Source organism: Apteryx mantelli, chromosome 8 (assembly GCF_036417845.1).
Source record: "Apteryx mantelli isolate bAptMan1 chromosome 8, bAptMan1.hap1, whole genome shotgun sequence".
NCBI classification, from domain to species: Eukaryota; Metazoa; Chordata; class Aves; order Apterygiformes; family Apterygidae; genus Apteryx; species Apteryx mantelli.
This window is the reverse complement of record NC_089985.1, coordinates 12270674-12342762: the sequence shown is the minus strand read 5'-3', so window position 1 is coordinate 12342762 and position 72089 is coordinate 12270674. Positions and strand designations below refer to the sequence as shown.

The following is a 72089-nucleotide window of genomic DNA, read 5'->3' as shown; positions in this document are numbered from 1 at the left end:
CTTGGCCACTGTCAGGAAGAGTCTACTGAGACTGATCCAGCCAGTTTGGCAGGTCCTATTTCTCTCACAGGCATGGAGAACCAGGCATAAGATTGGCTTCAAGAGAAATGGGTCCACTTAGCTGTGTATCTGTGTTTGCTCTGAGACATGGTGCCTCAGCAGCTTGGGACAGGGACAGTCCCTCCGTCCTGAGTTGGCACAACATAGCATAGAGAGATGCTGAGCCACAAAAAAATCCCACAAGTTCTAAATATGTGACAGTATATGTAACCTAAAATAGTGTAAGAGCTGTAGCCCCAAGCTTTACCCTACACCAACTTTGCACAGACTCCAATTTGCCAGAGAAGGAAAAAATACCTGTTTCTCCCTTGGACAGGAGACTGAATGCACAAAGCGGTTCAGCTTTCGCATACCTACACGGTCTTCTGCCTTCTGCTATCTTCAGAAACTTCCCATTGCCAACTCCCTTAACTGCTTGCATCAGTTCCCCACACTCCGGATTTGCTCTTGTAGCACACCCCAGGAGACAGAAATGTTCCTGCCATTCTGCACCAGCAAAGGCAGAGACACATAACATCACTTGTAGCATGGTCAAATACCTACGTTCAAAATTCGTGTCCCCAGACATGCTTCTCTCTACACACACACTTATACACACACACACACACACACAAACCAACTTGAAAAAAAACAAATGGACCATGAGAACAATCAAGTGCACCTTCTCCTCCTGCACTGGGGACACAGACACTCCCACTCCCAACGCTTCTTTCCAACACGACCCCTTTGGATTTTGCTTTTAAACAACCCTCCTCCAAAAGCCCTGAGCTTCTAAGACATCTGCAGAAACTGCAGCTTCAGGATCCAGATTTTCACGGGAAGTATTGTGCCATTGTACCAAGCAGGAAGTAGCGAACACTGCTGTTTCTACCACCCCACAGAGAAAAGGCGCCAAAGCCAACCCTGAACCCAGCTCTGTTCCGCCCCTGAAACATCAGACTATCGTTCTTCCTAGCAAGCTGTCAAGGGAGCCCTCTGGTAACATAAATTTGGGGGTGCCCTTGCTCTGTGGTCAGCTCCAGTCAAAGACATCTTATCACCGTCCGTTTCCCCATGCGGCACAAATTCATGTCCCTATCATTAAAGAGACACATGGTTTATTTACTCATTACCATATCCAGCTGTTGGCTTTCCTTCTCCCCATATTTCAGGGTAAGTAGTGATTTGACATAAATAATACCCCATTCAGCTACGGCCTGAAAGATATTGTAAATATAAAAAAGTCTTCAGCTCCAATAGCTCTTTTCAAGTGCTCCGTCCAAACCCTGCTTAGTATGGGAGTGGGGGGAGGTTGGGGAAGAGAAAACCCAACGCCATTACTTAAATAGCCCCATTAAAAATGAGCACAGAGTGAAATACGGCTTTATTAAATAGATGACATTACATCAGGAATGATGAATCATAATGTTTCTTTTCGGGATTACAATGGTATACGACCTCTTCAACTGTAATCATTTGCCTCCTATTCCGAGCCGCCATCAGGTGTGCTGGCCTCTCTCCCTGTCACATTAACACCAGCAGCTGGGGACCCACGGGCATCTATTCCCAGCAGGCACTAGCAAACTGCCGCAGCTTGCTGTGGCAGGGGAGGAAAGGAAAGGGGTCGCTCTCCTCCTGGGAAATCTGGAGGGTGCCCTGCTCCTTTTATTCCCAACCTTAGATGGGCAGGGGAGAGCTCGATGCCTCCTAGGCAGAGCAGGGGGTTACTCCAGGTTTCCAGGAAGGAGCATGTCTAGAGTCTTAGACGCACCTTCCTCTTGAAGCAGAACTCACGCACCCTGGCTCTCTCCACAACCCTTGACACACCTGCCTGGCCCTGCGCTTCCCTCAACACAACAGGCCAGCCATCCAGCCCCCCACCCAGCCTCCGTGGCACCCAGGCTCTGCCTCTCAGGGGACAGCCTGCTTCTCCTGAAGTTGCACTGCAGCAGAAGGACAGAAACACAAACTCACACGGAGCTCCAAAGCCTCGTGAGCAGCGAGGAATCTGTGGTGGGATTTTGGGATGGCATGTCTCAAGGCAGTTCCTTTCCATATCCAATTCCTTTACATCACAAGGTGTACTTTGGGACATATAGGTGGGATTTCAGGAATGAAAGTAGCATGGGACCACGTGGGGTACAGCAAGAGACAGCAATAAGTCAAACCTCTCTGGTACACACATAGCTCTGCTGGCTTACTCACAAGAAGAGCAGATCTCCATTCCCAAAATGCAACATATCGATTCATCTGTTTCTTGGTTCTGTCCTTTGCAGAGCTCTTTCTAAAATCCTTCAGTATACCCCCATCTCTCTCCCTGTGTTTAAATCCACATTGTCTCCAAGGCAGGTCACACATACGAATCAGAAGGCAATGACCACAGTGCTTTTTCTCTGCAAGTAAAGATTCAGGCCACCTTTGAAGGTGATGGAAGCAGTGCCTGTACTCATGCTAAAACCACCTGCTGTCTCTCACGGGCACACCAGGCACAGCGAAGGCTGGGAATTTGAAGCAAAGCATTTTGTGGGTGGCTCAGGCCACCCCCTGATGACAGCCCTCAGCAAAGGAATGCCTGATCAGCTAAAAGTGTTCTCTATGTTTCTGCTCCCTGCTGATGAACGGAGGTTTGCAGAGGTTAATAAGGATCTGCACTTTTCCGCCCCAAGATGGAGTCAGTTCCCAACATCAGCCCAGGTGGGATCAAAACAAAGTAACAACTGCCATGAAAACAAACATTAAGCAGGAAAACAACAGCTCTCTTTTGAGATCTTATATGTTACCTCCAGGCCGACATTTGCCTCTGGATGAGGTAACACACATTAAATGGCAAAGCCACCGCTCCTCACTCCAGGAGGCACGGCAGCCCCAAATGTACAACATCTACCAGCTCCTGACTAGTCTGATGGGAAACCAGGGGAGGAAAGGAATAACTGAAGAAAATGGGAATGAGGGGACAAGCGTGAATCTGTAACAACGAAGTCCCTCTGAAGGCAGACTGCCCTCCCAGTATTGGTCTCTGCAACTAGGCACCTTTAGGAGAAGGCCTAGGTCAGAGCTTCCCTCTCTGCTCCATTGGAGAACATTTAAATCGGCGCAGCTTAGTCACCAGTGAGATAGGGTAGATCTGACTTGCCCAGCTCCAAGTTCCCCCAGGCCAGCCGGTACTGCCATGGCCTACAGTCACCATGTGAAACATTTTCCATGTTTTCTACCTCTCATCCTTCTCTCAAGGTTTGCCTACCGCCTATAAATAACTGTGAGAGCGTGACATCCAAACACCCAGATAAAGCGGTGCTGTGCCACAGCCCCGCATAAGCCAACGGCTTCTATTTTTACATGTTTGGCGAGAACCACGTGTCAGCTATCAACAACACAAAAAAAAGCCCGGCATTCAGATCCCCACTCCCCCTCCACCTTCTGCTCAGGCAGACCTCAGACAAGCGCCCGGCGGCCCCATCTGCTCGTCACCTGCTAGCATTTGGGTAGCAGATACGTCAAACTCCCAGCTCACGTTTTCACACGTAGGAGTTTGCTGTCTGAGTGATGAGGCTGTCTGTGCTGCCATTGTGCTTTGCCATCCAGAAGGCTTTTCAGAGCCTTTACAAAATACTGCATGCCAGTAGCTCTTACGTAAGTAATCAACCTCCTTGCCCCCATTTTACAGACTGGGAAACTGAGACACAGAAAGAGGACAAAAAGCAAAGAGAGACCTGCTGGGTCCCCTGCTCTAGTCCTGTGCCTCCCAGGATCTCCCTCCTCCGAGACGTTCCTTTTTTCTGCTCATCTCTAAAACTTCGGCTGCTTCTGCATCAGGACAGAAAGCCTCTTTTGTTTTAAAAAAAAGCTACAGCAATAAAAATTTGCCAAGAGAAGTTGAGCTCTGGCCTTGGCCCATGCTGGTGGAGAGGTCTAGGGTCTCTTAGCAATCCCAGACGCACCATGGGAGGCCAGTGGCCCAGACTCCTTACTTGCATTAGCAGTAGCATATCCCCTTCACCCTGAACAGCAGATCTCCGAACACCAGCACAGGTCAGACAACTCAACTCAGGGAACCTGGTTTGATCTCTCATCCCCACTGCAAAGTTCTACAAGAACCAAGGGCACGTCCCTAGAGTCACTAACGTCACAAATCGTCAAGCAATCAAAGTCTCAGTTGTGATTCTTTCCCCAGCTGGACAGAAGCATCAACTGAGACCTGTGACTAAGCACATAGAAAAAATAAATCCAATAACTAGGAAACTGGTAAGCGGACAGCTTAACTTCAGCTTTTACACATCAAAATTGACAATGACAATCATTTCTCTCTCCACTGCAACTGTTACAAAAGCATTGACTCTAATCTTAAAGAAAAAAAAATATCCACCCCAGATTTTGCTCTAATCTAGAAGTGAGTCAGCCCTCAAACCTCAGCTATAAAGAAAGGCACTTGCTAGGAAGGATGTGGGAAAATAGAGGGTTAGATTCACCAGGCTCTTCTTGGGTCACGCTAAAATTACTACGATTTAAGTTAATGAATAGATTTCCTTTTGTTCCAGCTCAGCTTCTTTCTGTAGCATTACAGCCCTTATCCCAAGCTGGAAGCAAGCACTTTTCAGATAAAACAAAGCCTAGCTTTCCTTTAAATATTACCACCAAGACTTCTTCATAATAATATTTATAAAATAGCTATTAACAAGGGAGGGGATAGTAAAACCACATCTGTAAAAGTCAGGCACTCTGGTTATAAAATACCAACAATTAAATCTGCCTTGCAACATAAATTTGCTTCCCACCCACGTGTGCTTGTTTCAAAGCATCTTTAATGACATGGCCACATCCTGCTTTGTCCTCAGGACCTCTGTCTCCTCCAGGCTGCACATGCAGAAGGAATTGAGTGTGGCTTTCAAAAGGGGTCCCCAAGGCTTCTGCTACAGCTCCTGACATGTTACCACATTGCTCCCCAGTTTCTGCTCAGGCCAGTCCAGCACTAATTGCTGGAGACCATTTGGGTCAGTACATCTCCATTTGGATAGTCCCCACCTCTCTACAGAGCAGAGACACACAACCACACACTAGTCTAAGTTCTCCAGTGCAAAGAGGAAGCCAGTCATGGAGGTCACAGCAAAAGTAGGAGTGACTAAGACAACAGGACTTGCTCCCTGGCAGGCTCAGTTTGGCACTGTCTGTGCTTTTTTTTCCAGGGCACAGAAAAGCATCTTTGCGCACGCTTTGGCACAGGGCCATTTCCTACCTTCTGGTGCAGAGCTGGCCATGAAGTCCAAGCACATCTTGAGCCCTCTTCTTCCTCGTGATGCTTTCTGCGCGCTGCGTTGCAGAGGCATTAGTAACCCTTGTTCTGGGAGGGGAGGAGAAAGAGTTGCAGTTCAGCAGGAGCTATGGCTGGTGACACAAACATCAGGCACAGGAGACGGAGCAGACAGCCACATGGCAGAGAGATTTGTAGACCATGACCCCAGGGAGCACTGCAGAAGGTTGTCCCTCTGCCAGGGGAGGAGGGAGCTGTACACACAGAGTACAGCTGTGCTCTGTGACCGTGGTCCCAGCACACAGTACTTTTCACTGTGAGGGATATGCCTGAGATGAGACGTCTGCTAGGCCAGCATGGATGTTCAAGGGAGCCCTACAGAGAAGGGCAAAACCTGCAGCAATGTACAGTGGTATCGGAAAGAGTGTCTGCCATCTCAGGGAGACCCAGGGAGACAATGGAAGACCTAAGAGATCTGGCAGCTCTCTTCCCGCAATGTCCCAGAGGGCTACAAATTCAAGGCCTCAAAACTGGAGGGAAGGGTAACTCAGGCCCTTCATGCCTAGCCCTAAAAGCCACAGCTTGAATGATACAAACGTGGAGCAGTGGTGCCATTGCCCAGAAACAAACATTGCCTGAGAAAAGCATTTTGCTCAGTGCAAGGCGCTCTGTGTGATCTCTGAGGGATTCATTTCAGATATACATGGTTCTCTTTTACCCAACAACTCCAGGATGAGTGTTTTGTCCTTGGACAAAAGGTCAGAGCTCAGCTGCCTCAGACAAAGGCTGGAATCTCCCAACCTGGCATAGCTTGGCGATTATGTATTTAATTTCACACTAAAATAAGTGAGAAAAGAGACATGGTAAGGCTCTGGATCAGGCAGCAAGAACAGACTTTTGGGTTTGCTGAATCATCTGGGGAGTATCAGACCTGCACCTTTTGTTTTAACCAAGAAGCTTTTTAATTTAAGCTAAAAGAGCTTTATTTTAGGGAGAAAAAAAAAAGTCAAATCTCATACATGGCGTGTTCTGCTTCCTTGTCCCAGCACATTGCAGCAATGGATAGCTCAGCCCCTAAAGTAGATCTGAATTCTGATGTCTTACCATCCTTTCCCTACACACCCACCATCAGCAGGGAAGAAAAGGCAGGCTACCTGGCTACTCTGGATCACTGCACTGTATTAGCCTCCCAGGACTTATTAGTAGCCCAGGTGAGAAGCTAACAAGATGAAAAGATTCCCCAAAGGGTTAATTCGCTGAAACCAAACAACAGAACAACAACCAGGACACAGAGGGGAGAAAGCACGCACCTAGGCAGCCAGCCAGCTAGCTTGCTACTAGGTACTCGAGATCACTACACAGAGGTGAGACTAACACACAAGACCAAGAGGCCAGGCAGCGATGGGTTACAGGTCATATATTCAGAAGACCTGCAGATGCAGATCCACACCCAGTGAGACGGGGCTACAGCAGTACCTCAGCCAGCGTCTGACTAGACACAGAGGAGCTCAGGAACATGCACAACCAGCAAAGTGCCAGATATCATAGCGACCGCCTCAGAGCTAGACCTCTCCTCCCTGCAAGCAGAACCCAAGGAAGAGAGAACTTTGGGCACCAACTCAAAGGCCACAAGACCTAGCAGACAGTAAAGGTCACACTGCTGGGTCAGAGCCATCTCAGGCCCCAGCAAGTTGGATAATGGCTGCACAAAAGACAGCTGCTAGATAGGCAGCAACAAGCCAGAAATGCTATGGAAGGATCAAAGGCTGCAGTAGCTGAGTGTTTGGAAATGACATTTGAGACTTGGTCTGCAAGCAGGTGGCTGGCATGCTTCCTCTCTTTGTACCACCTATGGGACCAGTTCTCTTTCAATATGCACTTCTCCAACTCAGCAAAACTTCCAAACCCATTTACCAGCATTACACGTTTTTGAAAGAAAGTCTCACTCTACCTTCCGGATGATTAAAGGTCTGAAAACTATAGACTTGACACTCTTGCCTTCCAACTCAAATTGCATTAGAGCTGGTATCCTGAATGAGGATGAAAGATCAAAATGTCAAGCAAAACCCTTAGAAACACTCTGAAAGTATTCAGGGCATTTTCCAACTGTACAAGACACTGATTATCCCAAACCAAGGAATATTATTTCACTGCAGCCAACCTCAGCACTCAGCCTATCTGGCCTCTATCATAACCCCAGCTGTGGAATTCACCTAGCAATGATTATAGAGCTTCAAAGGACTGTCACATTGGGAACACACTTAGGAGGGTTACAGGGACCAGCAACCCCAGGACCTGGGAGGGTGAGCTCCTAGACCTACATATGCTGGGTGGCACTGCTCAGTGTCGCATGTGTCTGCCCAGGAGCCAGCATTCAGCTGTTGGGGTATTTTCCCAAAGCTCAGAAGTAAGTGGTGTTTGGAAAGCTCTGACCCACGGACACAGACTCGTTACGGAGCCGACTAGTGAGCTTTCTGTCAGGAGCTGACACATGAGGGGATTTTGCAGAACAGAGTGGAGCCAGCAAGCAAGTCCATTAAGTCTTGGGCTGCACTAACTTTCTGCTGACTGCTTTCAGCTTCTCAACAGAGGGTAGGGGGAGGGAAAGATTTGTGAGAACAGGAAGAACCACTATATTTATCCAGTCTGACACCCCACATAACACCAGCCAGAGCATTTCAGCTACAACCTCTGCGTTGTGCCAAGTGGTGACACTAATAGGGCAACAGCTGAGCAATTAAAAGTAAAGTAAAGACAATGAGATATCAGGTCAAAAAGGCGCACGGACAAGAGACAGAGAGACCTAATTTTTGCTTGTTTGTTTTCGTGAGTGGAATATTGTCAGACAGACACCATGCTCAGGAAAAACTGTATTTCTAAGTCACCACCAATTAATGCCCCTTGCTTAAGAGAATGGAATCCTCCTGCCTTTTGCTGGACCATGTTTTTTACATGGACCAATAAATGTGTGTCAGAGCCTGAAGCGTGCATGGTACCTCTGTGCAGAGAGGAGAAATGACTAAAGCAAGCTCTTTGTACAGCACAAACTCTCATTTAAAGAATGTTAACAAGTTGTAGGAAAGAAGAAAACTTACAGCAGCTTCTTTAGGGATGCAGGCATGGGGAAAAACAGAGAAATAGCCCTTGAATCAGGAGGCTAAGAGCAACTTACTGAGGTCTTGTTCCACACACCTCCCCAGCAAAGTTAACAATCAGTATGGTGTGGGAGTGGTTGGACAGGTTTCAGGGCCCTGGGTATAACTGTTCTGAAATCCCTGCACATGGGATTATACATCCCCATCTCTGCGGGTTCAGGACAGTCTTGGGGCTTCCCCACAGCTGGTGAGAGGGCCCTGGGGGAAGCCAGGCATCTCTTCTAAAACGTCATTAGATGGACACATGGCAATGGAAAAAGCAGCAGTGAGAAAGAGAATACCCTGCTCTCGCTGGGCAGGTCTAATATGTCCCAATGTGCCCCTCCCATGCCTGTGACCCACTCTCCTAACAAAGTCCTCCAAAACCACACAGGAAAGTCACAGCAAAAAGCCACCAGCTGAGCTGAGGACAAGGTCAGGAAGGAAAAACAAGTAAGAACAGGGGCAGCCAGTAAGCTCAGATGAACTGGAAAGCCGGACCTCAAACCCGGTGTATCATAGCAATCAAGAGAAGAAGAAAACCAGGGCTGAAGGCTGTGTGTCCAATCACTGCTTTCACTAGATTAAAAATGTAAATTCTCCATGTAATAGCCTGGCTTGGAGATATCAAGAGTAACAGGCAATTAGGAGTAATGAAGTAGCAATGACAGCATCAACAAGCAAACATCTCCATGAAAGAAGGGGGTTTGGGTGATAGGTGCAAGCCTTCCTCCCTCTTCGAAGAGGGGGTTGTCTGGTCCCACTCTTGGAATGATTCTTTGCCAGTCTAATGCTTCCTATCATTCCTATGTGTCGCATCACATTTGATCTGGGTTAATAGGTTTCCTGGCACACTCAAGGGAGACATTGCTGGGAAAGAGGCATGGGCAATGTGGCCCATGGGCCTCCGAAACCCTCACAAACACGTGTCTCTAGCACTAGATGTGCGCTTTGCAACTGGATCCGCTGGGCACTAATAAAGGTTGAGCACACACTGTATGCCCTTCCCCAGCGGGGTGTTAAAAGTTTCCCTCCACCACCCAGCCACACGTTTCCATGTGACTAGCAGGAACTTGATCCCTCTGAGATCATGGCCCATCAGTGCTGGGGAAACGAGTCAAACAGCTTCATAACCACAAAAAATAAATGGGGGGGGGGGGAAATAATTGCCCCTACATGATGGTCTAAATGTCATCACCTCCAAAAATCAGGCTAGAAAGACAATTTGGCATGCCCAGTCCTTCTTGCGCAATGCAGCAGCACCGTGAGCAGCACCAGGGCTGAGCTACCTCGGAAATACCTGCAGTCATTCACTTCCCTGCGCTCTGCAGACACAGCTTGTGTTGGAATAAAGCTGTGCGGGCATCCCACATGTACTTCCTGAGAGCCAGGAAGTTTAAGTGGAGCAGAAACCCAATATTCAGACAACACCAGCCTAGAGAAGAGAAGGAAAATGCTAGGAAAACTGAAACCAGTGCTGGGGACAAAAACCCATGGAGATCAGGAAAAAAAAAAGAGGGGAAAATCTGAGAAACAAGGTATACAGAAGGATTGGTGAGCAGGAGATAGAGCAATGTGGAGACAACTGGGTTACAGGCAATCTTACATCAGTTTATGAAAATATCCCATTAATCTTCATAGCACAATCTTAATTGCAAAATCTTTCATCAGCCTTGTTATTTGTGCACCTGTCACTGGAGACACTCGGAGTTGTTTTGTCGTCATTTCTCACACTAATTAGAGGGGCTTGGGGTGGTTTGTTGGGGTGGGGTGGGGAGGGGGGCTGTTGTTTTTTTAATTGTCCTCAAGCACAGCTCAGCCTAATGGTAACGCTGCCAATTAGGGTCCCGCCCTGCACAGGGCTTGCAGGCCTGCTAGGCACATTACAGAGGACTAGAGGGGTTGTTTTAATTAAATACCCCCAGACTAGTAAGGAAATGTTTAGAGCAATTTAACAATCTGCTGCAGAGTTGTTAAGCCTCCAATATATCTGCTTAATGTTCATTTGGGTATTTAATAATCTCTCTACCTTATCTAATCCTGTTTAAATTTAAAGAGATGCATCTAAACTGGTGGAGTAGCTAGCACTTATTAACAGCCGCTGGTTATTAAAACATATTTGAGGTGTCATCACCGGTGAGCAGTCCCTGCAGCAGGCAGGAGACTTGATGTCTGTGAACATATTTCTTTCTTAACTGGGGCTGACCAGGGACAAGACCCACTGCTTTCATCGCAAGCTCTGCTGACATCACACTGGTACCCTTACTTTCCAGCCTGGTTCATCTCCCAGTGGAAGGCAAGCTGGTGGCCCAGTCATTCATCCAGACCCTTAGAAAGGCACTTATTTGTGTAATTAGATAAAGCTACAGGTTACTTATTTTTAGGGCTGTTTTCCAGGCCTTCAGCTGCTCAGTCTGAAGCATTTTTAAAAAACTGCAGAGTCTTCTTTTCTCAGGTTGATGAAAACACATGTTTTGCTCTGCTCAGCCAGCTCTTTACAACCTTTCTGTGGAGGTTCACAGAGAATCACTCACCTGCGGATGGCCTACAGGGCCAGGAAGACTATCTGGAAAGGTTTTACTCTGGATATCCTTAAGTAATTTGTATGTTTCTAGACTGACTGGCCTGTTCTTGGCAGCCTCCTCTACCTCAGTTAGAGGCACTGCAGTTTCATGCAGCAATGCCCTTTAGTCTGCCTTGGTCTCTTCTCCTCCACTCTTCCCAAAACATGTACCACCAGCATACTCGGAAGTGCTGCCACTTGAAACAACAATTATGGCATGTCTCAAAATGTTGCTGCCATACACAAGGAGAGGCTGTTACAGAACACACAGCTCACAACTGGCACAACTTAAATGAAAGGAGAGTCAAGTCAACAATTCACCTACCTGATGGGAGTTGTTCAAGGTGTGAAATGGCCTCCAGGTAAAGTAAAGAGGATTTTCCTATGAGATTCAGAATGAAAATAGAGCAGTAAATCAGTCCTAAATCTCCTGAAGATGAACAGCCAAGACTGTTTTACAAGCATTAATCCACCCACCTTTAAAATGCCTTCACTTCCAAAGCTATAAGATAGCAGCTGTTTAAGAAAAGAGAAGGCAAATCTCCTTCAATCAGTTTAAAACCAGAAGGCACATCTGGGGGAAATCTCCTTGCCTGGTTGAACCAGACAAGCTGTTTTCAAGAGCTACAGGCCACAGTGCCTTGAAGGTTTACTGCCAGCATCCTCAACAGGGCTAAGTTCCACATATGTCTTGTTCAACCAAGAGTATCTCAGGTTTTCACTGTAAAGGGCTGATTTTCATCAGAAGGCTGGTGTTCTGTTTTTGAACAGAAATGGACCGTTTGGACAGAATGAGTCCAGAGGTGACACATCCATCCACACATGTTGCCCAGGAACATGGCCACCCCAGTTGGTCCTCATTGATCCAAGAACAGCAGCGAGGCAAGACACCACAGCAGCCTGCAAACAGGTCAAAGATTGCTACAAACGGAAAGGAAATGGTTTGTTCAGCTACGTCCACCACAGAGAACATAAATGACAGCCTTAAAATTGAAGCAAGGAAGATTTAGGTCAGACGTCAGGAAGAAAGACAACCCCCCCACCACTCTTTTCATGCCTTTTTTTTTTTTTTTAGAAGCCCTGGAAGAGGTTGAACAACCTCTATCCCTGAGCGTCTTTAAAAAGAGATTATGCCAGAAACAACTTAGAGTTGATCATGCCTTGGGGGCAGGAAGACAGGCTCACTCGACATCGGCAAGGTCCTTCTGAGGCCTCTTCTTCTATGGCCCTCTATTATAGCAGGAAAAATGCTGAAAACTACCCCATAGGCACTACCTGCTCCCCTCTTTGGCCTGCTGCAAGGAACTGGTTGTGGTACAGTCAGAGGATCCTGTACTCTAGAAGTGAGCTAAAGACAGATTGGTCCATAAACACAGTCCAGCAGAAGCAGCATGCCAATGCCAGCCTGCAGGGCTCCTTGGTCTTATGTGGAAAGGGCTAACCCATTTCATATCCCCAGCAGAACCCCCCAAACCCAAGCCCTCCTCCACAAATGAAACCCACAGTCCCACTCCAGATTTGGATGACAGAGATGACCAGAGGGGAGCAAATGGAACAGATAATTCTGTTTGTTTGTTCTTTGTTCCTTGTCTCTCAGACACTGGTGTCATTTAGGATTTTTTGTGGAGGAGACACATCAGCACAGTGACGGATCCTGTCTGGTCCCATCAGCACCGAGGCATCGTGTCCCCAGAGTAACGCGAGAGGACTGCCGTTCCTGCAGGGAAGGCTGCTCAGCAGGAGGTGTCAGCCTGGGAAACAGAACAATTGTTTCTCTCCGATCAGTTCAATGGCACTTGAAAACTTTCAGTGTGGGGGAGAGAGGGAGAAGGTCGAGTCTGAACACAGAGGTGTGCCAAGGACTTGCACTGAAGCACAGAGAGCAGACTTTATACCCAGAAGTCATCATGATGCCAGCCATCCTGCATGTCAAGGGAAAAGGAGCAAGTATATTCCAAGTGGTATCTTCCTACTGGACTTGCCCTGTGGGGAAGGAAAGGGACTCCTCCTTCCGAGCCCTGTTAGCTGACACTTCACACTGTGCTCCCTTGCCACCTCTTTGTGTGCAGAGGTGCAGTCACAAATCATAGGTTTATTTAGACCCTTAAAAAATAAAAGGATGCAGCCATTTACACTGTGATTTCCTTAATTCTCAACAAAGGATCCTATTTGCTTCCTCCTCCATAAGTCATCTCTGGTTTAGCAATGTGATAGCAAGATGAAAGGGGTGGTGTGAGTTAGCGCTCCAGTGCCCTGTAGCAAATGCAGCTTTTGCTGTAGCAGAGGGACTTCACATCCTCTTTCACAAAAGGATCAGAGGACTTCAAATTCTCAGTGGCCATGTGCAAAAACACCTTGTGGAGACTGGCCATGCTGCTCTCCCTGCCAGTCAAACAGGGATCCAAGATGCAGAAAGACTGAGCAATTTGCCAGATAACATGTACAAACTGACACCAGCTCTCCAGAGACCCAGCCACCAGGTCACCCATGCTCACCACTCTGAAGATCCCAGCTGGAGCTATAGGTAGGATTTTATATAACACACAAGGGGAAAGTAAGCCTGCTTGGCTTACTGGGAGAGGAACTAGGTTCTGGGCTACTTCTCTGTGTAATAAGGTGGGACATACTACTATAAAGTATACAGTTATTACAATGTCACATTTCCTCTAATCCCTATGCTGTTTAGAACAACCCTGGCCTTGCCTTTTGCCAGCAGGAGACGCCATGACATGGCTCTTCACGGGGTAGAAAGAGTGAGGAGGAGCTGCCTGCAAACAGCAGGCTCGGAGGGAGAAACCAGCAGAGGCAGGCACAGAGCAAGTGATAATTTCTGCGCTGTGCAATTACTGCTGGGAAGGAGTAAACCTCTGGTGCACAAACCTGCCAACAGTTTACTGCCGACAAGGAAACAAAACCTACAGTTGACACTGGAACAGCTACTGATACCCTATAATCATCTTAAAAATAGACTCTTCACAAACCTGCTTGTTAGTAGTGAGAACATATGCTCTTTTTAAGGGCGGGGGGGAACCCTCTCAGCATCTCCAAAGCAACGTTTGCATTAGCCAGAGCAAGTGGTTGGAGAAGCTGAAGATTCAAGCATCTTCCCAAGCCTTAGTCTGGCCCTGCTGGACTGCCAGGTCCAGCAAAATCGTGCATTGCTACAGCATATCTCCCAGCTTCAAGCACACTGGCAGCCCTCTCAGCCCAGTGTCTAGTGCTACTGTTTTGGAGACCCAGCCTATCCCATATTACACATATATACATAGGCTTCACAGTGCTGTATTCACCAACCTATACCTCCTGCGCTGCAGCATGGAAATGCCTGTCGTCCCGACTTCTGCCTCTCAGTGTGAAGTCTTCCTGACCCACTGAGATCTGAGTGCAAACACAGAAGTAGGACCTCGTCTCTCAGCTCACTGTGTAGCGCCCTCCTCAGTGCTGCTCAGCCTGCTCGTCCTGCTCTCACCCTCAAGACCCACTGAAAGGACACTTGTGGCTCTGTCTCCCATCTGTGATCCTCCAGCAGTTCAGTGGCTAACATCTGCCGTGCATCCCTAAGGGGTGACTAATTCAGGCCCCACCCCCCTTCAGTTCCTTTTCACAGGGTTACGGGTCCATACATAAATGTCTTATGCAAGCAGAGACTCTATATTACCCAGACATTAAGTCATGCCAAAGCGCTGTTCTGCATCTCCAAACTCTGCCACCACTTACCTCCTGCTCCTCCGGAGTAAGCGGCCCCCGGCGCATGAGCGGAGAGCAAAGCCCATCAGTTGCACAAGGCACTGCCCTGCCCCAGGCTCCTGGTGGACAGCCTTTACTAGCACACTTCTGCTGTGGGCAGGCCACAGCATCACTGCACAGGCCAAGGATAGGTGTTCAGCTACACAAGTAGCCACCATGACTCAAATTCCTCCCAACTCTTGAGAAGAGCAGAAAGGGCAGCTTAAGCAGGTATGCCATTTGTTTTCTGTAAATCACTAGTTTTTGCAGTCCAGACCAGTTTCACTGGATATCCTCCAGTGCTCCTTTTAACCACAGCCCCCAGGAACCCCGCTACTTTCCCCCATGCTGGGGTGGATAGAGGAAAACTATCTCTGAGCCAAGTGCCCTGGAGACTTACTCCAGCCTGATGCACTCTCCATCACTGGATGACAGCACAACCCTGGCTCAGGGATTGCGACGTCCATACTATATCTCAGGAAGTGCAGAGCATAAGGTATTCCCGTGATGGACAGCACAGCTCAGGACTAATCCAGAGTCCATGAAATCAGAGAGTTCAGTCAGGATCTGGTCTGCTCTGCTCTGGTTTTTGCTCGACTCCAGCTGATTTCTGCCAAACTTTCTTGGAGACAGAACAATATCCATTCAGAAAGGAGAAAGACACAGGCTTGGTTTGTTTCCCACCACATCTGACACACAAAATTTATCCACTCGCAATTTGCTGTCCCCTCTGTGCTCAACACATCAACACTGCAGGACAGAGAGGAACAAACATTCCCTTGTAAATGGATTTCATTTTGGTATTAGCCATTTAGAGATTATATCCATTTCAATTTGGGCAAGGATCCAAGGTTAACATCCCTGCTCTTGTTAACAGTGCTGCAGGGTCTAGTGCCTGCAGAAGCCCATCAGCTAGGTTTTACATCTTATTTGGAAAAATCAGGGCAATGTAGCACTGTGCACCAGGACAAGGAGAGGGGAAAGGTAGATCTCAAGTGGGCAGCTGTGTGACTGCTCTATCTAAAAGTAGTTTCCCAAGGACTCCTGGACACTTACCACTGTTCTTCTCTGTCTGCCACTCATGAATACAGGTGCCCCGGCTGTCATTGTACAACCCTAGGGTGATCAGTCCCCAGCAAAACTTCAGAGGCTTTCTGATATCTCCAAATAGCCAAGGAAGGAGGACCTCTGCTGGCCAGTCACAACGTACAGCACGGGGACGACACCCTCCACCCAGGATCACAGCAGCATTCAAAGCCAGGCATTTCTCTAAAACCCATATTTATGCAAACTAGGACTTCAGTGATGCGACTCCACTGGAGTCACATTGCTACCCGAGTTATCAAGGCCCCTCCTGGACCTTCTGTGTTCGGCCAGCCAAGTTCAGACTGGCTCTGCTTTCCTACTTCACAGCGTCCCTGTGAGGACTGCGGGCTGTGCCTACACACAACAATATGCCAGAATAGCAACTGCATAGGATCAGTCAACCCAGCAGTCAACTCCAGAGGCCGTTCTGTGACAGGAGGACCTGAAACCCCAGCATCTCTGGGGTGGCTGGCACAAGAGTCCAGCTGCAAGTTATGAACTATGATAAAAGTTGGTCTCTATCAGTCTAGGTTTCCAGCCACCCCAAAACACCTGAGAAAGCAGGAGAAAGGAAGCACACTCTGGGTAATGAGGAGCACAGTCTCAGTTGGTATAACTGCCAGTTTATGCCTGGAAAGGATTTGGCTACACACCAGCACCCACCCTGCCGGGAGGACTGTCTTTATTGCATGATCCTAGTACCTGGACAAGCAGACAGATTCTTCACCCAGGACAAGCATACTAACGGCTTTCACTGAAGTGTTCTCAGATTAGCTCCCAACAGTCAATACTGCCAGCATGAATTATTAATCAGTGTGTCATTCAGCATCAGAAATGGATATATCCCCATCACACAGGAAAAAAGCTTTTAGCAACACGCTCATGTCAGCAAGCTCAAGGCGAGCTTCCTGGGCACTTTCTCACACCTCCCTGCAGTGCTGCTGAGAGCCGGCAGGAGGGTGCCCGTGGTAGTCCATGTGCTGCCATCTCCAGCAAAGAGCAGCGCACGCCTCACGCACATCCTCTCCCAGAACTGCGACAGCGGTTCTGTGCGTGGCTGCATTAGCTCAGCATATCCACCTGTCACGCAACCCACTCATTTGGAAAATTATTCTGCTGGAGCATCGCGGAGGACACCTTGCCAATGAAATATCAGACAACATCAGGCGGTGTTTACTTGCTCCAGTGCAGATACTACACATTTATTATTTACACTTTGCAGCGTATTTTTAGAGTTATGTCAATAAGACAGAAAGTTATCAAGTGATCTGTTTGCAGTCAGTCAAAAACTGCCACAATTCCCAGTTTGCTTGAGGAACTGGAGGACAAGGGTTTACTATTTCACATGGGCCTAATCCACAGCACAAGAGACTGGAGATCTAAGAGGAATTTGCTTGGATTTGCCAGACCTCAGGCTGTTAGTATTACTTATGTCCCTGCATGGGAAAGCTCCAAGGGGAGCCAGCTGGGAGGGGCCGGAATGGAAAGGAAGGCTCCTGAAGTGGTATAATAATGAAGCCTAAAAGATCTCTCTCAGTCCCAAGTGTTTGAAGACTGGGCTGATATTCATAGAGTGTTGCAGCTGTACACAAAACAAAACAGAAGTGAAAAGAGAACTAGGCCAAACTGAACAGTCCTACTCCGGGTCACATTTGGAGCCTGAATGATCAGAATTGGTACACTGGATGCTAGGCTTAACTGAAAAGATCCTGTTCATTACTCAGTTTGAGTGAACAAAAGAGAAGATGCAAAGTATTTCCCAGGTGGCATTTCTTGCACCATGGGACTTTGTGCTTCTCCTGAGAACCATAGTTTCATCATGTCATGATACTAGCTACATCTTTCTGAGCCAGAGCCATCCTGGCATCACAGATGCCCACATCCCTCACTGCCCCAGGCTCCTCTGAGCTTTTCACCAAAGCCTGAGGTCAGCTCTTCTACAGGGCACCCCACCAGCAGGAGGCAGCCTGTCCAGCCTGGCTGAACTTGAGCAAGACCAGGCTAGAGCAGCTGGTGAGTCCCCAGGCTTGAGGAACAAAGCTGGGTCTGGAGAAGAAGAGCTGTCATGGCTGACCTGTCTGCTGATGTCAGCTCACGTCCTCACTCAGGGAAACAGCGCTTTTCCCCCTCATCTCTTCTGTCATCTTTTGTGAGAGGTGGGGAAAGCAACAAGCATTTCCAACCCAGAACATGGCATGAGCACATTATTCCCCCTCCTATGAGCTGCTTAGCAGAGTGAAACTAAAAAAGATCCTTCCCCAAAAGGTAGTTGAATACATTTTAAATTAAGGTTTGTTTGAACTGCCTTTTGAAATGAAGTTTGTATATCTAGAGCCAGAGAAAACAATTTCAGAAAAGTCGACTGGGTGGTATAAGCTCTAGAGCTTTCACCAGTAACACTGACCAGCCTCTTCCAAACCCAGCCACAACAGACCACTAAGTGCCAAAGAGGAGCAGTTATCCCAAAGGAGTTTGAGGCATTGCTGAAGAGCTGAAATTGAAAGCCAGACTCCTGGTGGCAAGACAAGCATCATGTCTAGCAGCAGTCAGCGCATCTCTCTGCTCTAGAAAGATTAGCCCAAGATCCTTTCCCCATTCTCACCTTTTTAATTACCAAAAGTGCCTTGATAGCTCTGGATGAAAGACCAGAGAACCCAGCCAGACAACTGTGCAAAGCCACCAGGCTTTTTGGCAGCTGTGCCCTGATACAAATCCCATTTCCAGCAGGAGAAAGTTTTAAGATTTGGTTCCTGAAAAGCCCCCTTTCCATCAGACCTTGGGCTGGGCTGGTCCTAGTATTCAACCTGACTCTGCAGTTAGGCAGCAGAAATCTGAATTCTTGGCCAGGTAATGACTGCCAAGGCAGTCGTTTTTATCTTATTCAGTCAACAAGAACATGGAAATCAATTTTTCCCAATCTCAGTTATGGCTAGAAATCCATTCCTTTTAGGCTAGCTACAGGATTAATCTATTGAATGGTTTGCAGGCATTTTGCTGACATATAAACATTTTAAGAATACATTATGCTTCTCCCCTTTCCAGTATAGCATTAGCACTTTTTTTTTCTTTTCTTTTTTTTAAGTCTTTGTTCAGGAAACCATGAGACAGGATGTGGAAATGCATCTCTGTCCTGCAAACAAATCTCATGTCTTCAAAGTTTTGCACTGCACTTAAGTCCCCAGTGCTTGGTTACTTAAAAAAAAAAAAAAAAAAGGAAGGCAACACAGAGCATGTTCTGGGCTGCCTTTACATGGTCAGTGCTGAACAAAGCCTCAACAGATATAAATGAAATAAATTACATAAATTCCGCCCTCAGTGAAAGTTTTGACATAAGCACCTGCCAGTCTAACAATTAGTAGATCTTTCCTATCTCCTCTGCTAGATTCACAACATCCTCAGGACATGCACGTAAAAAGCCATCTTATGTCTTCTATGATGATGCCTTTTTAGCATAATTCAGTCACCCGTGATAAGAAGAGCAGTTGACCACGGATTATTTTCTTCTCATAGAAAACTGAGAATCTAATCACTTGTAGTCCTTATTTTGATCTCCAGAAAGTTTCTTGCCCTGGGTTCAGTAGGTTCCCAAGACTCTCTGCAAACTTTCTGGAAGAGTGTGTTAATTTTAATGAGATAGCTGAATGCTTTTTTTCCCCATTTTACAGGCATGGAAATAAAGGCAAGTTTTCCTCATTCACCAGCATAAGCAGGCATCCCAAGGCTGAGAGAAACCTTGGCTTTCTTCCTGAAAGCACTGTATCCTCAACATTAGAACATTTTCAGCTCCCAAACAGTTGTTTCCCACCCAAATCAAGCGATACATTGTCCTGAGTTCCAGCACCTGCACTTAACAGGCATGACAGAAGCTAAATTTCCGTTTGCCATCATCACGGCTTTTCCACACCCAGTCTCTAAATGTTGGAATTGTTTGTACAAGTTTCCACAGGGGATGAATTTCAGGCCAACAGCCAAGATCTGTTTTAAAATGTTCTTAACAAAATTTGATCTGGGCAGAAGTAGCAAAATGGTTTTGGGAGAACGGACAACAATAAAGCAATTACATTCCATGCAACAGGACAGTAGAAAGCAAATGCATCCATCTCACCACAGCTGTCCTTTCTTCCTCCAGCAACCTGAGTCCAACAGACTGTGCAGATCTATTTCCTGTCATCATGCAGGGCACCACAGGTATTTCAAATTCCAAAAATTCTCTCCATGTTATAACGGGTTATCCTGGCCAGAAGGGACATATCTAGTTATAAAGATATGGCAGCACTGCCTGCTCACCTACAGAAGGAGGCTGCCATCCAGGGCCACAGGGAGGGAGCAAAGCTGCTCCAGAACCAACCCCAGCTGGATGCTCTGCCTGGTGCAGAGAGCAGGTGGTTGCCCAGTGCTGTTACCTTGGGCACACCTAACCCTGAGTGTCTCATCTTCCACAGCTGTCCACTAACAAACAGCCACACATTGGAGACCTTCGGTATGCATACAAGAGAGCTGCCACCTCACTTGCAAAGAAAGGAGCCAGACTCACCCCTGAGCAAGACCAGGTCTTTTCTTTGCCTCAAAACTGCAAGCACAAATGCTATGCGGGAAAGAGAGCAGGAGAACAGCATCATTCACAAAGCTGCCATTTCTATTAGCAGCTAATCCATGCTCCAAAACAGTCAGTCATGGACACTGACCTGGATGCCTAAATGGTACCGCTTTCACCTGGCACAGTCAAATTATTCAACTTTCTCTCAAGAGCTCTCAGGCTTACGTCCACCTCTGCACTTTGCCTTCAGGCCTTTCCCCACTGTGGTCCCCTCCTCCCCTCAACTTATATGTTCAAATTATTGATCTTCTTTGTTGCAGTATCATTCACCTGCTGGACCAAGGCTAAGCCAATACATTGCACTCACTTTTCAACTAGGAGTGAATCTCCAGAGGTGGATACATCTCACCCAACACCCAGGGCTTGCAGCAATGCATTTTCTCACAAGCCCTGTGGATGGTCTCCAGTTGCCATGAGCAAGACCTAGTTAACAGGTGAGAGTCACCCTCCAAACAGCATTGCTGTAGGCCGAGACAGGTTGCCTTTGGCTGTCGCTTGCAAATTTCTGTTGCCTATACCAGGAGTTAGTCACCAGCCACAAAACATTAAGACACCTATACTGCAGGCACTCATACCATTTTGGAAGGCAAGACCCATGGCTGGGAGAGCAATCCTCAGTGTGCACCTACTGTGCATTGTCTTTAGGGGAGCAGCGAGTGCTCAAGGACTCCTTTTTACTACCCCATATCATCAGTGAACAGCTTCCATCAGGTTCTCTCATCTCACCAGGACAGCCAAGATCTACAATAACTGAATAATCAATTAATCCTCCTGTAGAGCTCCATTTACATAATGAAAATGCAGCCTCCCAATATACCACTATTTTTCAGTTGTCCAGACTAATATATCTGTCCTGTAGTTGGAGGGGGGAGACCTAATGCAACTTCTATTACGAGTGGCAGAGTTCCAGCTGAAGTCATGTGATGGCAATAAAACTTCTATTGATTTCATGTAAGCATTTAACCCTAGCAGAGCAGGTATTCCTGCAACAGCCCACCACAGACTCTGTACCCAACTGCCCAGGCTGAATTCCAGTCGCACCTCATATGGAGCTTGGGGAAGCACGACCCTTTCTCTTTAGCTCTGAGGGAAGCAACAGACAACCAGAAATCAGACAGGTTTCACTGTACCTTTGGAAATACGGCCACAAGTCTGGATTTCCCAGTTCAATATCTGCAAGTTATCTCAGACTGTAGAGGTGGATCTCACCCTACAGACCTCAAAGCAAAGCAAAACAGATAGAAATCTAGATCCAACTCATTTAGTAAGCGAGGGCATGGGGTTAGGGTAAGTCTGTTCTTCTCGGAAGTCTTCTTCCAGACTGAAGACTATGACCAGTGGTGCTGAAATGACCCTCATTCTCCACTCTAGACAGCACTAGCAAACCTCAAGTCCATAGACAGCAGAGACTGGAAAGTTGAAATAAAATCCTTACTCTTGCTCTTCCTTCAACTTTCACCTCCATAAATAGGATATGGAGAGCAAACAATCAGTAGCTTGCAGCCGGGCCTGTCCACAGCCACTGGCTCCTAGCCAAGCTAGACTGCCTGCAGACAGGCGACCAGCAGAGAAGGCAGAGGTTCAGCTGCAGTCCTTGGTCATGCCACAGACTTCACTGCAGGTCAATAGGCAAATGATTTCGAACATATCTTCAAGCCCACAGAGTCAGCACAAGAGTCCCATTAATCCCAGACATTGGAAAGGGGACCAAGTGTCTGGCCTGCGCTGCCAACAGCACAGCTGGGGTACTGCAGATAAAGAGACAAAGCTTTGTCAGACATTCTCCTGGGCAGGCCAATCTCTGTACAGTGTGGCAAGTCCTGAGCCAGTGTGCAAGGCTTCAATTGCTTCAGTAACAGCATTGCACCTGCATTTATATATTTCCTTAACAGTGTTGTTTAAGTGAGCACGGTCTGCCCTCCTCTGCTTGCTACAGGCTGTCTCTTCAGCCTGCATAAATCTAGGCAAATTCGTACATCTTGACTGAGGGATCACATTGTGTTTTGTCAAAGACACAGTCACCTAACACAGACCCAATGACTTCTGGCCATTCCCATGATCAGGGCACACACACAAATCAGCTGCTAATTGCAGTGGCCTACCCCTGAAGCTGGTAGCAAGGACACTGATGCCCAACCACAGGGTTCCCCAGGACCAGCTGACAGCAATGCTGAGCACAATTTGTCCCCATCTGAACAAGCAACTGTTCAGTCAGAGAAGGCGACTGCCCCATGGCACTGTCCTCACTCAGCCCTATTGCTGGAGGAGACGAGGCCTTCAGAGCATACAGTCTGGCCTGCAGACACACACAAAGCACCAAAAGCATCTCACATGTAAGCTGAGGCTGCAGCACCCTAAGAGTCATGAAGTGCCACACTTCGGGAGGTATGGGTTTGTCAGACCCTGTGGGGATGGAACAGCCACAACAAGCGTCAGGAATATGTCCTCAAAGTATCCTATCTTTTCCTGTCCAGACAAGCACAGGGGCATGAGATTGTTTTCTGTGCAAGCGAGTACACCTCAGTCTCAAGCTGCTGTGCTTCCTTACAGGCCTCTTCCATGCCCCCCACAATACCCTTCTGCTTTTCCTCATGGGACACAACTTCACCTAACAGACCTCTCACTGCATGGCACAAGGGAAACCAATTTCAGCAGCACCAGGATCTCTGGATCTTCTATCTGATCTTGCAAATAGAGCCCAGTTTGTTGTTCCATGAAGCAAACTAAAGTGAATGCATCTCTGCTCTGGTCCAAGCAAGCTCTAGGCCTTTTTCTTGTCTAACACCCCTTTCATACATCATTTGAAGAGCCTTAGCATGCTTGGCTTTTACCATCCCTCTTGTGCCTCAAAATGAAAATTCCAGTTTCTGCTAATAAAGGCCCTTCCAGCTCCTCTCTGAGCTCCTCGATGAGCAAAGTGCAGAGCAGATTATGTTTCCAGGGCAAATTCCTCCAAGTTTCTTGCAGAAACACACCTGAGAGTGGTGTGTCTGGGTGCATATATCAAGGTGTGGGCATCTGGCAGGTTTTGCGAATGATAACACAGGTCCGCCCTCAAAGCAAGCTCCGTGCTTTCAGCTCTTCCTTTCATCTGGACCTACAAGCACTTTATCCACCTTCATCTAGATTCCCAGTGCTTGGAGTCACCCCATGAGCCAAGCTATCCCCAGGCAACAGTGTCCAGGTTAGAGGAGACCACTGGGACCTATACCACATTGCTAATGGAAGAGCAGGAATTACTTATTCTATTTCCAGGGCATCCCAAAGCTTTAACCATGAGAGCCCAGGGGTACTGGGACCTTGTTCTCCACTCACAGGAGGACTAAGGCCCAGAGGTTTCATGTTTTTAGGAGTCCTCTGCGTGGCGCTGCCCAAGGATGACACAGGGTGAGTCATTTAGACTTGGCAGCCCTATATGTCCTGGGCATAAGTTTTGGCACAGACTCCAAAGCCTAATATCTGCTAATATCTTCCTAGATAGCAGTTACACTCCCCAGTGCTTCTTCTGTCAAGGCTGTCCTTGCTTTGACCCGCATGCCCTACATTTCCCCTGAGGGTTGTGGCAAGGACAGACAGCTCCTTCTCTTGCAGAGCTCAGAACAGCTGCCTTGCACAACTTTCTCTGCTCTCTGCAGGTCTGGAGCTCTTGAGAACAGCCTACATCTGGTATGACGCTGTGTTTGGAGTTGCCTACAGCTCCCAAAGGACAGTCTGAGCCAAGCTTATGTTGCCAGCACCAGAAGCATGTTTCCCACTTCCTAAACATTGCATCAGAGTGCAGTGTCAGGAGAGTTTGGAAATGCACCCAAGCTGCCTCTGCATATGTATGTCAGAGGACATGCATGCATCCCGCCTGGAAGCTAGAAGAAAGGCCATCTGCCTTCCATAGCTAAGCGGTGATGGTCACAGATTCTCCCTGTTGCTTTGGCTACTGCACGCTGAGCTGTGCCCAGTTCCACAGCGTGCTCCAGAGCCACCTCCTGGTTGACAGGATAACAGTCCTGGAGGAAAGCAAGAAGGAAAAAAAAAAAAAACAACAACAAAAACCCCCACAGATCTTGGCTGTTTGATTTATGGCTGTGATGCCCCTCCTTATCAGCTTTCAGCATCACTTCAGTTCAGAGACGCTCCCTGTTCCCATTCCTAACCACGGCCCCATATGCGGGCTGCTACAGGGATCTACTGTAGGACACAGTTTTGCCTTCAAGGCTCATGGGGTGAGTAACTCCTGCCTTGCCACCCTGGTTCCAGTGCAGGCATGTCCCATGCGTTTGTGTTCACATCTGCCTCACATCTGAATGCCCCAAGTCACAGACAGGCAGCCAGAAGCAGAGGTGCTGCAGTGAGTGCACAGTGCACCATGCAGAGTCAGGGAAGATGGAAGGCACTAAGCGTGGTAAAAAAAACAAGAATAAAGATGAAACTTAGGCATTCAAAGGCAGGCAACCTCCTTTCCTCGCCACTTTCTCCCTTTGTCTCCCACTTTGACTTGGCTTATGAGAGCATAGACCCCCCTGCTCCCGCTCCTTAAAAAGTTCACCTGTTTCAGTGACTTGTGCGTCCCATTACACCAGGGCTCTTCCCTTTTCCTTATACGATCTGTGCCATCACTTTATCAAGGTCTGCTCAGCAGGAATCACATTAACTCAAGTCCCACTGGGACAGTCAGGAATTGCTTCAGAAGGACAAGAGACACAGGTTATCCCAAAGAAAGGCCCTTGGTCCATCAGCATAGAGTGGGAAAAATTTCTCAGTCCACATTAGAGCCAGACTCTACTATTTGACTAGGTCTGCTTTCCAGTAAGGTTGTGCAAATCATCCAAGCATTGAACTGTCTTGAGAAGACCAAGATGCAGTTAACATGGAGAAGTGTCCTTGACGAGCAGAAATTCTCTGGTCCTATCAAAGGTAGGTGAAGAGATTAAGCCCAGATCCTTCCCTCTGCCTAGGGCCCCAGGTCTGCTTGCTGGGACCGCTGTGTGAACCCTTGTGTGCCCCTGGCCAGGTAACACCTTTCACACTGGACATTACTCTGCACAACAAAGGGTGCATTACGCAACTCTGAAAGCACAGGCTATAGACACAGAGGCCAAATAAAGCACAAATTAAACTGTTTAAGCCAGGTTTCCGTGCACAAAGAAAAGCTGACAAAACAGTTTATTGAAGGGTCTTTATAGAAGGGTTTCCCACTGTAAAGGGGCTAAGGACAGGTAAAGAAAGGGTTACAGCAATTTGTAATGATCTCTAGCCTAGATTTCTTTCCTTTTAAACCTCTATTTCAAGATCCTCCTAACATTTCCAGCTTGTCCAGCCCAATGCAGAACAACAGCACCTCACCAGAGCGAGTGGCACTCAACAGCCTAAACTTCAGACAGGTTTCAGTACTTTCTAAGCTGACTATGGCACATTTGCTCTCCCCTTGCTCTTCATCTTCTGGAATGTCCTTTAGCAGTAAGCTCCTCAGGGGCACTGGGAGTCTGAGGACAAACCCTGTCCTATTTAGTTCAATTTTAGGGAAAGAAAGACTTTTATTCTGCTGAGTTCAGAGGAACAGACCTGGTTTCTGACAGAAAAAGAGAGTGAACCTCTATCCCAGTGCCAGGAGGTAAAGATTACCATGCCGTAAGCCACAGACTCCACAAAGTCAGAAGGGCAGCCACTGCCCCTCTAAGCAAGTAGAGCCATTCACAGCATCAGGCCACATACCCTGGGCTTGTTGGAAAATGACCCACCAAGGTCTCAGACAGTGGGGAGATGAGAGAGGAGAGTCTAGAAAAGTCCCTTGCTATTAAATATACATTATTTTTATACATGGGCACATGCACAGACAGAAGGTAACCAAAATACCTCAACTATTACCACTAATGGCATCAAGGAGGAAAATGGAGTAGGAACATGGCTAAAATCCAGTCTTTTAATGGTCAAGTCATACCACGAGGCTCACACAGTGGACGCCTACTCCACAGAGGCCTCCAGGGAGAAGAGTATGAGCTACCAGAGCTGAACTGGAAGCCAGGCTGGAGCTGAGCCCACGGAGCAGTTTGGACGCAGGGACTCCTCCAGCAGCGAGGGCCGCTCTCCTCCAGTAGCTCGGCACAAGCCTGTGGCCAACGACAGTGCTCCACAAGGGCCCCTTGTTCCCCTCCCCACTGCCACAATGGCCTCATGCCTCTTTGCCCTCCCCAAGGTAAATGCTTATCACCTGCAGACAGAATGAGTGACAGGAACAAAACCGGAGAATACAACACATCCTCTGGGCTGACTGGAGACATCCGCAGCTGTGCTTCATCCGTGTTTGTCCCCAAAGCCTCCCCCATGACAGAGGGACTCACACCCCCCCCCCTCCATCCACCCACTAAAGCCATCCCCATAGGAGCAGATGACCACCAAGGCACAGTCCTCATGTCATAAGGTCTTAAATAAATCCAACCATCCTGCTCAATCCCCCACATAAGACTAGACTGAGAAGGTTAGAGCAGACCTTGAAGGTCTGGAGAAAAGAGACAATGCACAGCTAAAACCCCACTGCAGGGAAACACAAGTAAGCCAGAAATCCACCCACCACACACCCTTCAAAGAGGTAGAAATATGCCAGAGTCCTTATGATGTAAAATTTCTTCCCATGTTGCAGCATGTTGACCTGACAGCATGCCATCAGAATTTTAAATTATGTATCTAAAAACCCTTCTCCCTGTCAGTGAGCATTTGAACCTGAAGTGAAGCCGGCAGCGGAGAAGAGCAGACAGGAGAGGTAATTACCCGCGGTCTCCTCCAAGAGCTGACAGAAAGCAGGCCCCGTGCTGGAGATCCTGGCCTCATTATGGGCTCTCCTAGAGGCTGCAGCTGCTCCTCTCTGCGGTTGGACGTGAGTCACAACATTTCGGAGGAGAGAGAAGTGCTCCTGTGAGTTCATTAATGGCTGCAGGGCCCAACAGCCATCAGCATAATCACAGTCACCCCAGTGTTCGAAGCCAGAGCCCCAACACTGCGCTCGAACTTCAGAGATGGAGCAAAAGTCAGCCATGAAGTTGGCTTGCTGATCACTGTGGGATGTCTAATATGGGAAGGGGGTTTCTCCTGAACCAATGTGTGTTTCAGAGCTAACAGAAAACAATGGAGAAAACTCTGACCCCTTCCTCATTAATGGCATCAAGAGAGAAACTATAAAAAGATGCCACATAAGAGCTAGGGAACAGCTGTAGAAACCGTACCAGTCTCTGCAGCAGAGACAGTTTCCCAGGGATGAAGATATTTTGCCCTAAGAGAGCTGTCACTCCATGAAAATCAGAATCTCCCTGCAGCTGCACACGCTCCTCGGACTTTGCCCCTGCTTACACAGGTCCCAGTCATCGCCAGGGGCTGCACCGGTACCCTGCCCCACAAAGTCTCATCCCGTAGTGCAGGATGGCTTCTCGTTGTGAGGCTGCCAAGGAACACCAGCTCACAGCCACATGGAGACAGAGGGATCCACAGGGCAAGACAACGTGGCTGGATGCTCCCCCGGAGTGGCAGAGCCCCTCCTGCGCCCTGTGACTAACAAATCCTAGTTTCCAAGTGGCAGACTAACTCCCATCCCAGGACATGCATATTATATGCCCTCCTCTGAGTGGGAACTGACCCTTGTGAGCCTGATGTTGCTCCAGCTAGAGAAATTTTCCTCTTTGCCTGTGCAAGTCTCCAGCTCCCACTGGCTAGAGGGTGACTGTTGCTGGAAGGACAGACTCTGTATCGTCTTGCATTAACCAGCCCTCCAGTGCTGGCCTCAGGATCTGTACAGCACTCCTGTTTGTGCTGCATACAGCCCGCAAGATCAAAAAAGCTTATTGCACTTCTTTCCCTCTCACCCCCTATTTCCTGCTGTGCTCACACCCCTGCCTTTTCATTTCCCAGTTTTGCACTGGACTGAAAATTACAGGGTGTCTTCAACATGTTTCAAATGACAAACCTTAGGCACATCAGGCCTCCCATTTCAGCAAGGGAGACACAAGTGCACAGTAGCACCTTGGCTGTCTGCAACTGAAGGACTTGCAGCATCAGTGATTAAAGCCCCTTCTTTATCCGCACATCAGCCCTGAGCAGAGGCTCCTACGTGTGCTTTTCTAATGGCCTCCCCTCACACTGACCTCCGCAGACCTGCCGATCCTAGGGGACAGGAAGGTAATTCAGGCCCTATTCTCATTCCAGCCAGAGCTGCTGCTGCTCATCTTCCCAGCCGTGCCTACACGGCGAGGCAGTGAAAACCCCCATGATGGATTGCTGTCCAAGAGGGGCTGAGCCACTGAGCCCATTTGACAGAGAAACTGCCAGCTGGACATGAACTACAGACCCAGAGAGTGAAAGGTGATCTATTCCAGCCACCTCACCCCCTTCCTAGCAAGGGCTGGGCCCAGGGAAATAAATGCCTTGAATAGCAAAGGAGGGAAAACAGTCACATAAACAAATGACCAGATCCTGCACAGCTGTAAGAAAACCTCATGCCCATTTACTCCAGGGGACGAACTGGCCTGAAGTATGTGAAGGCACTTGAACACCAAAACTTGGAGGTGCAGTGATGATGGAGAACTTGTGGTACTTAATTTCCCTCTGTACTAACTGCCCTTCTGGCTGGCAGCCTGGGCTGAGATGCGATGGAACGACCAGCCTGAGCATACAAACACCTTTCTCAGTGGATAGATGCTGGAGGCTGCTCCGTGGGAAGTCCAGCGCTTCCCACAAAGCTGGGAATAAGCATGTTTGCTTCCAAAAGGGTCGCCATTAGTTAACAGCTTCCTTTAGGAAAATACAGACCTTGCAAAAACAAAACATGCAGACTTGGTTGTTTTTTCCCCAGCACAGAAAGCAAACCTCAGTTTGCAGTGGTGGCATGGCCTGTCTTTGGAGTCAGGCAATACAGAACCAAGCAACACAGAGGAAAGATGTGTCAGACCCAACTCTGAAAACCAGGGACACGTTCTGCTCCCTGCACTGGAGGAAGAGGACAGGAGGAAATGCGTACGCATTAAAAGGCATATTATAGGCAGCAAGTTTAATGACACCGAATCATAATGCTACAGGATTTTGGAAGGGACATATACCCTCAGGCTTTGAATGACCTTTGAAAGAGAGAGAGAAGAATGTGAGTAAGTCTCCTCTACAGTCACCTCCTGTACAATTTCCTCCACCTTCCACTAAAACACCCAGTGCTGGAGCTGTCAGTAACACCAGACTGAGTCAAAAGGTCTTGGTCCAACTCCTTCTCCCATCCCTTTGTGCCCCACTAATGTGGCAAATCATTACTTTCTAACAGGCCTGTTTCAGTCAAGAGCCATTTTCTGCCTCCTCCTCTCCTCTCCCCAGTTCTTTATCTCAGCCTTTTCTAAAAACAAAACAAATTATAGATTGCATCACTGCGCAAAAAGTTTAAAAGTTGCTTTCTCTTCCTTTATCCTTCCTAAAACCACCTGAGCTTTGCAGAGGACAGCCTGGAAATCTGGCAGGGAGGACAGATGCGTACTTTTGGGTGGGCTAGTGAAATCTGTGTTCACAGTCTGACCAAGCTCAAAGAGTCGAGAAACCCAGCCCACACTGGCAAGGCAGTCTGGGTTCCCAGTGCCAGCGCATAGGTACACACGCCAAGCCACACAGACGTCCCAGCACCCTTCAGCTCTCATCACACTCGAGTCGGCACCATGCACACTAATAGGAGATTTCCCACTGAACTCAACGGAACAAGATCAGACCTCAAACACCCCCAAGAAATCCTCATTTTTCTCTCCACTGTGTCCCCCCTGAGGATCCATTGCGCAGGTGGCTTGTGCTGACATCCTAGTCAGGGCTGTGCTCTAGCGGAGTCTTGAAAAGGAGCATAAACTCCTGCTTCCTCTTCTGGAGGTACACATCCTTTTAGAGGGATTGGTGGGATATTTCACACAGGGTTAGTTTTTATGCTTTGAATATTCCATGAGGTTTGTGTTCATTTTCTCATCATAAAGTTTTATTGGGAACTCTTTGAAATTGCCAGCTTTTCTGATACATCTTCAAACAGAAATTGTCTGTCTATGAAAAACTTGGTGAGGTGCATCCTGATTAGATCTGGGACACTGTCTACAGTTTTTAGTTTAAGAGAAAAGCAAACCAGATTATCAAGTTTTACTAGGATTTTTAACCATGATGTGTCAAAGCTTCTGTCCCCATGCTTGCAAGACCGATTATTGCAAAATCACCTTTGTCAAATGCAACTCTGCTGCCTTGGGATTTAGTCTTCTCTCCTGCAACAGGGGATTCGTGTGTAGCTGAAGGCATAAAGGGTTCACCTTACACAGAGCTGCCAGGGGATAAAACCTGCTCACCCACAAATCATTCAGCTCCCTCTCTCACTGCCATAAACACCACTTCAAAACTCTTGGAAACACCAAGGAATAAAACTTTGTAAAACTGTTAAGCTACCTAACAAGCTCCCAAAAGCAAATCCCTGTCTTCTCCCCAGAGACCTAACCATTGCCAGCATGAGCAGAGCCATGGAAGGATGGTTATGAAGAGGACCTGGGTTGCTTTCCTTAATGTAACATCACTTTTCAGGGCTGGATCTGGACACAAAATCTAGTCCTAAAAATGCAACTTGTTCAGGGAGAAAAAGTTGGCTTTCCAATACTCACAATAAACATTAAATGCTGACACTATGCCAAAAAGTTATTTATACGACATGATGAATTCTGCAAAATAGAAACTAATATGATAATTCCTGCTCTGAAATAGAATTTCTGCACTCTTGAAAGGTATTTCTTGGCTTTGGCCCTTCCTCTTGCAAATTAAAGGACAGTACATCTGCTCTACTAGCTTGCCTTGCACAGGGCACCCTTTCCACTAGTTCATGCCGATAGGCACATGCTCTCAGCAGAGATCGCCAAGTTGCAGAGATGTGCTACAGCAGGCCCGTGACGGCCTACCTTGAGGAGCGATGCACACACATAAGGGCACAGGTGGACCACAGCCTCGCTCCTACACCTCACTCCCCCCGGGCATTGCTTCATCGGAGAAGACAACTGCAGCAGAGCAGGCCCGGGAGACAGCCAGGCTCCATCCCAGCTTGACAATGGTAAGGCACCGGCCTCAGCTAGGCAGAGGGATTTTCTAGTGTGTGCCTATCCACTGATCTACTCAGTGCAGATCTCCCCCAAAGTTAACCTGCCTTCAGCTGTGTGCTGCCTGGGCAACAGATTGGGGTGCATATCACTCTTTGCATCCCCAGACAGCCCCCTGCTCCAGCAGTGGGGGATGCCTTCCCAGAGTGCTGCTGTATATCAAGAGAAGCTGGGTTTCTCTCTGCTTCTTCCTTCTCTTTACCAGAAACACTTTATGCAAATCAAATCTCTCTTTCGCAGTCTCCCGCTGCGCTGCAGAGGGCTGGTGGAGAGGAGGAGAGGGGAAGGGGTGGGAAGGAGGGGGGAAGAGGATGGAGCCTTGTTCGCTATCAGCTGCTCAGAAGAGCAGAGCAGAGACAAGATTGATGATGCTCTCTGGATATAAGATCTCCTCCTTGTGAAAGGCTGCTTATGAGGCCTGATAGACTTGTCATCTCTTAATAAACATCGCTGATATGTCGGTGAGGAGAAAACGGGAGCGAGGGGAGGACACACAGAAAGGCTGCTGACAATTTACTTAGAACTATGCTCTTCTCTTGCCTTGGCCCTCACATGCAATTCAGACGGTCTTTTCCCAGGAAAGAACATCCCCAGCACAGCCTCATCAGTATGTCTCATATTAGCAGATCCCAGGTGTAGGCTGAACTCGGCTTCAGGGCATTTACAGTGAAACACTCCCTTTCCCTATGAGATTGGGGTCATCAGCCCTTTGTGTACACCTGTCCCTAAACCTCAATGAAGCCAGTAGGATTTTCACACAAGGTACAGACTCACAGTAGCTACAGGAGCAGGTCCCGATGGGAACAGAGTGCGAGAGAGGCATTCCATCAGCACTTCGCAGAGACCAAAGCTGTATCGTTGCCATTGTGCTCCGATAAATTGCTCTCCAAGTGTTTGTAAGTTGCTCCGCTCTTGCCCACATGCTGTAAATCAGATGGACTTGCTTGGGATCAGGAACCACATCCCTCGCTTTTGTTTAATCTCTGTAAAGCAGCAAGGAAATTTTTAAGGCATGGAGGGAGCATTTTCCCTACCGAATCCCAGTAATGACAATCACAGGCAGCAAACGTGACACTTCCACTGGGAGCTTACGTGGATACAAAGCTCCCACGTGCGGTCACCCACACCTAGTTATGTGCACATGGATTTTGTGCGACTACAGCCACTTTTTCCTTGCATATTTGGCTCAATTTGTATTTAATCAAGCTACGCATGGTTAAAAATCCTCCAGAGCCTTAGCAGGTGCTTAGCGGTGCTGTGTAAGTGCAGAGCTAAGGAATAACATGCTGTAAGCACAGCTAGTGTAAGTGTTCATAGCTCCCCGTGGGGCTAAGAACGACTGCAAACCAGCCTCTCCACCCCAGGCTTACATATGCAAAGTAAAGTTCCCACAGAGGCTGCAAAGACCACATAGGAAGCAGTCAGAGCTGGAGGGTCGGTCTCTTGCAAGTACTCGCTGCTCTCTCACAAGGCTTAGACCTGCCCACGGCTGCTCAGGTACCCTTCTCCAGCGGTGCAAGGGAACATCAGGCTCCTCTGCACCTAACGAGGACTTAATACTTCACAGGCACCAAGACTTAGATTCTTAACAAACTAAGTCCTTGTAGGGCTTGGATTAATATTTTCGTGAGGATTCATTTGCTGTATTTTCACTACTTCTGTATTTGCAAGAATGTGAAGTCGTACTCAGCACTTTCCAAAAAGTTAGCACGAGAACAGACTTCCAAAGGCTAGATTCACATGAAGGGAGCAACATGCAAGCTTCCCAGGTGTAAGCAGTCTGTAGATTTGGTCACCTTCAAACATGTGCTTACTACCGTCAACAAACAACACCCATGCTATATGAGCACAGGAGTGTTCACATCCTAGATGACTGCCTTGCAGAAGAAACAAATATATTTCGCCGTTTTCCGCATGACCTTTCCACATCCCAGGAGAGAAATATCAGCCCTCCCTCCTCCCCATAATTAGTGACCCACAATGAATATGTTTCTCAAAGCTGGAGCCCACAGCTTAGAGTAAACATGAGTGGCCTCAGTTGGACTAGAAAGGAAAACAACCTCTGCTCAACTCTGATGGGTTAAAGTTCAACCCTGGCATTTCCTGCCCTCAGCAGTCCATAATGAACCAGTGTCCCCAGTGTCAGCCTTCTCAATCAAACAGGCACTTCAACAGTTGAAACGCTCCTCCCCCACCCAAAGAAAATCAGATGGATTTTTGGCAAGTCTCAATTATAAGGCTGGTGTTCAGGAATTAAACTGGGATCACATTCACTACCAGTGTGCCCATACCTACCTTCAGTTCTCCAGCTCTGTAGGAACATTAGATCATGTCCAGGTCCTCCAAATGCAGGTTTCTCTGCCTACAGGATTTTTCTTAGACAACACACACACACACACACACACAATACCCCACATCTAATTTGCCAGTATCATCCTGTATTTCATGTACTAGTATGAAGCAGCTTGCTTTGCAATAACTCCATACATACAAATGTCTCAGCCCCTTCAGTCATCCAGCCTCCCCATCCTGGCCAAATCCATGAAATAATAGTTTCCCAGCACTTCCAAAAAGATAAAGCTCAGGTGTTTAAGGCAATGTTGCTAAACCCTCATAATTTCCTTATCTTAGAATACTTTAAGAGGTTTTTTTCCGCTCGTGATGGCAAGTGATCAGATGAGAATCACAACACAATGCTAAAGAATAATTAAACTTTATAATTATGAGTTTCCAACCTTTGTGACTGTGGAGTCTTTGAAAACAGCAGGCAAATAAATGGAATTTTACTTATATTTCATTCCCCCAGACAACCAAGAAGGAATGGCCCCTCTCCTTACCTTAGGACTTAGGGTCATGACTTAGAAGTCAGTTGGAGCTGTAAGATTTGTTTAGACACACTTGCTGATTAGGATTTTTCACTGTGTTTTTTCATCAGAGTGGAAAAATGGTTTTTAGATCAAACTCTCCACCAAAAAACATTCATTGTGTAACTTTCTACACATTTTCCCTACAAAAAAAATAAAGAAAGTACTAAAAGACAGAAGAAATGAGCTTTTCATAAAAAGCAAAGGGAAAAAGTAGAGACTTTGCTGAAGCAACAGACAATAAAGAACGAATTAACTATCTCATCCAAGAAACTGAATTGCTGGTAATAAAAAAGAGAATACCAATCTGAACTGTCCATTGTGATTAGAAACTTAAGACATATTTTATGCATTTTGTGCTCTGTACTTAACCTAATGGTTATAATGAGGATATCTAAATGGCTGAGGATATTATTTGGTCAGAGGGTCACCACAGGAAAAGACAGATATAGCACAGCTAGGAAATATTAGGGTATTTTCCCACAACATTTTGCAAGTTATCTTTTAATACAGTTAGAGGTATGTAAGAAATTAAACAGTGTAGCAAAGTCCTTTCTTTTTGAAGTTCTTCATATAAATAGAAATTAAAATAGAAAACAAAAACACAATGAGAAAAAACAGGATTCCTTACTGACAAAGAGATCAAATGGAAGACAAAACTCAGCATTTTAGGAGCTATACTCTTTTTTTTTTTTTTTTTTTTTTTAAAGTTGTCTGAACATAATCAAGCTAGAAAAAGAAACCACAAAGGGGGAAGAATTATTCACACTCAGAAGGTGGTTGCAATCTTCCACTGCTTAACGTCCTCCCAGTGTCATCCCTGCTACGCATCCCCATGGTTCTGCACACGGATGCTGCAAACACACAGACATTTCTGTCCAGCAGCATTACTGTGATTTCCAGCAGGCTATTTGGGGTGGGAGGCAGTGGGGGAGAACAAAGCACCATGGGGCTCTAAAAACAGAGAGAAGGGGATGAAGAGAGGGAGAGAGAAGGGGATGCAGAGAGACTTAGAGGCCCAAGGAATGTCAGAGGGATGTATTTCTCTGACACAACCCCACTTCAACAGCAAAACTCTCATCAGAAATACAGAATTGGAGCCCTTTGAAAACTCTGCCTACAGCATGCAGCACCAAAGATTAAAACCCCAATAGTTCCCACCTATAACTCACCCTGGTTTGGCAGGGAACATCACACATAACTGAAAACATAGAGACAAACGGAAGGTGTCAAGTTAGTAATTTCCTAGCTCTACAGTGAGCAGCATGGAAAATATGTGAACCTGTATTTCATCCTCCAAATCATATTAATACTCAGATCTCAAGCAAGAGATAATACAAAGGTAACTAAAACAGTCCTAGCCAATATTTTCAAATACAGGATTAGAAATATAATGCACATAGTGCCTTAGAATATATATTAAAATACCAAGGGGAGGGTGGAGCAAGGCTAATGAACTTAAAAGATAACATCTGAACAAGTAGTACATTACCCAAGAAAGTTTCCAGCATATTCAAAATTGTATATCACTTGGTTTCACATAAATTGTTGTTTTTTTTTTTTAATGTAGCAAGACATTATCCTTCTTACGATCCTCTGATGAAGATTTAATGCTGACATTTTGTATCCACATCTCCTTCCTCTTACCAAAAATCTCCCCCCTCCAATACAGTGTAATTCTTCAAATCTGCAGTTTTAACAGAAAGTGAATCTGATTTTGACTCAAACTCCACATGGGTGTAGCTGTAAAGATATTGTCATGTGAAAGATTAGGTGCTAACGTAGACAAAGACACGTTCATCTGCAAGCCTAATAGCCTCTGAAATAGTAACTGCCAGGAAAGAGTTACTATGTCTCTATATCACTATTCATAATAATAATAATAATAGTATTGCAACAAAAGAGGAAAGTGCTAGAAACTCCCAAGGATGACTAATGCTCCACACAGAAAACTATTACTCCCGCATGCATGTCTCAGACCTGTTGCAGGGGCCTTAGATTTCCCTTTTCTGCCCTGTTGTCTTTGTTCACACATTACAGCTGTGATGGTCAGTGTGAAGTTTGTTCTGGGAGGCTGGGAAGTGGGATCTGGTGGGAGGACCATATGGGGCAGGTGATCTGCCAGCCCTTCATGGCTAGGGATCTGCTGCAGTTTACCGCATTTCTTTCACCTGGCAAACACAACCCATGGACAGGAATAGCCCCATGCCTTCAATTTACCTTTGACCATCCACAATTCACTCAGTGCTTGCCCTCACACCTCTCTCACTCCCACAGGACTTGGCACCTATAGTCTACACAGCCCAAGCAAAAGTAGGGGGCATCAGTGAAGGGAAATGGAAGACTGGCAATCACAGCTCCAAGTCCAGAATGAAATTGCTACCTCCTGCCCCAGAAATCCCAGAACAGGTCACAGAGGAATGACACCCCATCCTAGATCCACCCCTTGTATGGGCGCACTGAACTGACCTGCTGACCCCATGCAGCTCTGAGTAATCATGTCAGACTTTCTTCCACATACTGCTCCACTAATCCCCAGGCATTACCTCACCACCTGAAGTAGTGGAGGCCAATTGCATCCAAGTCTATTGCCCTGAGATCCTAACTCTGCATCCACCTCAGCCAACAAGAGTTTCACCATCATCTTTAAAAGAAGCAGACTTCTGAGAAGACTCCACATCAATGCCACACAGTAGAGATCAAGGGCAATAGAGCAGACCATGCTGTCAACACAAAGGCAACTGGAACCTACTCAGCTTCCTTCTGAGGTCTCCCATACTCTGATGGTGGCTGATGATGATGATCTTCGGAGAAAGTCTTCTCTCAGAGACGGCAGGAGTGTCTCTCAACAAGGCATATGGATGAACTTGCAGAGCAGCCAACTGTCCCATACCAAGTAGCACACAGCAGATCAGCTGCATGCATGAGATATTTCCACTGGTGTAAAGAGAACAAAACAAAAAATGGCTTGGTTAGGTGGTGCAATAGAGAAACCACAACGCCCATCTGCCCAGGACTCAAAAAACACAGGCACAAAGATAGCTAGCTAGCTGCCAGCTCAGACACTGCAAAGACAACAGCATTAAAATAAGGCTAAAAATACAAAGCTTTTATTTTTAAAATGGGTCCTTCCTCCCACCTAGTGGAGAAACAAACCTAAATCCTTGGAAGCAATGATGAATTGACATAGCATCTGAACAGATATTCTGCTGGAAGAGAGAAGTGAAACAGCAGGGAAAGTTGAAATACCCTCCAACACCCTCCTCCCCCCTCCCCCAAAACTGGAGTCCATCAGTGCTGCTGCATGCCAGCAGGAGGGGAAGGCAGCTTTTCTGTGCAGAGAGGTTGCTGACTATCCCTGCTGCTGCCACCCAGACAGAAACTGTCATTAGCTGGCTTGAGACCTCTAAACAGTCTAGGACCATAATTATGGAAAGTAGCAACATATGGGACTCTATTCTCCCCATGCCAAAGGGACTGGGATGGACAGGCAGAAGTAACTGGGCAGCCAGAATGCTGCAAGAGGCATACTTATCATGTCCATTTAAATAGGGGCCAGAAATGCCTAATGAAGCTTGTCAAGGTTGTCCCATACCCACAAACCCAGCAGTCATGGCAAGAAGGCATGCTAAGACCCTCTTTCAGAAATCCTGATCCCTCCACCTAAATATCAATAGTTCTGCACTAAAAACTGTCTCCAGTTGGAGAAATAAGGCAAAGGGACAAAATCCCTCTGCAGCTTGCCACAGCTCCTACAAGGAGAACATGCATCCTCAAAGATGAAACATGGCCCTCACGTGACAAGCAGAACAAAACAGTGTATGCAACCTGTTCATCTGCAAGACACAGGGAAGCCACTATAACCATGGCTACCTTTCACCATAGGTAAGCTGAACATACCAATGGAAAGAGCTCAAACTGGGAGATGCCTTAGCATCACTTCCGCTTGGTCCTAGAAAATCCTTTTGTCCAGTGTTCCTCCCTGCTTCCCCAGTGCTCCAAAGATGCCACCCTGGGATCTAAGAGGGAGGTTTTCACACTGCATGAAACATGCTGCCTGTCACTAGAAAGATGCACATCCCTTAGGTGCATGGCTGAGACACAGATGTGACCCATGATCCCACATCACTATAATTCACCCAGCCTTAACAACGTCCTCTTACCCAGTGCATTTCCCCATTTGTTGCACGTGAAGTGTCACTGCCCTGGCCCACAGAGGACAAATGAGATGTGTAGCAGGAGGGGGATATTAAGGAACCTCCTTTCGTTATCTCAAATTAATTAGGCCACTGATATTTCCATTCTGCTTGTTCTTATCAAGGAGATGTTTTGCTGAGCTGTGAGGATCATGTCGTCCACAGCACATGGCATATTGGTGTTCAGCGATCTCCCCTTGCACAGCTATGCCAGGTAAGGTTGGGAACTGCTGAATTAACATTGCAACCATTTGCACCGTGGAAACAGTGTCTCCAAGAGACAGGAAAGCAATCTTTTTAGGAAATACCAGAGAAGGGTCATAACATCCAGAGCTGGCATCAGTGTTATAATGAAGGCTATTATCCACCTTGCCTCACTGTGCTCCAAGAACCCAGAAAGGATCAGGTTAAAGGTACACTTTTTTTTTTTTTTCCAGACAGATCATGCAAACAGAGTATTGCTATTGCCTTACGCAATGCCTATATATACAAAAGTGTAGTTGAGGGATTTGAGTTAGACCCCAGCAGGAAAGTTTAGTTTTGCTCATTCCCTAAGTTAGCTCTTGTCAACTAGATCATAGACCAGATTTGTGTGCACCAAGCTCCTACATGCTGAAATATATGATAAACTTTTTACAACAGGAAAGAGTCATGATAGATGATAAATAGAGGATGGGGTTGTAAAGGCTCTAAAGAGGTCACCTGCACCATCTCCTTGCCCTAAAAAAGGAGCCATAAACCATCCCCACTTTTCTCTGTTCATGCAATTTTGCATTTCTAGAACATCTATGACAAAAGAACCCCAACATGACAGACGCTTTCATGATTCAAGTGTTAAATAACAGATAGGTGCTATTTATGTGGAAATTATTCCTGTTGGGACAGAGACATGAAAGCAACATTTTCTCATGTGCTTCTGCCTGCCTCACCTGCACTCTCCCTGCTCATCCATCTCCCAGGATTGCCTGGAACATTGCACATGTAGGAGCATTTTCAAACAGCTCTCAGTTTCTTTAAAAAGTCAGCCTGCTCAGTAATGGCTCATCCTGCTCCTCCCACCCCCTGCTACGCACTCCCTCGGGGCCGAGAGGGGAGAAGATTCAGCCTGCTCTGGAAAACAGCTTTTAGTACATTAAAATATCACCACTTGTGAGTCTGATGCCATTGCAACCTACAAGCCAGAAATAGCAGCTTTGTCCCAATGGAAAAGAAAAGGACAAATTTCCAGCCTACCAGAAGGGTTCGAGACATGTAGGTGCACTTAGCCCTGCAATAACAGAATCCGTAACAGCAAAAATATTACAGGGGGGAGGGAACAATATTGCTTCAGGTCATTATATTTTATATAATATCCCTGCAGATCTGTACAATGAACCTCCAGCTCACAGGTTAAAACAAAAGGATTCTACAGAGGTAAAAATAATAATCCTACAGCTATTGTTTTTCAATCACCAAAAGGTCTTTATGAAGCATTTGGTGACTTCCAGGGCCTCTACAGGGTATATGGGTAGGAAGCAGAACAAAATACTTCCCTGCAACCTGTCCTTCCCTCAAAACTTCAAATAAACACAAAAACATTTTTTTTAATTATCTTCTTTCCACATTAAGTAAAGTAAATATTTTCACTGTCAAATAAAACCATTTTTCCGTCCTTCTCTCCCTCTCCTCACCTTTTATTTCATCTTTTCCAGTCTCAGTGGATGCCTTTGAAAGCAAAATTTTGGTATCAAGAGAAAAAGGGCCCACCTAGCTCCTCTGTAGAGCAAATCAGCGATTGGTTAAACAAAACTGACCAGAACACTAGGCTTCAATTTGTGACCAACAGAATAATCCCCAAATTTCACTGACAGCATCTCTCTGCTGTGCCAGGGTCCCAAACTGAGACCCCAAGTAGCAATTCCTCACATCTTGTACAATCTCAGCAAAACTGTTCCAGCCCAGCTGCATACAGACCTAGACATTTCCAAAGGTATGTGAAGAACAGGGGGAATCGGGCAACTAGATGCCTTCCAAAGTGTTTTGGTGTCTTGAAGCATCAGAAGATGATGAGGACATCTAGGACACCCCTCCAGACACGAGATAAATGTACTAACAGTCAGAAGTCAAGGAACAGGGTCTAAAGGAAGGGTTTCTACCACCCCAATACATACTCCTCAGCCCATCACCACAATGACCTCCCAACATCGGCAAGGTGAGGGAGAGGCAAAACCTCATAAGATGAAAGCCTAAGTTCTCTTGTTACGTTTCCTGTTAATTCTTTGTGACCACGGTCAAGTTATTTCAGTGCTTTTCTCTTCACTCACCTCAGCTGTAGGATGTAAGAAGGTCCCCTCCAAGCTCTGCAGGCGTGTAAAAGAGACCATTGCGCAGCTCAGTGAGCACTGCAGGGACTCCCTGGATGGACACTGGGAGAGTGCAATAGTCAGATACTGTTCTGTTGAGAGAGACATGACTGAAGCCACCATGAAGTTGTAACGAGGTGTATCTGATCCCTCAACAGTGCTTGGAAAGGATAGTGATTCTGGGATAAAGGGTAGACAGTTAGTAGGGCTGTAGGTAGTAGGAACAGGAACAAGTCTCACAAGGACACAATTACTCCAGCTTTTCCTCCCCATGCCTAACGAACTGTGTGCTCATAAGATGTTGCTCAACACTGGGCAAGGTGTTACTAAGCAAGTCCACCTGTGCTTACAAAATCATGGCTCAAAAGACTGGTGTTCAGCTGGAAAGGGGGAGAGCAGAGACATTTCTGGTCAGCAGACTGACCCATAGCCTCCAGGACACAAACAACTGGTGACACTCTCCACCCCCAGGGGTGACTATGGAAATAAAAAGCCAATGGAATGTCTGTTCCTAGCAGGAGAAATGGTTCAGGAGGTCATCAGCTGGACATCTCCAGCTGCCCTGACCCACAATTGTTTTGGAAGGCAAATCAAAGCAAGTCCTCAGTTTATCTCCTTCCTTGTTTGTCAGACCACACACCGCCCCAAGAAAGCACTCACAGAACAACAGTTGTCTCAGCCCTGTGACAGGACATGGCTCAGGACTGCTGAGGACTGCCACCCAGCACAGTTCTGCATATACCAAGCCTGAGACCAACATGATTATTGGAGCACCAGCCAGGCCCACAGAGAGATTTGGTGTGTGACTGTGTCACCTATGCAGGAAGCCCTTAGTGTCGTTTGCACCAGGAAACTTGGAGGGGACACAGCCCCCTCCTTCAGCTCCATAACAGCTAAGCTAAAGCAAACAGCCAGATTTTAGGCAGAAAGCAGCCAAAAGAGGCACAAGAGCTAAAACCAATAGCTACTAACTCCAGATATCATTTGCCTCCTGGTGCCATTACAGTAGCAAACGATCTGCATCTTGCTGGCAAGATGAGAGTCTTGGGGAAGCCAAGCAGAAAGAGAAGTATTTCACCAAGTGGAAACCACACTTGGATGGCTTCCAATGACCATCCCATTCCCCCCAAAGATACACACACGTGTACATACAGTACAGTTGGGGTTGCTATTTTAGCACCCCTGATCCGAGTCGATCAAAAATGCAGTGGGTGCAAGAGGACTGTGTGCAGTGGCGCTCCTGCAAAACACAAGCTCAAAACAGTGGTGGCAGCAGCAAGAGTCGAATTCCCATTTAAATAAAATGCCAAAAGGCAGTCAGTGAAAGTGACATTTATGGTGTTACTACAAATGCATTCAGTGGGAAGCTGAGTAGCAGAAGCAGGTTGGGGGGAAAAAAACAAGCTGTAGTGAAAACTGCCATCTGTATATTGTGCCCCATTTTTAATATTCTGTATTCTCATAAAAAGTGTTGTTTCTGTCACTATTCAATCTCCCAAACTCACATGGAACACTGTTAAAAGTCAGCAGTGTGTGAAATGGTATTTTAAAATAAATGAAACCCGCTCGCAAAGCTGCGGAGGAATATTGCAATGCCAGGGTGCTGACAGACAGGCATTGAAAAGTAACAACCGTTATCATCTTAAAGCAAAGCGGATTAAATAAAAACCCACAGCTAGTGGTGCATTACCAAGTCTGATATTGACACAGCTGCCGTGGTGGTTATTTTTCATTGTCTCATCAAGACAAAGCATCATGGGATATCAATCTTCCCTCTGTCAGGCCATGCCTGGTGTAAAGTTTTTCGTTTACATTTTCATTATATCCCTTTTATCTCAGCTGCCAGCCATATATATATACACATATATAAAAATATATATATAAAATCTATATTATATATAGATTTGGGGAATGCTGAGATTGGGTGACCTTCGGTGTATTGCCAAACCACATGGCCTCTGGCCACAGGAATCCCCCTCCTCCCAGGACAAAGCCAATCCCCCACTTGCCCGTGTTAGAGGTGCCAGGTGGGTGGGCTGCGAGGACTATTGTAGATCCCCTCCAACTGGAGATGGGCTTGGTGGTGATCTGGTAAAGGTATAATCCCTTGAGAGTTTTATAGCCAAGAAATCTAATTAACACAGCTGCCAATGTTTTCTAAGCAGGCCTCTTCCTGTAACTGAATTTCGCTGGATAGACCAACCAAGTCTGTTTGCAGTCTAGCTCAGTTTAGTGCACAGAGAGGGGGAAAAGACAACGCAGAAATCAGAGTTCTCCATGGAGGACACTGGTTGTCTCATTGGTGCTGGTAGCCATTACACTTTCTCCTTTTAGCTCTGCAGGCTGATCTCTACAGATCATTCTTCATATTTCTGTCCTTGATACCTCTTTAACCTTCCCAGCCTTGGGATACTGGCAAGTCACTGCCCTTGTTTTATAAAAGAATTGTAGGTAAATACAGCTGGGGCAGAAGCATCTTCCTGAGTCTGCTGAGAGTCTAGAACAGTGCTCACTTACAAGTACAGCATAGCTAATTCCTGGGCGATTGCTGACTCACTGGATGCTCTCACTCCTGTTAACAACTCTGCTGTTTCAAGGCAGGAAGGAGAGACAGCTGTTTGCAGCTGGCCACAGCATTCCCCAAAGCAACAAGCAGGACTGAAGCAGGAAGAAATGGTTTTCCTTATCCTTAAGGTAGCCTCATCTTCCAAAGAGGTTGCAAATGTTGCCCTCTGTGGTTGCTTTTCTGTGCTTAATAGTTAATTATGTGCAGCCTCCCTTCTAACATTTCTGGTCCTTGTCAGGTCTATTCCGGGGCAGTTCAGCAGGGCTTGTTACAGCTCTTTGGTCCTTTAAGAATAGGAACTCTGGGAAATGTAGTTCTCAGGGAAGAACAGGGGCTAAAGCAGCCACAGAGGGCAGGTGATGCCCTGGGAAAGCTACAAAAAGGACAGGAAAAATAGTGAGGCAGGACCTCTTGGGAAGGAGCCACAAAGGAACAAGTGTCTAAGCAGTCGTCCACCAGCATTCCCCACCTCACTGCAAACTGGCCCCTCTGATAAGTTATCAGCAGACTGAGCGTGCAAAATCACTATTTTCCCTGCTTTCCTTAACTCCAAGTCAGGTAACTGCTCAGATCCTGTGCACCTCTTTATACCAATCCTTGCACGCTCTTTGTAGCCCACCCTACCAGATTCCCTACACATCTAAGATGCACATTAACATCAGTCCCACTGCATGTAACTGAGCTGAAACTCAGCAAGGGGAAACCTGGGTACTTTACTCATCTTCTGACATTAAAGTGAGCTGAACACCTCTCGGTGAGACAGAAATCCAACAAGTGCTGAGTGTGACCAACCCTGAGGAGCAGGGGTAAAATGTTATCACACCTTTCCTAAGCCAGAGCTCTCTACATTAGCCTTGAATGTTTTCCCCATCCAAGTGGGTCTTACCTCCAGTATTCTTATCAGCTTCTCTGGCACCTATCTTGAGTTCAGGCCTTTGCCATAGCTCAAGAGCCCTGCTGTCCCATCCCCACACACAGCATTTCACATACTCCATCTCCCTGTGCTCCAATTACTCAGATTCTGGATCTTCAGGGACATGGAAGGTCAAATGATCCCCATGGCAGAGCAGGGAGTGGAGTCCCTAAACACAGGAAATCCCTGCATGAAAAATACAAAGCCAGGTGAAACAATCCACAAACATGCCTTCTTTTCCCTGCCTCAGTTTCCCCAGCACTGGAAGCAATGTGCTTGAGCACTCCATGATCTCTCTCCTGCCTGTATCTTCCTCTTTGAGCCTAGGCATCTCCCTCCCAGGCTGTCTGCACCTTTCTCCTCATCCCCCTGCTATAAAAACAGGACATCTCTGCCATAAACTTCTAACCCACAGAGAGGTTTTTACAATCTGGGACATGGATCCTTTGTCCTGCTGCAAGGGATATTCCCTCTCCAGCACAGTTAATGTTCCCTTCTTCCAACCAACAGCTCATGTTCCCAAGGTGCTTCCATTGAAAGAGATGATTGCTAGCCCATGCAAACAGCAAACTGCAGAGAAGTGGGCATAGTTTAGTGAAGTGCCAGCCCTCCCCGCCCAGTTTGAGAACACACTTTGTCCCTCTGCAGTGTTCATTCTTGCTTTCCTCCAGGCCAAATTTGCCCCCTAGATTCTGCCTCATGAACCTGTGGCCCCAGACTTACAGCAGCGACACCTTTGCAGCAGCATTCGGCATAGCAAAGGGTTACACCCGCTCTTCCAGCAGCATTTCCTCTCTCTCCCTCTCTGTGAGCAGCAGCAATTGCCATTCTGCATCCTTAATAGCAGCGTAATCAAAAGTTATGATGCATTTTTCAGTAATCACAAGAAATGATCCCCACTTAGCGTTAAGTAAAGCAAATTTGCCACTGGAAGGATGAAAAAAAGAAGAAAAAGAAGAAGTCAAAAGCATTTCCATTTTCATTTGAAACGAATGAGTCAGAGTCAATTTGGTAAAGCAGTTAACAGCAGCTGTGCTCCCCTTCTCAGCCCCTTAACAGGTACAATTTGCTTTTAACAAACAACCTCACAGAGGTCTCTGGCACTGTGTTAACACAGTGGCATTCAACCTCTCTTGCTGTTGTGTATTTAAATTGGGTAATAGAGTCAGGCGGAGGAGATCCACCATGAATCTTAAGTGCAATTTGACAGTCTTAAAAAACAAAAAAAAAGGGGTGGGGGAGCCTTTATAGAAAATAATAAATGAGTTTGAGAGCAGTTTGTGCTGCGTTATTTCAAAGCAGCATATTAAAAACAACAAAAGTCCTAGTAAGCCCCAGCATGGTATGGAGGAAGGTGACAAGATCCCAGCAGACCTGGAGCCATGAGCCAGCAGGACCCCTCCGCAAAGAGTGCCTGGGCCCACTGGCTTCTCCCTCCCACTCGGGTGTCTGAGGGAAGAGTACTGCATTTCAACCAGCTGTGGGATGCTGTCTCTCCTCCTTGCCGAACAAACTTATGTCTTCCTTCCCTCCACAGAAAGCCCAGAAGAAAAGTCATCCCCTCCTCTTGATGTCCACCCCTGCAGCCATGCTGAAAGAAGAGCCCGGTCCTGCCATGATTAAGACATTCATGGCTAGCTTGGCTCTCCAGACCCATCTGTAAGGTTTCCTCAGCAGTTTTACCACATGGGGTACACAGAGAACAGAGTGCTGCAAAACAAGCCAAGTTGTTTAATGGGCAAAGCACCCCCACAACTTGTGGGAACAGCTGCCCCAGTGCACTCAAGATACTTCGCCCCACACCAAGAGCGATCAAGAGGAAGGCTGTACATCAGAAAAACCCAACAGCTCTTCACATTCATACTAAGGCTGCTCTGACCCCTCAGGGCATCTCACCACTGTCCCATAGTCTTAGCAGATGCTGAGGGAAAGAGTTACCCCCTGGTTGGTAGCAAAAGCAAGCATGTGTGATGAGCCTCCAGCCGTAACTCCAGCTGTCCCTTCTCATCTCTCCTCATCCCAGAGCATCTCTGTCCTTCCCTTGCCCCGAAAGCAGGCCCTCAATGATGCTCTCATCTCACTAGACTTTTGGTTCAGGCAGTCGTCTTCTCTCATTCATTTGTTCTTTGAAGAAATCTCATTTCACTACTTTTCAGGCTCCTCAGCTTTGTAGGAAATTACAGGAGGCCAATGAAAAATTCATGTCCTCAGTCAGTAGTCATTAATTGGCATTTTTGTTCCCCCCCCCCTTTTCTTTTTAATTGTTCATGTCAGGCATACACTGATGCTTGCTCCAAGCAGGCCCTGTAATCCTACAGATCAAAATTTGAAAGCATTCCTGGTATTTTTATTAGAGGGACGAGTAATGAAAGCAAACTGGACATAAGCAATTATTACAGTGTAATCTGCTGGAAATGAAGTCAATCCAATCATCCAGTGTTCTGCTTTCTTCTTATTTTTCAGACTTCAAGTAAGTGCTTCCCAAATTCCAACTGAAGTTACTGTTACAATCAATAGCACAAGGGCTTTAAACATTAGAGTCAATTAATATGATGCTAGTGAGTGCTCTCTATTGATCCCAAGCTGATCTGAAACACCAGCCAGCAGTGGCACACATCTACCAGCAAGGAAGGACAAATGCAAAATAAGCAGGTGCCAGCAGGCTTAGGGGAGAAGCAGACCTCTTCCTCACGTACACCTAAGAAAGAAAAGAAACCCCTGTCCTGAAAATGCAGGAAGTTTTCCAAAAAACAAAAGCCAAAGTCTGCCTGAATGTGATCTATTCCTGCTGGCAGATTTTCCGTCAACTACTGTGAAGCCTGGATTTCACCCGCCCAACATGTGAAATAAAATTCGGTTCAGCCACCTTCAAGGTTCTGCCCCGCGGAGCTGTAGACGGGCGATACTTCTTCCTCCGCCTCTCCCTCCTGCCAGCAGTGAGCACACTGTCAGCCAGGAAACAGATTGCTACATACGGCACAACCAAGGCTTGCAATGATTAGATCTATTAATACAGTGCATCTGATTCACCTCCAAGGCCCTGACGCTCAGTGACAAATAGGGACGGGCTTCCCTGCTTTACTGAGTGGGGTCCTGCGATAACGACCTTCTTACTGGCAGCTGCTTGGAGTCTGGACGGACACAAACCAGCAGAGCCTCGGGAGAGCAGCAACCCCCATGGGAACAGCCCCAGCAATGCTAGAAGGGCTCCTGCTGGCATGGGGTGCTGTCAATCCCAGGTTGTGGCTCTGCCTTCCCTGGCAGGGGCGGAGCTTGTGTCCTGGCAGGCTCCACCCACGCCGAGGTTGTAAATATGTCCTCCTTGCCTGCCCTTCCCTTATTCTCCTCTTGCCAAGGTTGGTGCCGGTCGTGCCAGAGATTGCGCTGGTGGCCCGCTCCCCACTTCCTGACGTTTATAAAAGGCCCTTGTGGGTCCCCGCGTCCCCCATCAGCTGCTGCTCGGGACCTGCATAGCCCTGAGGTCAAAGGAGGGCCTGTTTCTGTGGGGGGACCAAAGCACGGAACCTCTCACCTGCTCCAGGATCACTTCTCCCCATCCACATCCACCAGCAAGCAGCAAGAACAGCCACCCACTGAGGCAGGCCAGAGAAGGCAGGATGGGGAGGTTCCCTAGGACACACACTCTTCCCTTGAGCTTCTCTGACCCCATGCCTAGGCCCAGATACTCTTGGTAGCACACTCTGCCCCACAGTTGTCTTCTCAGAGCAGGGGGAGCATCACCCTGTGCTTCTCTACTCAACATGCTCTTGTGCTTCCTAAGCCCCGCTAGTGCCCTTTTTCCGTTGCCCCATGCATTTTGGACAACACCGGAAAAATAACAATTTTAGACTCTCAACCTGAAGAAGTGAAGCTTTTCATAACAAAGTGAAACCCTAAACACTCCCTTTCACAACCTGCCCCATGGCTGGTACAAATCAGATAGACTCCATCGCCTGGAGGGCCGATTCACATGTAGATGAGGCTATTATGCCCTAACCCGATTTTCCCCTGCCCCAGCCTTGCCTTCCCCTAATGCTGCAGAGCTTGTGCTCTCCCTTGCCACGCTTGTGGCCGGGAGAGAAAAGCCAGACAGCTATCATTCCAGCAGGCCTGACATCATCTGCTTATCAGGCATGGTGACGTCTCCTCGTCAGCAGTTGCAGCCCAGAGTCTGCCTCTGTGGGGAGGCACGCAGGCAAGTTAAAGGTGGACACTTAGCGCATTTATTACCTGCTTATTAGATACCAAGCTCCTGTTATGATGAATTGGCTGGGTGATGGCTCCCGCCAGCTCCCAATGCTCAGCAGGGCTTTCTAATTCCATTTTGTAAAGGCTGGGCCAAGGCAAAATCATTTCCGAGAGGAAGGAAGAAGCAGTTGTTTTTCTCCCGCCTCCAGAATAACCTGACCCTTTGCACAGTCTCAGCAGGACCTTTGCTTGAAGTGGTTTGTCTTTCCTTTCCACCCAGTGGATGCAAAGGGGATAGGTGGGAACTGACAGCTCCGGCAGCTAGTCTTCTGTGGAAGCACAGGGCAAGCAGGGTAAGGAAGATGGGCCTTTCTGGTGCTCCTGCAAGGGCTCCATGGAAGGAAGCATTGCCTTAGAGGACTGCACCATTCATCACACCCCCTGCACACACAATTGTTGCTGTACCACCGTGGTGACAGAGCTCCTCACCAGCCCTCTCTCAGCACTGACGGCAAATGACTGGTTCATCTCCAGGCAGAGAACACCCCAGCTTAGGACAGGTTTTGAAGTGAAACATTGCAGTCTCCTGAAGGTTTCCACAGAGCCCACACAGCCGTTTTGCCTGTACAAAAGGAGTCAGGCCAACCTCTGCAGTACATCACATCCACAAGTCTCCCAGGAGAAAAATAACACATGCGGACAGGCTTCATAAGGTTAAAAAGCCAGTAGATGGTGCAAAGACTTTTCTGGACATGAGGACAGGCTTCCAGGACATTCCAGAAAACTGGAGGGGGTGTTTCTGCAAGACAAAATGGTCAGGAGACAAGGAAATACAGCATTATTTCACAGGATCACTGCTCAGTTCTTCTGAAGGCTGGAGCGAAAGCTACAGCCAAGAGGCAGGTGGCTTTGGGTGCCTCTCCCAAAGGCATAGAGTACTGTAATTCTTTTGTGATTTCTTCCTGATTCATTAGTTCCATAGAGACCTGTATCCTTCCTGATGGCCAGATTCAAAACCCAAGAAGGCATGAAGAGTCCAAAGGATGATGAAGCTGCATTCTCACCAAGTCCTTGGTCCCAGACACCAGCAAGAATCATGAGGAAAAGCACGAAGTGAACATTCAGTAGTTTTTCCTTTAGTTAATTGTTTCCCACTAACTCTGATGACTATCGCATCCTTGAGTTTTTTGGGGGGTTTTTTGCTCTTTTTGATCAGTGAAAGCAATCCTTGGAGGCTGGTGCCAGCAGAAGTGCCCATGCTTTGCTAGTTACAAGTGCTTCATCATCCATTTACCTCAGTTGGCACATAACAACCCATATTCCCATGTTGTCAGTCTTTAACAAGTGGCATCAACTAAGGGCAAGCAGCGATGCCACACTGCAATCACTCTGAACAATACAGAGCAATTCCTTGTCTGAAGGAGGGAGTGGGCTGGAGCCACAGGTTGTGATGGTGGTTTGATAGCCTCAGAGGCTTGCAAGTGTCAGTTCTTAGTGATCAAGCTGTCTGCAGACCAAACACCCAGGTCTCCAGCAGAATCACAGAACTAGCATTTCTCTAAGCACTGTCCTGCAAAGCCATAGACAATAGTTCATGGACCTTCTTATCACCTCAGCTTCGCTTGCCAAGATCCCGCTGAGTCCCTTCCATTTGCTCCCCACCAGATCCTTGCAAAGGGATATTCCACATAAGGGTGAGCCAGTGCACACAGACTGCAGAGATCAGTGGCAGAGAGGGGTGCTGTACAGTTAGTGCTCTCAATGCTGATCTCAGTGCTCTGCAGGAGGTGAACACCTGCCCCCCTTAGGGACAGACTCAGTGCTCAAAGTTTCCCTCCCTCTTCCATTGCTGGGGGGCCCTTGATCCCAGCATGGGGGAGGGCTGCACATTATACATATCCCCTCTGAATTGTTACACGTTTCTGCTGTGTTCCTTAGACAGAGGACTTTGCTACCAGCGAGCGGGAGAGAAACTGCCATCTGGGACCGCATGTGCTTTCCAGACAGATGGTTGACTATTCTAGTCGTGTTTTATTTCTAGCAATGGTTCATACAGCAACAGCGCTAGTGTGAAAATGGGATGTGACAAGATGTGTATTGCTGACACCTTCTGTAAAGTTCAGATAAAACCAAGATGTACAGAATGTAAAAATCAATATAATTAGGTAATTAAGAGAAATGAAAAAATGTGATTTAATGCTATATTGTGTTCATGTACATTACAGATTGTGTATATATGTGTGATATATAACATACATATGTATATCTGTTTCCATATTTATGCATGCACACAGTGCAAAACCAGTGAAAAATGTATACATTTCTCCATTAAAATAAACAATTACCTATTCCAACAGACGTCTCGGACAGGTTTTCTCACAATTGCTCACTATTTCACCCTTTAGACTTTAGCTCCGTGGAGGAGGAAAACCTCTCTGTTGTGCTTATATGGGATCCAGTACAACATCCTGGTCCTACCCATATTCCTTGGGCATTATATCCTGCATTCTGTAATGCCAGACAAGTATATCTAGAAAGGGTAATATAAGGAACAGCAGCATCACACGCACATGAGCTTTTACTTTATAAGCAGGGCAACTTGTTAAGTTAGGACCATTACACCGCTTTCTGTGGAGCCAGGAATGCAGCCTCGTTGCTCCAATCAGCATAGGGAAGCACATCCACACACAGAGTTTGAAACATGCCATTGTAAATAGAAATGGTGAAACTTGGCCATAAATCCCATTTCCCAGTTCCTTTACAGTTCAAGTTGGAAGGAAGGCAGGCCTGAACCAAATGTGTTAAGACTGTTGGGCACACATCTGGGGCTGACTAGAGACAGGCTTCCCTCGCACATGGAGAGATTCTGCAGCTCAGCCCAAGAACTCACATCTCTCCCACATTGCACTCAGGTCTTGGCATAGGCTCACAAGGAGGAACAAGATTGTAAGAAAAAGACTCAGAACAGAAGTACCTGTACTCTGGCTGCCCAAAGAGCCAGCATGAATGCAACACGCCTGTGGTGGATGAGGCTGGTCCCTGTTGAGCCAGTAGGTACTTGACTCGGCCATGCTTGAGGCTGCTCCTTCCACCTGTGGTGCTTCCTCAGTCTTGACAGCAGCAAAGGGTCCATCTCATGTTGCACTATGTGAAACCATATGGGACGAGAGAGGAGAGGAGCAAATGAGTGAACAGTGTGACCTGATCCACTCCTGGACACACAGATCCCCCCCAGCAGGGTCCTATGCTCATGGATTATGTCCCTTCCCAACTCACAAACCATCTTTTAAGAGGCCCAAGACAAGCAGAGGTGTCCTCTGTAGCAGGTGGTACACAACTGTGCACACCCACAGAACAAAGCAAGATCTGTTGCTTTAATTGAACTTTTCTTATTATTAGCTGATGCAGAGCAGTAGTGACTGGAGGTTGGAACCCCCGCCTAGAGTGTTGGGACTGTCTGTGCACAAAGTCCATGTGCCAGCAAGGTCATCATCAGTTGGACAAGGTGTGGGATAAAGGCACTGCAACTGTCCTAATGTTGAACTCCAGGACTGTGACTCAGGAAGAGTGGCATTGCAGCTAACATAGGACATTCATGCAAATGTGGTCCACAGGGGGACACAAAACCATACTTGTAGATAAGCTAGGGAAAGTGCAAGAGGAAAATTCATTTCATTCACTTCTCAGAGCCAAGAGATGAGCCTTGCTGCCAAACTGCTACAGGAAAGGATCCAAATGCAGGTCATACAGGCCGGTGAGAAAATGCCATCTCTGGATCCCCTGGAACCCCACTCTGACTCGGAGAATGATTTTTTGCATCCTAAAGCCCACAGCAGAGTGCAAAGGACATTACACAGAAAGCAGAGTATGTTTGGGGAGTTTTAGCAATGGCTAACTCCGTCTTTGTCACTTTGCAGTTCCCTGTGTGTCACTCAAACTGGAAATCTTCTGTCCAGTTCCCATTAGGTGTAGATGTGTTTTCACACTTCTGCCTAGCCACGTACTTTCTGTACTGCTGATGGTTAATTACTTGATGATGAATCACACCGTTCAGCAGGGAGGTGGGGCAAACAGTGTTATCTGAACAAGTCATGGAGTAGGGTGGCAGGGAAGAAAACATCTCTGTATCTGGCGGGTGGGCACACACTTGCACACACACATACAGGATTCGCTAGGAATGAATTCAGAGAGGAATATCAATAAATCTCCCAGCCTGGCCATTGGGGTGGGAGTTTCGCTCCCTCCCTCCCCACAACAGGGAAATTCTGCTCTTTCCATGGGGGGTGGGAAGTGGCGCAGGGCTGCATTGAAATGTAAATTCACTCAAATTATTAAGCACAAGAGAGCAGCTCCTGCCAGCCCTTTGTTCCGCAGTCAGAATGTGTAATCTAGAAGAATAAATATAGTCAGATATCAGCTAAACAAAGAGACCCGGGGCCATGCATATTCAGCGACCCTCTCCCCCAGGACGTCCCTTCCCCCTTTATCAGGCAGGCTCTTTCTGCAGTCAACAATTGTAGATCAAAATGCCCTCATTAACCAGGGCCGAGATGAAAACCTCTTGCTGTTTCATGCTAAGGGTGGGGTCCTTTATTTCTCTGTGTTATCTCCCCACCCCACTGGTTTTCTCCTCTGCCCCATTTTCATCCTGTGAGGACAAAGCAGGAATGTCTTTGAAGACCACTAGTGTTACACTCCCAGACAGGTGGGGGAGCTGCAGGACAAATTCCCAGGGTCAGGCAGCTAGGGTGGCTCCAAGAAAAGCCCCACACTTTGCTACCATGTCCACCTCTGTGCTAGCACATAAGGAATACCCTCAAGAGAGGGTGAACTGACTACAGGGCTATGTAGACTGCCCTAAAGAGGGCAAAAGAAGCCAAATATATCCCTCTGTCATTTCACAGAAAAGATTACCCCAACCAAGCCTGACAATCAGTGGTGACTCTCCCAGAGATGCTTAGGTAACGAGACAACTCAGAACTGTTTTGCATGCTTCTTCCTGCAGCAGCCACCCAAAATTCCCCCAAACGTAAGAATTCATAACAAGATCTGGGAAAAAAAAAGCCCAAAAACCTTAGACATTAATGTGCTTCAGGAAAATGACGGGGATTCCAAGGACTGTACCAACATTCCATCTTCTGCAATAGCAAGAAAACTTACTGTGTGAAAACATCCAGCAGATCATAGGCAGCCAAGGAATCCCACTCTGCACAGGAGGGCAAAGCACTGCCTGCCAATCCCTCCCCAAAAACTCACGGCCAGGAGCAAGACACCAGCCAGGTACTCAAAAGCCTTTCATGCCAGAAAGAGCACCAGGGTATGCCTCCTACAGCCAGTCTTCCACCAGACAAAAACCCAGAAGCCAAATGACCCTCCAAGGGCTCTTCCCTTGCCCTCGCAGGTGACCAACAGGAGACCTGAGAGTGCTGGAGTTTGGCATGAACACAAGACTGCTCATCTCCTGCAGTGAGGGGAGACAAAGTCACCCTGGGAGCTCCAGTTCCAACCAACCTTTGCAGAGCTGCAAGTTTGCACTCTGTGCTGAGACACCCAAGGATACCTGCCTGTCAACCTCCTCTTTCAGGTCACATGAGAGCAGATGATCATGCTGGCATGACACCGTGCTGGTAACCGGATGGAAAAGAGAGGTTTGGTTTCCCAAAGGCATTCCAGCAGCCAAAAAGCAGCAGCAAAGACGAGAATCCCAGGCGGGCAGCCAAGGATCGGATCTGCCCCAAGCCACAAGAGGAGGCAGTTGGAGGCAAAGCAAGCATGGGGCAGGGAGGAGAGGTGTGTTCTCACTGCTCGCAGCTGGGGTCATTACCTAAACACAGCTTCTCCATCTCCAATGCTGTCAGTCTCACACCTGTCACTACCACTAACCCACAGCAAGATTTAAAGATGAGGTGGAGAAGATAAAAAAAAAAAATCAATTTGGCTGTTTTTGAGTTATATGAATATAATAAACCCCAAGTGTCCTGCTTTTGGATGCAGTTTGCACTTCCAATAACTCAGCAACATATTCATTAAACAAAGAGCAGCAAGCCATTAAAAATAAAGCACAGGGAGAGGGAAGGCCACGCAGGCTGTAAATATCTTTGACTCTTTTTCAACCTCCATTTTCTTATCCCTGCTCATTCACTAATTGACCTCTAGATCCTGCTTCTCAGAACCGTCTCCATCACTGCACTTTGTAAGCTGTGGTTGAAGGACAACAAAGGATGTCAGGCACTCTCTAAAAGCAGGATAAACTCATAGTGGCCCTTCAAAGCAGAAGAAAGGGCCCATCTCACACATGAACCCAATACTGGGATGCAACTGCCCCTGCACAGGGCTGTAAAAACTACAGGATCAAAGATCAGGTGTTCCAGGGGAAAATACTTCCCATTTTGATCTGTGTATGCATTGTGCACAGAGCCTCTTTGCATATATAAGAAACACCCGCCTCCTGGTAAGGACATGTCTTGCAATGAAGCTGAAATATAGGTATAAAGACAGACTCTTATTTCTTGCCCAGATAGAGGCATTCTGACCCCAGGGCATTGCTCTCTGTCCTGATCCACGCAGGACGTACCTCCTGGTGGCAGACAGAACATCACATAGTGATCTGGATTGAGGACCAGTACACATTAGCACTGAGCCATCTGGAAAAGGGTGCCATGAAAGGTTATGGATTTCAGCACTACTCTAAAAACTATGAATAGGCCGAGTCCACTGTGTGTCCTGCTCCCCAGGGGCATCTGAAATCTGTCTCATCATGTCCAGTTTGAAAAGCCATCAGGGGTTTAATTCCCAAACCCAGCCCATCACATGCCACAACACTGATTCAGAAGACAGCATCTGTTTCGCTGGCCATCCTGCAAAGATCTCCCTGATGGCCAGGACAGACCCAGTGCTGATGCAGAAAGAATTGGTTACTCAGCAGGAGGCTCAACTCCATCTCTGCAGCATTGGGTCCTTCCTTGGAGTCCACCATCTTCCATGTGGCCTCATTTATTTCTTCACAAGTATTGGAAGCATCTCAGCGTATCACCCAATGTGATGACAAAGCAGCAAGTGAGATTTCCCTCATTTTTCCTCTGACTAGGAGAAATCCTTGCTGAAGGAGGCAGTCATAGGCTTAGTCAGAGCAATAGTCTTTCCCTCTGTCCCAGAACAGAAGTAGTGATAAGATTTTTCTATTCTTTGTCTGTAGGCAAACTGCTGTGTTACCTCCTTTCCATGGGATTTAAAAGTGCAGACTTCTCATGCTCTTAATCCCTCCAAAACAGCATATGGCAGTTTCAAAGGAAATTGGGCTAAAACAATAAAGAAGAGTTTTGCTGGCTCTGGGAAGAGTACTGGCTCTGCAAGAGAGAAGCTGTGGCAAAAAGACAGCCTGGTGATGTTACAGACCTGACAGGGCTGAAGCTCGGGATCTTGGAAAGTAGAAAGCAGAGCCAGGAGCTCCATGTGGTGCTGCTCACTGACAAGACATCTTCACCCAGTCCTTGCTAATGCTGAGCAGCTGAACAAAGAGATTGGACAGGTTCATCCCTCCATTCACTCTGCTAGAGGACACTTTCAGTGCAAGGCAGGAGCAAGGACTCTGCTTTCCTGGGGTTCCTTAGTTCCCAATGGCCCAGAGTTGATGGGAAATTGTTCAAACAACGTCTTGCCTCAGACACAACGTAGGACATTACTCAACTGACCTCAGCACAGCCTGAAGGAAAACAGCCTTAAAAGCAAAAGGTGTCCAAAGACATTCTTGCAGGTGTCAAGGAACTGCTTGCTCAACTGGCCAACACCCATCCATGTGTCTGGCAGGTGATCAACATCACAGTTCTTTGGGTTAAACATGCAGTTTAAGTAGCGTCTTTTGACTAACCAGTAGAGAAAAGTCCCTTCCATAAAGCCTCCTGCTGCAGGGAGGGGACTTGTCACAACCAGCAGCTTTCACAAGCTAAGTCTGTTTTCTAGCTAAGAGTCAGCCTGGGTAACTAAAGAAAGGAGCCTTTTCCTGCTTCCTGCAATAACCACAGCATCTCTCTCAATGTGGTTTTATACTGGTGCAAATCAGGAAAATAAAAGGGGGGAGGGTGGAGAGAGCAAAAGAGAGAGAGCAAAATCTAGCCTTGTATACTTACCCATAAGTAAAGCCATCTTTGAGCAGGAATCTCCTTTTCCATCTACTCATTTACTGGTACTATGGAACATTTTCAGAGCAGCACAGTACTTGGGCTATCCTGGAAAATACAGTGCAAGCAATCTCATGTGAAATTGCCTAAAAGGGGATCACATGCCACTGATCCCCAGACATCCCCTGATCCATGCAGAGGTATATGAACTCATCCACAGATTTGACACACAAAACTATTAGAGGGAAAAAAAAAAGTAGAATATTCAAGGCCTTTCAGTTTAACTCATCAGTGAATATTAATTTCTATTGTCATGCAGTTGAGTTGTAAATCAATCGGATCATTAACTCAGACCTTTTGTGCAGTAACATTACAGGATGTTGCAAGTTGTTTAGACACCACTGTGTTCTCTACACTTCCACTGCTTCGAAAGCAGAGTTCCGCTCCCAAGAAAAAGGGGCACAATGCCGGTCCACCCAAATATGGGTAACAGGCCACACAACAGCTACACTGGTGTGACTGTACTGATTAGCTGCATGTTGTTTGCCAAAATAATCACACCAGGCTAATCTTTGCGGCCAAATAGTGCCTTCTGCTGGATTGTTTATTCTCCATCTGTACTGGAATAGCTGGACCAGTGTAGAACCTGTTTCTGAAAGACACTGGTGTCCATACTAATTTGACAGGTCTAGTCAAAAGACTAAAATTTTAACTAAGGACTTACAGCTCTGCTGAGAATAGACTGGAGGTTTGGGGAGTGAAATATATTGATTTACAGCATCAGAAGATTCAGACCTTATGTATTTCATATAAATTAATAATAAGTATTGACTATAATAAACCAGTTGGGAGCATACCGCTGGATCTCAGTGTGCTGTGAATACTGAATCAGTGGAGCTGTGTAATGTACAATAGGTTCATTTTCAGCTCTTCCCAGAGTGTTACTACTATGGATGTCCCACCTGAACAAGCCTGTGCAGTAGAATGGCTTCACCATCTTCCTGTAGGAAGGCACAACTGTCCATCATCTCTGCTGGAAGTTTCCATTCACTTTTTTTCCCCTCTAGAGAGAGGCAATGAAGTTGGAAGTCAAGGTGTTTTCAAGCAGTAAGAAAAGATGACATAAAATGCTAATTCACCTGTGCAACAAATTATCACCAATGGGATACTATGGGGATTCAAACAAGGAGCTGAACATTTTCACCCAGCTCTCTTAATCCAGGAATGGACTTGGTGCAGACATGCTCAAAGCCAGGTCAGGACCAGCTGAGCTTACGGGTTCAGGCCTGGTGCTACAACAGTGCAGCTCTATACCTCCAGCCAGATGCCTGCCCAGGAAGGGGAGATACCTCTCTGCTGGAGTACACTTGTGTGCAGAAGCAGTAGTTTAACCTCCAGTAGAGTCAAAAGGGGCTCAGTGGGCTTCGAACTGGGTTTCCCTCCAGTGCTGCTACTCAGCCCAAGTTTGAGCCAGGGTCCCACACAATCACCACTTGTTCACGCACAAGGCATGCCTGATGTGCAGCCATTCCAGCAGAATATGGCCTGTTTGGAAGGTATTGCTCATCAGCAAAGCTGCCCTCAAAGTCAGCTATGGGCTTGAAACTGTCAGAGGAGCTCCTGCCTGCGCGGCACTACACTGATCCAGTACATGCTAGGATTTCTGGTAGCACATCTCAGGCTCTCTGCATGTGTCCCATCAGAAACAACAGTTGTCATCTTTCCCAGGAGAGACAAGGCAGAGGAAGCCTGTTTGAAATGGCCTTCAGAACACGGCATCACAAGGCATGGGCCTATCCTCCCACCTGAAGCAGCCAGCAAGTGCTGCAGTGTGACATACAGCCTGACCTCCTAAAGAAAGGATGAGCCCAGCGAACTGTAGATCAGCAAACCCTAACCCCCAGGTTACAGAACGTGGTCTGAGGCCTGCTCCTATCAGCTTTCTTCTCAGGGATGGGATTGCAGAGTCTCTATTATGTGATGGGATTATTTCAATCACATAAACAAGGGGAGAGGAAGAGATGAATTTCCCAATAAGATGGTGACTAGACAAGCTACTCTGAGAACAATACACCCAGACAGCTTGCTCCCAGCTTTCTCTTTTCCAGGATCGCCATGAGGGCAGACACTCACCTGCAGAGCACACATGCAAAGAGGTTTCTGAGCTGCACCAAATCTCCTGGTCAAGCACAGTCAGTTCAGTTCTATTGTGTGGTGAGGAAGGGTCGTGGCATACAGTCTCCTTCATTCCACTGTTAGAATATACTCTACAGCCCACCTCAACACAGGCATTGGAATTGCTCCTGTATATTCTCCCTTCCTATAGCATCTCACTCTCAGTAGGGCCACATTACCCAAAATCATGTCTCATTCCATTCCTCCAGACCTGCTGACAGAAGAGATCACACCACCCTACAAGACCATGCCCTGCTTGTCCTTAGACCATCACTACTATACAACCATGGCTGCTACTCTGCTGTTCAACACTATGCATGTTTCTCCATTCATGGACAGCCACCAAGGCTAAAAGAGCACGTGTCTGCTATGAATGAGGCTATGCCAGGAACCAGGACTGAATTAAATGGAAGAGCTGCAGGTTAAGACTGAGGAGTATTGGCAGGGAACATTGGTAGGTGCATTATCAAACTGCAGAGAGACAGAGTTCAACTGCATTGTCCTGCATTCCCCTATAGCTGTGTCTGCTCAGTTCCTCATTCACATAAGTCTAGTATTTTGTCTTTGAGAGAACAGCCCCTCCCCTCCCCCCCCTTTTTTTTTTTTAAGGGAAAAGGAGACTGAGGTATTGCAGAGCAGGTTAAGAGAGGGGCACAATAGAGAGAAGGTGGCTCTGGAAGAGTGAAGGGCCTCCATTTCCAGTTAAACAGCGACCTCTGGTCTCAGCCGACTGAAAAGCATGTCACTTACCACCATCTCAATTTAAGGACACCTTAAGATCATTTTGGTCTGTTTTATACATGGGGAATAAAGACACATCTTTTACATGTGGGCAACTACCATGACCTCCAAATCCCATCAGATGGGGCTAAGAGCCTCATAACCCAAGCAGTTATTAAAGAATCCTAGGATTTACCTTCTCCTCCTTTGCTGATATTTAACCAGATGCCAAGAGAGACATGGACACCTGGTTTCTAAATGGATTGTTTTCAATCAGTTCCCCCCAAGAGGGAATGTAGATATATGTGCACTCACACATGCAGAAGACTTGCACAAAAACAGAAGTATATATCTAAGACAAACAAAAACAAGGGTGCATCTCTTTCATCAAAATCTAACTAAGTAAACAGATAAAGTGTTCATTAACAGAGTACAGAGAAGTAATAACCAATCAAGCACTCCAGTAACAGCACTCCAGCACTCCTTGGGAGCAAAATTTCAGTCATGCTCATGAATGTGTACAGCCACTAAAAAACAAAAAAACAAACAAACAAAACCCCCCCCACTAAATATCTTGCATGGGATTATCTGCAGTTTGCATCTACTAAACATACCAACTGTCCCCTAAAGACTAGAGGGGTTAACAACTGCAGCACAAGAGCTGCAATACAATGACGCAGTGCTTGGATACCACATGCAGCAAAACAGTCTGAACTGTCCATCCTGCAGAACTGCTCCCAACACACCAGTGCTGAGAGATCAGTCTCAGCTCCTCAAAACAGGGCATCCTTAGCATTTCTTTTCCTTCTCTTGCTGGTCTCAACTCAGCCCCACAGCACAAACTATGGGCTGTCTGGGACTCTTTTGATGACACTGTAGAAACACCCAGAAACATCAGCCAGATCATGGATCTCTTTCAGCTGCTAGACTTTCCCCCTCTCATGGCAGCAGAGGGGGAATTACCCCACAGAATCTCCCATCTACGCCTTACTAGGAGTCCAGCACTAAGACCGCAGCTAGGCTGCAGAAACCAGTGATGTAGTTCTCACTCTGGCAACTCACTTCAGGACACATGGTCCTTAGGAGGCTGGCGTGCTGCAGAATACATCCCCTCCATGTCCTGCATGGGAATGATCCACAGGAAACTGGGAATCAAGCATGCTGGGATTTTCTGCCTCTTCCAAGAGGATCAGTAGGCTAAGAGGTTTTCCACTGCTGGGAAGTGAGGAAAAGCCCAGGGCAGCACTTCCCTCATGCCAGCTGTGCCTCTTTCCACCCCAGCATACCCACACACCTATACACACGCTGCAGTAAATCCACTCCAGCCATTCCTACAACTCAAATGCTGCAGTGCCCAGGACCCAAGAAGAAAAAAAAGACTGCTCCAAATCCCCCCCAGCGTCTGAAGGTCTCTTTTTTGCTAAAAGTAAGACAACAAAGTAAAAGTCTCGCACCTCGCAAGCTGCAGGTACATTTTCAAGCTCCCTGAGGTAGCAGCAATAAACTAAGTATCCTAACAATATTAGATCAAACTGCTTTTAGAATTGAACATAACCTCTAGCAGACTCCACTCTCCTCATCCTTTCTCCACACACCCTTGCACAAACAGGATTATTACTGTCACTTAAGTCATTGCGACAATTCTTAGAGAAAGCAGGAAAGAAAGTGATGCTCAGCTTAAGAAACCTTCAGATACAGAGGGAAATCAAGATAAAATTAGCCGTTTTGAGTAAGAGTATCTGTTAAAAGTTTCAAAAATTGAAAATTTGAAATTGCTGCAGCCAAGATCATCCAAAGCTGGACAGAAGCTGGAAGAAGATACAATGACATTTCCAGACACACAGGCCTCTGCAGTTTGAGGTTTCGTATGTGCTCTCCTCTCATGTAGCCCAGTAAAAAGATTGTGACAAACCTTGCCTTGCCTGTACAAAACACAAGTATATACAGTGTTCCTGGGGAGTAGCGATACCAATTTTTAGAACTATGTTAAGGAAATCTTGTCACATAGTTGTACACTTTTGTATGGTTTAATTACTACTCTGATTTTTTTTATTTTCACAATATTATTTTAGTTGCATTTACAGGACTATATCCAAATCAAGGTCCCATTCAAACAGAGCTCAGTGCAAACATAGGATCAAGAGACCAAAGAAGGACAAAGAAATACAACAGAGGAAGTTGCCATTCAACCAGGTACTTAAGCACAAAAATATCTCAATTACAGTCTCCACAATTGCTTCTGGAATGAAAGCTTAGCATCATCAGTCCCTCAGTCCTGTTTGTCTCTGTCCTCAAACTCTAGTGGCGTGACTCTGTTGGGCACCTGCCCTCTAAGGCAATGGACAGCCTTCAGGCAGTAAGAGCCCAGATTTGGACTCCCACCAAGGGCCTAGGAAAGAAGGCTCAATATCGAACTAGTCTTTCAGAGCTCTGCAGTTGAGTTAGCATATTCTGCTTCGCTAAAACTGAGAGATTCCTGGAGTACCCGTGCCCCCAGCCTCCACAGCCCTCACAATCTCTAATGGGAACAAGTTTAGGTGCATCAGCATCCATGAATTTTCAGCACTTTGACTTCATAACTCTTCCCATTTTGTCACTCTTAATATTTATAAGAAATCTAGTAAATGATTGATTTTTCCTTCGGACCCCTTGTCATTCACATTTGCTTATCTCCCATGTGTAGGGGGCAATCAACAGATTTATAGCAGCCCACAAAAGTTGTTACCAAAAGTACAGTTTCTTTTTGTGTGTGCTAATTTCTAATAACTCTTATGCATGATAGCAATTACTGACAAAAGTCAGCCTCTGTTAATAGAGTTTATCTCAGTTCATCATATATCCTTTGTCAGTGGAAGCATTTTGACAAGCCTGGGGTTAATTAAAACCAAGAAGACAATAAAATACACCTAATCAAACATTACAGGTACAGAAATCAATTAGCAGATTTATGGCACTTTGGAGCCTTCTATAATGTGCAAAATTCAAAGAAACTGTCAGTTCCATCCCCCCAAGACAGTGTAATTGAATTTCTAATTGAAACTATTTTTCAATAGGTAACACAATCCAGTAAAGTTTGATTTGTATTAAAGTGGTGTCTGCAGAGGACAGAAATCAAAAAAAAAGAAGAAATTCCATGCTGCTCCCATTATTACCAGTAATTATTATTATTATTATTTGTATATTTAAAATTAGTACAAAAGCCATTTAGAATCAATAAAGTGGTCAATTCTTTGCCAAGACAGATCTGGACACTGGATTTCTGTAGAAAGATAAGAAAATTCAGGATTAGGGCTACAGCCAGTCAGGATGGAGGGCAAACAGCAGCGCTGGACAGGTAGCTAGAATAAGGTGCCCCGGTTCACAACTAACAGATACAGGCAGACCTGAGTGGAGAATTCCTGTGCCATATTGCTTTACCCGAGATACTGACCTGACAGCACAGGAAGAACAAGGTGGTGACTGGGAACAGAGAGCATGGACTTACCAGGAGTAGGTCATGCCTGACCAGCTAGGTTGCTTTCTAGGATGAGAGGACTGGCTGTGTAGACAAGGCAGGGGACAAGAGTGGATGCTGTAATACCCCGACTTTAGCAAGGCCTTTCATGTTGTCTCCCACAGCATCCTTATAGCCAAACTGGTGAGTTATGAATGGACTGGAAAATTGGCAATAAGGAGGACAGAAAGTTAACTGGGCCTGGTGATCAGCAGTACAAAGTCCAATTGTCAGCCAGTTACCAGCGGCGTCCCTAAGGGATGAGGACAGGGCCGTTATTGCTCAACAACTTTATTAGCAACGAGCATGATGGGACAGCGTGCAGTCTCAGAAGGTGCACAGACAACACCAAACTGGGGGAAAGCAGTCTATATGCTGGAGGATAAGGGATGCTTTTCAGAGGGAGTCCAACAGGCTGGAGAAACAAGCTGAGAAGAACCTCGTGAAGTTCAACAAAGGCAAATACCTTCCTTGAGCTGTTCAGTTGTCCTTCAGCACAAAGCTTTTCACAAGCAATGCAACCATTGTTAATTTTAACACATAATAAGTATACAGATCTTCACGGAACTATAAAATAATTCAGGTAGGGAGGGACCTTAAGAGATCTCCTAGTAAAGTTCCAACAAGACAAGAATAACTTAAAATAGATTTTAAAAGGCCACAGTATAAAAGTCTAGAGTCTCTTGCTACACTGTTCATCTCTGAAACATAACAACACACACAGAAGCCACATACATGCACAAATGTATATAGTCTAATTATATACAGCTACTATATTACCTATATTGTATTTGACATTGTTTCATTTCTACCGTCACTCATAAGACAGAGAGAGCTCCTAGCTGTCACTAACTTACTGAGAGATAGAAAAGACAAGAAATGAAAAGTCACAAGAAAAGAAGATACAAGGCCAATGTAAAGCTTTGTGGTACTTGTATCTTTTTTGATGTAATGAGCCAGATGATTTTAATTTCTGATTTCATCTTTAGCACTCAGATGTCTAGAATCTGTCATAAACAAAAGTATCATCATTATTTTAAGTGAAATGAAAATTGTTTTTATTCAAATGCCCTGTTGATGCTAGGAAGTCCAAGCTCCAACCAACTGTGTCCTACTTCATGAGAAACAGGGAGGGAACCTGAGCGGAAATAAAGTGGAAGATATCCTAGTTTTTCTTTAGAAATGCTGGGTAAAACAGAACAGCAAAGAGTAAAGAACAAAACAAGAGAAGAACAGGGTTTTCTAATTATTTTCTTCCTACTTTTTTTTTCCTGGGAAACCCCAGACAAATGGACCAAGTCCTCACATTCCACCTGATTTTCCAAGAAATTGCAGAGACAGCATGGTCCTAACTGCACACCTGCCTGGCTCACGCACCTTACTTATGCCAGGTTAACCTCACTGTTTGTTTTATTCAGCTCAGCAACATTATATCTGGAGAAAAAGCATTCACAGGGAAAACATCTACAGTAGCTTTACAAAGTAAATCTTACCAAGAGAAGAGAAGTATTCCTAATCAACCATCTCAGTAGGATGAATCAACAAGCAAGGCAGAGAGATGGGGAACTTCTCACTGGGAGAATAGCCACATATAATAGAGATCTATTCTACAGGAGAGATTTAGTATGTTACCAGCAGTGGTAACTTTTCACCTGGGTATCACTCTGTGTGAAATTAAATTCTGATGCATTTGGGAAATGGTCCGTGGAGAGGTGATTAATTCTATTAGAGGACCTAGAGGGAACTCTTTCTTATTTCCCCTGTTAAGGAACAGAAAGAGGAGTCCAGAATCCAGACTGCAGAGTTATTTTTAGAGCTGATCTTTAAAAACTTTTAAATTGCCTTGGGAGCTCCTGTACAGGGCAACCCTAAATGCTACCCATGAGAATCCCCCTGGAAAGACCATGGCCCTCGGGTACATTCCCTTAAGGTACTGTCAGCAATTCCCTCGTTCACACACAGCACAGAACACAATGAGGATCCATAGGGATGGACAGCACGGTGTAGAAAGACGGAAAGGATCATACACTCAGTTCAATTCTCAGGAGCACAAGGTTACTATTAACATGGCTGCGCTTGTACAAAGGGCCATTTTAAACTCTGTATTTCCTATCATACTGCAGGTTTGATGGCTCTGGTCTGACTCTCTCTTCCCTCCCTTAGTGGCTCCATGGAGATGTACCTGGAACTGGGCATTTCCTGGTACTGCAGCATTTACCTCCCATATTTCAATAGGATAAAACAGAAGACGGTTCTGTTTTCACAACTTTCACTGCACCTCATCAAAAGCTTTCTGATGGTACCAATATGCCTTCATAACAGAGGCATACCAATATGCCCTCAACAGAGTTGAGATGTCAGTGATGCATCACCTTGCAATCAACTGCAGAAGACTTGCCTTTTTTTTTTTTTTAAATAATCTCCCTTCATCCTCTTCCATTTCCTTCAACCATGAGCACATCTCTCTGCTTACTCTGCAATTCAGTTGCATTCCTTGAAAGTTTGCACCCACTGCTTGCTCAAAAAGGAAGGGAGGATTTCTGGCTATTGAGGAGTGAAGCCTTCTCCTTAGTCATCACTAAAGGCAGCTTTCAGTGTCAGCCCCCACTGGAATTCATTGGCAAAAGAGAGTGAAACGACCTCCTGCCTTAACAAGCAGCACGGAACAGAAGCTAAAGGGAGCTAAGAAATGGGTATGAAGCCACCTACCCACACAGGTTGTAGAGAATACAGAGCAATCCAGGGGTAGGAGGAAAGTTCAGATCTGCTGAGTTAAGAATAGAAGCAGGTGGAGTTGGAGGACCAAAGGACATATCCAGTGGATCCAAGGTTTCACCTGGTAGGTGGGCATCAAGCATTGTTAACTTAAGGTTTTTCTATCAGTTTAATTCTGCCTTACTTCAAGTGAAGCTTGTTCTTCTCCCTCTGTAAGCCTTGTCATTACCTACCCCATAGGTTACGATTTCCCAGCTCTTTCCAATTTTTGGCTTTTGAAATGTGGCATGCGACACGGGATACATTCTGCCAGCCTAGACTTCACCACCATATAATATAGAATAGTCCCTCCCTCCATAACTTGCACATGACACTGCTATTAATAATTCCAAGAAAAAGATTTCTTTTCTTTTTAACAGAGCATCACGCTGACTCAGCTGTGATTCACTATGAACCCAGATCCTTTCCTACAATACTGCCTGCCTGGGCTGCTGTTGCTCATTTTTTAATCAGATGTTTCTTCCTAAAAGTAAGGGTTGTCCTGAATTTCATCTTACTGATTTCTAACCATTCCTTCAATTTGTCTAGATCATTTTGAACTCAAAGCCTGCTCTACAGACTGCTTGCAAAATGGCATCCTCCTCAAACATCATAAGATATCCTTTCTTGTATTAGCCAAATTATTAATAGAATAAAACTGCACAGATTGCAGAGAGCTTCCAGGACCTGCCAAGAATAACTGTTCTTTGAGAATGGTTTTTCTGGTCAGTGTGACCACACTTTCTAAGTAAATTCCAAGCAAACTCCATCCAAGTTGCACTTACAAGAATGTCCTCAAGGAAAACATCAGCAGTCTCAGCCAAGATGACTGCACCATCTACCCCAACACTCATCCACTGTGCAGTTATCTAGCACAGAGGGATGATTCCCCCTGGATGATGCACACTCAAAGGAAGCAGTCCAAATGTTTCCCTGCCCCCTCCAAATCATCATAGCCTGATCCTTCCTGTCTGGCTGTTCAAAAGCTTTCAAATTGGGAATCCATTCTGCATCCCAGTCTCAGAGACCTTTCCACACACAAAGCATCACACATCAAAGCAGACAAAACACTGCTTTTATATTTCAAAACCATCTGATGGCAGTGCAAGAGTGCCAATGCAGCAAACACTGACCAGCTGACACATCTTTACTGATACAGGGCAGGACAGCTCAGACAGAGCTAACACGTGCTCTGCAATATGTTCACTGCTGTTTTAAAACAGCAGATTACACCAATGGCCCATTCAGAAGATGTCAGACTGTGTTGGCACATGGTCACAATGTGTTGTTACATGGTAATTTTCCCCAAGCCCAAATATCACTAGCCAACTTTCTGGCCAGCCATTGCAAGCTAATTCCAGGCAGAAAAAAAAATCCAAAATTCTTTGCCTATTAAGTTTGTATACAACATAAGACTGAAATTTTTCCTTGCTTTTCAGCTTGCTTTTTTCCACCCAGCTGCAGGGTGACAGAGTTTTAAGAGGAATACATAAAAAATGAGTTAACACTAGCTGCAAATTCACCTGTCTGCACAATGCTGATACGTTTTCCTTCAAAAGTTTTCATCCTTTGACATCTTTGCAGTTTCTCCATGTTCCTGCTGCTGTTTCTCAGCAATAGATAAGAAAACTTCAAAACCTTGCTCTGCACTGGCAATAATGAGATTCAAAAGAAAGATTTTTTTCCATTTTTCTACATAAAAAAATGAATCAGAGCCCAGCAGTGCACAAATATTACTCATGTCGTTGACACTAAGAAAAGGGGAGCTGTGAATAAAAAATGTTAAAAATGAACACAAGGAGCATTGTTTGCATATCGGAAAAATTAATCTACATAGAAAAGTGTAAGAGCCTGCAATTCAGAAAGCAAAGAATTAGGACAGCCCAGCTGAGAATAATTTTCTAGCCAGTTAATTTAATTGCATAAATCATTCCTTTGTTAGCAATAAAGAGATATAATTAAAATGAGATTGCTTCTCATTTCTATTCTCTGGAAACTAAAGGAATTGATTTTGGGGAAAGCATTCTTCCAAATACCAGATCGGCAAATTACATTTACCTTTTTAGAAAGGCTAAATTATTTCACGCTAATATCATGGAGGGTTTAATTAATTATAGATCTGCCATATGATCTTAAAGAAATAATTTACTTAATGCCCACAGAACAGAAGTTTGCAAGTGCGTATATTCCTCTGATAGATGGTGTGCAGATTTTTACAAACAGGTCAGAAGTTGAACAGGTGGCAGTCGAGAGAAACAGGAAAAGATATAACAAATGTTTAAAAACGGGGGCTGGTTGGTTAAGATGTACTAGTTTAACGTACTACTTCCTATTTACTTGCATGTACCTGGAGTGTTGTTCTTTGAACCCTCTGAACTGGTTTTCTTCTAAATCTTCTAATGATGATTGTTTACTGCTCACAAATCTTTAGGACACAATAAGCCTCATCAGGCTAATAACAGAACAACAATCAGAGCAAAAAACCCCACTAACCTCCACCTGTTAAAACAGAATATTGCTTTTGCTGAAAATGGGAGAGGTTGGTCACTCTCAGTCAGGCCTCTAACAAGGCTGTAACACATAATACATTGAAACAGAAGAGTCCCATAGTCATGCCTCTGTCATGCTGCACATCATATGTTGTAGACTCTGCTTTTCCCTCAAAAAGCCACAAACAACCACAGAACTAGAGAGATCACAAAGGCTATTGAATTCCCTCTTCTGCATTTATGGTCAGCCAAGCAATAGGTCTCTAACAGAAGGAAGTGAAAATAGCCTACACTACACGCATACCACACGTCAAAAGCCACACCACATTTCCCAATGTCCTAAAACCTAAGGCCTGCAGAAAAAAAAAAAAAAAGCCAGAACATGCCACAGAATGAGACAGAAAGCATTGCCAACACTGTAGGTCTCATTGATAGAAAAAAGTGGAAAAGAGAAATAGAAGTTTACCTAGAAATAGGTAAAAATCTCCCCAAATCTTCAGCAGCAGCTAATAGGCCCTCCTACAGAGGAGGAAAACAGCAGCAAAAATCTGTCAGTTTTATCTGGCGGGAACTCTCAAATTTCACAATCGGTTTAAAACTAAGTTTGCAAGCAGGACACCAAAGGCTTGTACTAACACCCTGCCTGTATCATGACCAATTCTTATGGATTCTGGGGAGGATAAAAACCTTAGGAGTTTAGTTAATGGATGAAACTGGCAGCGTAGAAAGGGACTTTCCTCTATATCCTTCTATATTCTTCTATATCCAAGGCTGGGAGAAATCCTCAATCACAAACCTTACAATAGACTGAATTTCCTGCTAGAGGAAATCTTCTCTTCACCTATCAGATTCCTTCCATGGCCTTATGCAAGTCTCTTCATTATTGCAGCTTGCAGGCCTATCTTTGAATTTCACTCCTTTGAAGGTTAAGAACTCTCCCACTCCAAATGTAGTTATAAAGATGGATACATACTGCACCATTTGTTGACCTGTCTTCTCCCACTACCCTCTCCTTGTAACTAATCGCCCTACAGAAGACCTCAGATATGATGGTAAGTCAGGGAAGAAGAAAAAAAGCTTTTCATCTGCCACTAACAGCTGAACTGACTAAAAAGCAAGAGGAAAGAGCTTCATGACTTAAATGGTTAAGTCAGCTATACTTGACTTCTTGCCAAAGCAACCCCAGGCATTCTCCCTGGCCAGGCACACAGGACATACAAGCATCACCATGTCAGGCATCTGACAAGCAGGCGGCATCTAAAGAAGAGATTGAAGCTGTAGGACAGTGGTCAGCGGTTGCAGGACATCCCCATCCCATCAGCACTCTGCCCATTACTCCTAGACTACCTCCAGCACACCCTCATGCCCCTCTGACACCACCATCCTGCCTCCCATTGCAAGCACCTTTCTCCTCCACCAGCAGCTTGTGTTGCAAAGCTCACTCTGCTGTGCCTCCCAGAGGGCTACATGAGAGGCAAGAAGGGAGATGGAGCAGAGGTGATGCTGCTACAGGCAGAAGGCAGGGAACAGACTCCATTTCCTCTGCTGTACCAAAAAGGGTTTTTTCACATCCGCTCAGGGTTTTTCTCCACAAGAAAGAAAGAACAGCCACTCCTTTCTACCTTTAAGATTATTTGTAATTTCATGGACCTTTGTCATGCTCCCCATTCTCTCAGTTGTCCATTTTTTCAGGTAGAAAAATGCAACCCTTGCAATCTCCCTCCACAAGAGCTTCCGCTGACAACATGGATTCTCATTCCCCTCATCTGAGGCTCTCCAGACAAAGGATTGACTGCTTGGTGCAAATTTAAGTCAGGCTACATTTATGAGCTCCCCAAACATCCACAGAAAGTTTTCTACAGATCCCAATCTAAGATACACACTAAGCTGTATCACTTCCAAGAACAACATCATATTATGCAGTAAATCCTCCAGGCTATGGAACATCTCAGTAACATACCTGTCTGGCTACTCTGCCCTCAGTACCAGCTCAGCCCTTCCTCCTCAGGATCTGCAGGAAACAGAAGCTGCCCAGGATCAGCACAGCTTATGATAAATCACTCCGGCATGCAGCCCATCATACACACACACACACACACTGCCTCTGCCTCATAAGCTTTTTTTTTTTTTTTTTTTGATGCTTTGGAACAGACAGAACAGAACAGGAACAGCCTTGTCCCAGGAACATCATTCTCCACACAGACCATCATTACATAGTGATAGTACGCCCATCACTATGGAGGATGCCACTAAGGACTGCAGGCAAACTGAGAAAGGGAAGGGTTTTGTATGCAAGAGTTAAATAGCAGATAGATTAGATCTCATTGTTTGAAGTTTCCAGGAAAAGTATTGTGTTGCTATGGAAACCTCAACATAACCTGGGTTTTCCCTCCTTTTGTTTGCAGGGACTTCATTTACTACAAACACTGGCCTCTTCCAGTGGGACCTGCAGCTTGCAAGAAGAAATTTTTTAACGTCCACTTCTCCTTGTCAGTCTATTTTTCAGTACATACCCTTTTGCCACCTCACTGTCAGAACCTCCAAAAGAACTCTTCTTTTGCAACTGGTATAGTATGATCTGCTACCCATCAGGAAACTCAGCTCTTAGAACCCTTGTTCTCTTTCTGCCTGGAGAAAAAAGGGAAAAAAAGGTTACTGGTAACAAAATCCAACCTTCCTGGGCTTCATGACACCTACAACTTCCATTCTCCCAGAGCCAGCAACATACAGCTCTAGTGATTGCAATTTAATACCTGTAAGGAGCTGTCCAACTCTAGGCATACAGGTGTTTACTCTCAAATTCCAGTGGCTCTGCCCACAAGCTTTCTACATAGAAAATGAGACCACACACAAAAGGCAACCTAAAAACCCTAGAATTGGGCTTTGTATTTGCAGCAGGCTGTAATTAGAGCAACAACAATAAAGCAAGGAACATAAGAGCCCCTGAATTCTTCTGTGTTATACCTCAGACTTCATCGGTGTCTTTACACGTACAACTTGAGGATGCCAGATGAGAAATTAGCATCACTACTACAGTCTAGCAAAGAATTGCATACAAGCAATGACATTGGCAACACCCCCAGAAGGGTCATTTCAGCTTACCTGTCACTTCATCTCTTTTTTAGACTATTAACACTTTAGGGCAAAGACTGTCAGAGACTCCGTCGTACAATACATAGCACAACAAAAGCCAAACCTGGTTCTGGCCCATTGGCACTACAGAAATAGAAACGATACAAGATAATAAACTATGACAAAGGAACAAATCCCAACCCATCCCTATCAAATCAGGCAGCGACGCCAAACGAAAACTTGGTCACTACCTTATTTGCAAAACATTGGTACAGTTTTTAAGAGTAGTTATTGGGTTCTACCATTTTAAAGTCATCCTCCTGTTATTGAGCAACAGACTGCAGAAGAACAGCAAGAGGGAGCCCAAACCTTTTGTGTTGAGGAAAGCAGAAGTATGTTGCAGCAGTGTTGATACATACCTACCACTTATTTTCTTGGGTCTCCTAGCATCAAGAAAGTCTACCTTAATCAATACTCTGCAAACACTTTCATAGAAATGTTAGCACTATACATACACCATAAATGAAGAGAGTCCCTTGAAAGCTCCAGACGAGAGACCAACTAAGTCCAAAATGCCATGGAGTTTCATCACCTCCCCTATGGTTCAGTCCTCATTTAAAAGGTCTCAAGAAATGGAGCTCCTCCCATTAGCTTTTCAAAATGAAGTATTTTGCAGACAGAGATAGCCTG

General features: G+C 46.2%; 1 long non-coding RNA gene across 4 annotated transcripts; it reads right to left on the bottom strand.

The window, feature by feature from the left end:
- Positions 1–46666: 46666 nt before the first annotated feature.
- Positions 46667–70948, bottom strand: LOC106493993 (uncharacterized). 4 transcript variants are annotated; one of them, XR_001294228.2, is made up of 4 exons: positions 70841–70948; positions 51554–51723; positions 50925–51109; positions 48592–49378 (listed from the first exon to the last, which is right to left on the bottom strand). It is a non-coding gene; the product is annotated as an uncharacterized lncRNA (long non-coding RNA). The 4 variants fall into 4 exon arrangements; XR_001294227.2 differs by having other exon boundaries at positions 50925–51087; XR_010884785.1 differs by lacking the exons at positions 51554–51723; positions 70841–70948 and adding an exon at positions 46667–47089 and having other exon boundaries at positions 48622–49378; positions 50925–51486.
- Between the last annotated feature and the right edge of the window lie 1141 nt (positions 70949–72089).